Source organism: Euprymna scolopes, chromosome 26, assembly GCF_053919585.1.
Source record: "Euprymna scolopes isolate OS-2025 chromosome 26, ASM5391958v1, whole genome shotgun sequence".
Lineage (NCBI taxonomy): Eukaryota > Metazoa > Mollusca > Cephalopoda > Sepiida > Sepiolidae > Euprymna > Euprymna scolopes.
In genome coordinates, this window is record NC_136507.1 from 83,371,644 (window position 1) to 83,443,732 (window position 72,089).

A 72,089-nucleotide genomic window follows, 5' to 3' on the forward strand; every position below is an offset into this window, starting at 1 on the left:
TAATTAAACCACGATTTAGCTCTATTGAGCGAGGTGCGAAACCGGTTAGCTGGTTCTTTTACTTGTTTAAACTTCATCATGAATTTGATCTTCATTTAGCTGTTTTAATTTATATAAGTGCCACCAGGGTGAACATATGTGACGTTTTAATGCACCAACCAGGGCTGAAGTTGCAATTTTAATGTCCAATGAGCCTACTGAAAACAGAGGTATTGTTCTTCAGTTGAACAAGGTTTTCTGAAGATAATTTCACAGCTACATCGATCCTTTGGTTCTTTCAAGTTTACTTTATTTTCAACATATGAAACAAATGGCTACCACATATATTTGCAGGGTAGAAATGGTTGTAAAATCATGCAATTGCAGTTTTACTCTTTCCGTATTATGTGCAGAGAAGAGAAATATCTCTTGTTTGGAAGGCTACTCTCCCAGCAATTCTTGGTAGATACAGACTACAAAATAGAAACTGAAATGTTACAACTTATTTAGAAGAGAACAAAAAGGTCTACGGGCTGAACATTACTCAAACTTGTTGGTGATATTTTACTTGTTGCTGATGTAGGTCAAAATCAAGTTGGTTGTCGAATTCTACTTCCTGAAACCTATACTGGTGATTCTCGGTATCTTCGTGAGAAAAGGTCAAGCACAATGACTTCTGTGAAATATAATAGACCCGATTATTTTATCACTTTGACGTGTAATCAACACTGGCTAGAAATTGTTGAAATTTTCCTGCTGGACAAGAAACTCGTGATCGACCATATATTGTTGCAAGCGTGTTCGAGTTGAAAGATTAATTAAATATATGAAAAAGTGATATTTTTTTTGTATTTTGCAAGCACGGTTGTATACCACTGATTACCAGAAGAGAAGTTTACTTCACGCAGAGTGTCTTTTACTGGATACTTCCCGCGCATAAACTCAGGGAAGAAAAATATGATTTAGTAATTTTCACAAAAATTCCTTCTAAAAACGAAGTAAACGAACTCCATGATGTGGCCATGAAACATGATCCATGGCTCATGTGGTCACCTACATGAAGGTTCCTCCATGTGTGATAGATAATAAATGTTTCTAAGAATTTCCAAATCTTTCTTACAAGCTACTGAACAGGGGAACGATTTTTATCCTATCAAATTGGTATAATGAAAATGAGACCAAATAAACGATATCTTACTGAACTCTTCTTTTTTTTTTTTTTTTTTTTACAAAGGCATCACCACATTATCAAGGCCCAGAGGCCACTCAAGGATAAGGGTTAAAGAGTGTACAGTAGAAATTGGTCAAAATAGTAATCATTAGTAATGAAAATTTGGTAAATTTAATAACTTATATGGAACGGCTCATCAAGAACTTATTTACTTTAGACTTGAACACATCCATATTGTAGTCAGCCGGAAAGCAGGAAAACGGAAGACAATTCCACAGGCGTGCAGTTCTAAGAAAGAAGCTTTGTTCATGGAATCTACGTTTAGGTTTAGGCACAGATAAAGAGTGGGGGAAATTATTGATAGTGTTTACAGCTAGACGAGTGTTTCTTGTGAAAGTTTGGCGAGGGGGGACCATAGATTGAAGCTCAGTTGAACACTTTCCATGAAAATAACGATACATCAGAGACAAACTCGCAACATCTCTTCTGTGAGATAGAGGTTGCAAGGAGGAGAAAAGGAAATCTCCTACGAGGCTTTACTAATCGTCACATTTATTAGGAACTTTTGAATCTCACTGAATATTTGCAAACAAAATCATTGAATATTGCTGAGTATTCTTTAAAATTTTTCCTATAAACTTTTATTTTCTTTCAAAAAACATTTTTTCTCAACGGTTGTCAAAAATTGAGCTAACCAGCAAAAATAAATATTTATCCATCCTTACCTTTGCAAACGTTTTTTCGTCTGTTTTTGCTCTATCTTTGAAACTCCATGGAATAAGGAAGCTTTCACCTTTATTTCGTATTCCTTGTTTTGAATAAAATATTGTAAATTCAATCCTACAATATCTTGACTTTTCTACATATATATATATATATATAAATATATATATACATATATATATATATATAAAATTTATTCATACAAACATTAATGGCTACATATGTGCATACATGTTTCTGTAATCACCCGCGTTGGGGGATTACGTCTTCAGGCCAAGAATTACCGTCGAAAGTGATATTTCAACCAAATACATTTTCCTATTTCGTTTATCAAGTCAGAATGCAAACTGGGTGGGAGTCATAAAAACGGTTGGAGGACAAGTGAGGCCTTTGAAGATAGTAAACATCTTTTTCATTTCCCTTTCCCCTTATCCAACCCATCTTTTGGTTTTTATGGCATAAGGTACTTGAGAATTTAGTTTTTTTGTCTTGGAGTCTGTAAATTAAGAACATTTGCTATGGTCATTAAGTACTGACCGGTGCTTTTCAATCTACATCCATCCACACACATACATGCAACACACACACAACACACATACACAGACACACCCATACACACACACTCACGTTAATACATATATTCAAAAGCGAATATATGCTGTTCGTTTTATTTTACTCACACACACGTACTGAAACTAGGCAATAAGTATAAATTAAAATAATGTGAATAAAACAAAAACAAAAAAATAAATAAAAATAAATAAAAATAAAAATAAAAAACAAATAAACAAACAAAATAAGAATAAACATAAAACACAAAAGTTATCTAAACCCCACATGTAAATATATATATTAATATATTAATATACTTATAAACGCCTACACTTTGCTACACCCGCGCATATATACACACACACATACAGACATACATAAACATATAATGGCATTTTTCTTACTCAAGTAGCGTGGTAACCCCTTCATACATGAAATAGCATGCCATTACACTCCAGACGGGTGTATATATACATATATACATATACATACCTACATACATATATATATATATATATATATATATATATATATATATATAACATACATACAAACAACATTCGGACACCCATACATTCTTGTAATCTACATTGCTACAACAATCATATACGAGACAGCCTATTTTAATAGTTCAGAAATATATATGCATATACATACATATATACATACATGCACATATACAAATACATACATATACAAACATACACATAAATATATAGATACACACATATATATATATATATACAAACATACATGCATACATAAATACACTTATACATACATACTCACATAAAAATACAGACATATATATATATATATATATATATATATATATATATATATGTGTGTGTGTGTGTGTGTGTGTGTATGTGTGTGTGTGTGTGTACCCTGCCACCAAATGATAATCTAAAGTAAAAACAGACATGAATTCATTTACTACATAAATTCCATTTTCCTATCAAACTCCACACGTATAGTTATATTTCATGGCCCCACCCGCTTGTTACATTTTCCTAAGTTGTAGATTTTTTTACTACGTAAAAATTTATACTACGTAAAAATTTATAGTGAATTCAGCATGAAGTTCATAGGCCTATCTTCATATTAAGCAAGCACTCTTTCGATGGCTAGGCAGATATACATAAGATGTATAACGATAAAATAATAATATATAATAACATGTGACAGAAATCAGAGTATTTAGGTTATACAAACTGAGTATACAAGCTTATATATTGTAGTACTTACCTTCATCTTTATTTATTCACCCCAATATCCTTATCCCCTTTTCTTTCATTCACCCTTCATTCCTTACTTTCTTTCATCTATTTATTCATTTATCCTTTTTTTTTTAATTAATTTTCCTACCCAGGTATATAAAGATTATATATCCATACATGCATACACCCAAAAATACCCATATGCATACATTATTACGAGGTTCACCCAAAACAATCTATTACTCGTTTGGTTCAAATATATCTTCATACAGGTATTTATTTAGGTTAGTAATATTATAACTGCTTGATGAAGTAGAATATTAAGCGACTTATGTAATCCATACGGGTAGGATCATAGTTGCGACCTCACTTATCCTCATTTGGGGGGTTATTTGATGGGGGTTAGTTGTACTCATAGTTGTTCTGGTCTACTAATTTAGAGTTCTTTAAGTGCGTGTATTCTGAAATGTTTGCAGGATATAGCAGTTTCTTGTTTAATATTTAATAATTTATCCCTGTCTTTAAACCTAGTTATCTCAAGTTTTTCTGATAAGCATAATGGACATGGTGAGATCAATGAGTGGCAAGTATTGGCCCTCCTAATGATCTTCCATTCTCTACTAGGTGTTTTATTTTCTCTAACTAATTTCCAGTAATATAACGATAAGGAAGTGTCCTTTTCATATGTTTGATTACTCATCGAGCGTGTATGTCCATAGAATCTATTTTTGAAAGTCATTTGGGTACTCCCTATGTAGAATTTTTTGTCCCTTGGGTTCTCTACCGGGAATATCCTAGCTTGGTATACCACTGATGAGGTCAGACATTCATTCTTATTGGTCATTCCTCAGGCTTTTTACAGTTATATTTATTCACCGCCGTGTTTGCACTAGTATTTACACCTTCTCTATTAGTTATCCTTAAGATTCTTCCATTATGCTTTTTTATAATCCTTTCTAAGTTATCACTACAGCTATAACTTAATATGTGGTGTGAGTATTTTTCCCTAATAAATATCAATCCAAAGTAGATAGGCATACGTTGTAAATATTTTATCTCTAATGAATATCAAACCAAAGTATATAGACGTCCGGTAGGTGTGCCAGAAACGTCGTGAAAAATATTGAATAATTCCACCCCCTGTCTTTCCAAGCTTATAACTACTCGAAAAATGTAATTCAAACCCTAATTTTTTTCAATTAAAGGAGCAAGGACCAATGTTTCATAAAAAAAAACAACGTGTTTTATTTGTTTTTTTTTAAAAATGGTTTTAAACTTCGCACTTTACAGGTAAATTTCTAAAAAACACTACTTTTTTGTTTTAAATTTGAATATACTATTTATTGATCTTTTATCTTCAATTTGTGATATATAAAACTTTGGTGAGTTAATTAATTATTTACTTTTTAATAGACATTTAAAAATGGGGGCGTGAATTAAAAACAAACATTTGTCTAAAATATTATATTCGGTTTATTGAAAAGAGCATAAAATTTCACATTGACCCTGAAAATATCGTAAAAATAGAATCAATAGAAAAATTTTAATAGATTTTTAAAGTTTAAAAATTGAAAAATACTGAACTGGTAAAATTCAATTAATTTCATTACTGTTTTTTTTTAAATAAAAAATAATAATATTTCTATTACTTTTTATACAACTTCAATAGTTTATTTTGGAAGTATAATCCATAATGAAAATAAACAACTCACTTTTAAAATAGAAATTACGATTTTTTTTTATATTTTATTCGCAGTTTCGTGTTAGGGGTGTAAAAATTCCTACAAAAATTCTGATACACCTAGACGTTCGGTGTAAATGTTTTTTACCTGATAGATATCAGCCCAAAGTAGGTAGGCATGCAGTGTAAATATTTTATCTCCAATGAATATCAATCCAAAGTAGATAGACGTACGATGTGAATATATTTTCTTAATAGATATTATGCCAAGGTAGTTAGGCATACGGTGTAAATATTTTATCTCTAATAAATATCAAACCAAAGTAGATAGGAGTACAGTTTAAATATGTTTCCTTAATAGATATCAAACTAAAGTAGCGCCAATAAAGTGGGAGCTGATACGAAAATATCAAATCGATTTAAAACAGAAAATACAAATAGGTAGACTAGTATATAAAGTGAATATATCAATAAAACAAAACGGACAAAACTGAACAAATTTCGTATACAAATTGAACAAAATTTCAATCAATCATTATCAGACGTTTGTGTTTAATTACAATACGACACCAAATAATAAAATTATTATTGTATGATCGCGCGAATGGCATATTAATAAACATACAAGAAAGCACTCTAATCTTAACATAGCCGTTCATGTTAAAACGAACAATTTATAACGAAGAAAACATGAAATAAAAATAGTCGAAAAAGAAAAACATAAGTTGTTTTATTATATTTATCTGACATCGTGTTTACGTATAAAAACATGATGTACGTGGATAAAAAAGATATATCCAAATATTGGTATTATTAATATTTGGAATGAAAGATTGTCATCCCATGTACATATTTCGTGAAAATATATAATCATATATATTTTTTATTAGGTGTGGTCACAACTTATCTAGAACTGAAGTCTACTCGAGGATAAGGACTAATGTGTGTCACGTTACTGGTGGAATAACGCCGACATGATCGGCAATGGTGGAACTTGGGTAGAATTTTATTATTTAATAGAATGGTTTCACAACAGTTTGTTTACATTAAACTTGAAAACGATCGTGTTATAGTCAGCTAGAATGTAACCCCGCGCGTGCTATTGCATTCCACAGACAAGTAGTTCATAAGCTTTTATCTATTTTTTCGTTATTTTCATAGCAGGTGTTCGACTGAGCTCCAATCTTTCGTTCCCCCTCTGCAAAATATTTTACATAAAAAACTTTTCATAGAGTTAGATTACGTGAGAGATCGACTCAAAGAACTCCCCGTTATCCAAAAAGAACTTGTTTACATAAGCCTTAGGCATAGATTGAGAGGGGCATAGATGGAAGCTCAGTCGAGAATTTGCTTTGAAAAAAAGAAGCATAGAGCAGCTATAGATTCGCAACGTCTATTATGTGAGAGAAAAGAAGTAGGAAGAATGTCACCCTCTCGATTTCGAGGACGATTTTGTACCTTGTTAAGGGATAAAAGGATATTCAGAGCAGCTCCTCCCCAGATGTGCCAAGAGTACTACATCTGAGGACGTTTTTGCCTCTTATTCAGGCAGAGGATCACACTAGCAAATTAAAAACTATCGATAGAAATTGTAGATCAGAGGAAGAAAAATCTTTCATTGACTGGGGCAATTTTTGTTTTTGTCTGAAACATTAATGCTTCCTTTTGTTAATTACTGTTGCCACATTTGGGGAATATCGCTCAAAGCTTTCTTTCAACCTTGACACGCATCCACTTTATCACAGTAGAGATGTTGCAATTCTTTTTTTCTATTTCATCGTTATTTTCATAGAAAGTGTTCGACTGAGCTCCAATCTTTCGTTCCCTTCTATAAAACATTGCATAAAAAACTCGTTTAGCTACCACCACTGCAAAGAATTTCCTTTTCTCCCTCTATTTTCTACAGCTAAACGGAACTTCCATACACGAAATTGCTTTCCAAGAACTTCCCGCCTCTGGAACACAATGCAATGCAACTGCTTTCCAGCTAACTATAACATAGTTGTTTTCAAGTCAAATGTTAACAAATTCTTGTTGATCTGTCTACTCAAATAATCAAATTCTAACCATTTCACCCAATCCTTTCATAGTACTATTCATCTGCAATGAACAACTTCATTAATTTTATCCTCGAATAGCATTTGGGTTTTGAGAAGCAATGGCTCATTAATTTTAAAAATTGTAATCGCCTAAAAAAATACAATCTCAATTTGGTGGTAGGGATAGCATAATAACTTGCATTAATTTTTGCTTATTAAAAAAATAATCGTATGAATCGAATAAAGTTTCGTCCTTTTTTTCTTAATCATTTTTAAATAATTTTTTTTTCTAATTCTTTCCTTTTAGAGCCATCACGGTGATGATTACACGTTAAAAAAGCTGTGACTACAGGGTGGAACGATAAAATTGTCGCTCTAGAAAAGACGACATGATTCCATTTCCGTTTAATGAAAACTGCTTTTCTCTTTTTGTTGCAGACTATCTACTAGTTGGCCAGTTGGGTACAAATCCCAAGAGCAATAGGAGTCTTCTATCCTGTCTAAAAGTGACACAATACTCAACAAGCGAGGTTGAAAATGCGTTGCTATACAACACATGCTTTCTACTGATCCAAATTATGATATTTCTTTATTTGCACAAAACTTCCGGCTTACTATAACATTGCCGTTTTCATGTCTAATGTAGACAAATTCTTGTTGAACCGTCTTCTTAAATAGTCACTTTCAGATCAATTACAACTGTCAATAGCAATAACCCTTATCCTTGAGTGGCATGTTGACCTTGATAAGTAGTGATTCGATCTTTAAAAAATATATAAGGAACAAACGCTGTCATTTTGGTAAAAGTTTTTACACTTCAAGTTCTTTCTATCTTCACTTATTTATTCGTGATGTTTGTTTGTTTGTTTGTTTGTTTTTCTTTTACGTCATATCAATAATTTTAGGGTTATTTAATGTGGAATAGACTTATTTTGCTAAAAATTTTTCAATCTTCAAATATTTATTTATGATGTTTGATTCGATTGTTTCGTAGAGGAAAAATTGTTTTTGTTTTTGAATTTGCAGAACATTATAAAATTTTACAAAACGTAAGAAAAATAACAATAAAATGAAAATACTATCAACCGCCCCGCGTGGCCTTCTTGGCCTGGGAGAACAAGATCAAAGTGTAGTACTGTTCCGGCAGATACTGCAAACAAAGATCATATGTGGGGGCAACCTCACATATAAGACCTTGGTTAATGTAGGGGCAACCCTTCATACCAATTGTCACTATCCAGCTCCCCTACTCCCCGGGGAGTTTGTCCCCATTTCCCCTTCACTCCTCACATTGAAAATCGGTCTTGTGCCTAATTTGCTCGGTGGGGGAGCAAATAAACACTCAGATACTGCAAACAAAGACCATATGTGGGGGCAGCCCCACATATAAGACCTTGGTCAATGTAGGGGCAACCCTTCATGCCAATTGTCACTATCCAGCTCCCCTACTCCCTATTTCCCTTTCCTCACATTAAAAATCGGCCTTGTGCCTAATTTGCTCGGTGGGCGAGCAAATAAATACCCTATTGCTCGTGTAGCAATCACTTTTGGTCAATGTAGGGGAAACCCTTCATACTCGGGAGATGCTCTCCCTTTTCCTTCCCTCTCCCCTTTCTCTCCACATTAAAAAACGGCCTTGTGTCTAATTTTCTCAGTGCGGAAGCAAATAAAAACATACAAACAAAGTTATATGTGGGGGCAACTCCACATATTAGATCATTGCTTTTGGTGGGGGGAGCAAATAAATACCCTGTTGTTCTCGGCCTACGGACCGTACTTGGCCTCTTGGTCAAGATCAAATAACCTTTGTGTAGTATCTGCCGGAACAGATACTGCAATCAAAGACCAGATGTGGGGGCGACCCCACATATTAGACCATTGCTTTTGTAGCAATCAGTTTTGGTCAACGTAGAGGAAACCCTTAATACCAATTGTCACTATCCACTTCCCTCTCGGGACAGCTGGTCCCCCCTTCTCCCTCTCTCCACATTAAAAAACGGACTTGTGCTTAATTTGCTCAGTGGGGAAGCAAAAAAATAACAGCCTGAAAACACTATCAATAATTTCCCCCACTCTTTATCTGTGCCAAAATCTAAACATAGATTCCATGAACAAAGCTTCTTTCTTAGAACCGCCCGCCTGTGGAACTCTCTTTCGTTTCTCTGCCTTCCAGCGAACTACAATATGGTCATCTTCAAGTCCGACGTGAACAAGTTCTTCATGATCCGTACCCTTAAGTAATCCAATTTACCAAATGTCCACAACTAACGATTACTACGATATCGTCCTAGATGTTAGCTCTAGTACACTCATTAACCTATATCCTCAAGTGGCCCCCAGGCCTTGATAAGTGGTGAATCCTTTGTAAAAAAGAAATTGAATGTTAGGCGTATTGTAGGTAAGGAGGGCGGTATCATCAAACCGCCTGATCTGTTAGTACCGGGAAATAAAACCCAATGTGTTTCAAGAGCGTAGTTTCCTAATAAATAGAGGTATAATTAGGACAGTTCGAGTATTTTGACGTTTCATGTATTCCCCCTCCCCATCTAATGTAACCCTTATCCTTCAGTGGCATGTTGGCCTTAATAAGTATTGACTCGATTGCATTAAAAAAAGATAAGAGTCAAACCCTGCCATTTTGGTAAAAGCGTTTACGTTTCAAGTTTTTTTTATAGCTTCACATTTTTATTCATATTTGCTTTGGTTTATTTGTTTGTTTGTTTTTTTGTTGTATTGTTTTACGTTATGTCAACCATTTTTGTGTTATTTAATGTCGACTTCATTTAATTTGCTAAAAGTTTTTTTTTATCTTTAAATATTTATTCGTGATATTTGATTCGATTGTACTATAGATGAAAAATGTTGCTTTTGTTTTTTATTTTGCAGAACATTATAAAATTTTACGAAGAAAAAGGAGATAAACAACATGAATGTTGGGTGCAGTTTAAATAAAGAAGCCGATATCTTCAGACTACCTGACCGAGAAAAAAAAAACAAAGCAAAAAAACAATTCATATTATTATTCATCGGACTACTGTTCTCATGTTAAGTGTGATTTTCACAACGTGTCGGTCGATGTAACTACCGACCTTCTTCAGGTGTATCTTGTCGAATTCGGGAAAACGTTTCGATCGATGTAACTACCGACCTTCTTCAGGTGTATCTTGTCGAACTCAGGAATGTTTTTGTCGAACTCGGGAATTTGGACGGAATTTCGAGCGGAACCCTTTATTTACTTCATGGAGGTAGCGTGCTCTTGTTTCGTCAGCCATGACTGGATAGCGGTCCTAAGTAATTCGCAAATGTATTTTTTTCGATCGCCCACACCAAGGATTGAACCTTCAACCTTCAGGAGAATATCACTTTTACAATAGATTTTTCCCAGTACTCTAACCACTGCGCCACGGACCCGTGGCGCAGTGAGAACCGTAGTCCGCTGAATAATAATACGAATAACCAATCCTCATCTCAAAAATTCAGAAACCTTAAAAAAAACAAAACAACAAACAAACAAAAAACTCAATGTGTTTAAAGAGAATAGTTTCCTAATAGATTGAATTGGAATTAACATCTATAATCAGAACAGTCCGAGTAATTTAACGTCTCACATATTCCCCCCCCCAAAAAAAAAACAGAAAAAAGAAAAACAAAAAGAGCACATTCATTTTATCATCAAAATTTTTTTCTTGTAACTTTCCCACTAGTATTTTTTTTTGAAATAGTGAATAAAAAGAGAGCCTAACTTTCAAACACACCGGAAGTTGGCACCCACTTCTCTAAATTCAGGTATGGAAACACAGAATCGATACAATTTCCAAATATATTTTATGTTTATCTTTTTTACCCCATTATAATAAAAATATATAAAAATACGTAAACTTTTTATCAATTATATTTTTTTGTTTTTTAATCACACACACACACACACATACACACACACACACACACACACACACACACGCACACATATATATATATATATGCATATATATACATATATATATATATATATATGTGTGTGTGTGTGTGTGTGTGTGTGTGTGTGTGTGTGTGTGTGTGTGTGTGTGTGTGAGCCTGGCTCGTATCAGATGGGTGACCATTTGTGAATTCTAGGCGCTGTATGTGCTTTCCGCTTATCTCGGTATTGTTTCCAGTCGTCCTCAACCTTCACTTGCCACTGGTATTCAACAATGTCGACTCAGGAGAGGTATGGTTGGAGATTGGGCAACTCTTGCCACAAAAATTTCACGCGCACACACCCTTACAGTGGGTAGCCATAGTTTGTCAAAACTGAAGGAAGTCTTTATATATATATATATATATATATATATATATATATATATATATATATATATATATATATATATATATATATATATATAACATATTAACTTAGTTAAACATAGTTAAAACTGTAACAAATATGACACATTCATAGTTTTTTTTTCATATTTCTGTAAATAAATATAATTTAAAAATATCTAAATAGTTTTATAAGATATATAACATATTACCTTAAATAAACATAGTTATTTGAAAAGACATAGGATTAAAAAAAATTTAAATTGATAAAAAAGTTTACTTATTTTGTGTATATATTTTATTAGAAAAGCGTGAAAAAAAAAACATAAAATATAATTGAAAATTGTATCGATTTTGTGCTTCCATACTTCAATTTTGAGACGCGGGTGGCAAGTTCCGGTGTGTTTGAAAGTTAGGGTCTCCTTTTATTCACCATTACTGTTTTTTATTTAACTTCATTGTCTACACTAGTCACGAGATCGTCTTATTGGCGAATATAAACTTAACATGAATACAAATTGTGTCCATATAAATAAGAACGATCATTCATTTTCCTCTGATAGTTGTTTGCCGGTAGTGTAAATGTTGTTTTAACGTTAAGTGAAGTCAAATCTCTAATTGGCACCGAGAACAACAAAAGCAACAACAAAAAAAAAAAAAAAAAAAAAAAGAGAGAGATAAAGAGAAAATGAGACAGAAATTTCACAATCGTCCGTTTGAATCAAGTCTAACCTTATTTTTTCTTATTGTTTTTCTCTGCTTGGGTTTTCCCCATTGCAATCCCTCAGAACTAAGTGTGGCGTTCGAAGAAGGTGAACCGACATCGGACATTCCTATTCGAAAGGGCTCTTGCTACGAAATAGCACCTGGTTTGCACAAGTTAGGGTTAGGCGTGGATATCACACAGCTTGACTTACTACCTTTGAAAGCGACAGATAAGGATGGTTTCAAGTATCCAGTTATTGACTTTAGCTGCCAAGAAGGAAGAACACGGTATCTTGATGGCGTGAGAACAACTTTAACTTATGTCTTTGTTTTTTTTATTTCATTTTTGTCCAATTCTCATTAATCATCAATGGTGCAAATCCATTTAGTATTACGCATGTAAAATTAAGAAAAGCACGCTTGAAACGTGTTAACATTATCTGAACAAGCGCAATCATACATCAGGTCATTTTCGGTCGCCATCTTGTTTTGATTTCGTTTATTCATATAATGTCAACACTTTTCAAACGTGTTTTTCTCAAGTTTACATGCGCAATGTTAAAAAGATTTTACCCCGAATAGATTCCTCATCTAATAACATTTAACAAAAACAATATAAAACATTTTTTAATGTCTATATAGAATTTTTCTTGCATTCTGTTCTGGCCGTGACCGTTAACGTTTGCCGCGTAATAAATATCTGCCTTGGGTGGAAGGTGAATTAATTCACTTATCATTAGTGTTATCAGGGGTTCAATTATTGAATAGAGCATACAATTAGAAATATATGTCACACACACACACATACACACACACACGGATTTGATAATCAAATGAATTATTGTCTTACTAAATATTACAGTGAGATAATATTTTTAAGACAATCCTGCCAAAACGGTAAAGTTCAATATATAAAAATAGAGCCAAGTGTAAATGTAAGAATTAAAATTAAATTCTGTAGATTAAATATACATAAAAATATATTCAAATTGAGAATTTATTGTTTGAAACAAGGAATATATAAATAAAAATTATATTTATTTCCTTAATCCATGGATTTTCAATAATGGCACATATCATCAGAGGAAATAAAATGCTATTAGCAAAATGTTTAGCTATGAATAAACAAATATTTTGCTTTTTAGCAAATAGATTAAAAATGTTATTTAAAAGTTACTTAAATGGTGCTTAAAAGTCATGGAAAAAGGATACCATACAACCTGGGCAGTCCATTATAAGAATAAGTTCAACAGTTTCCGGGATATTACTGCCAGGTCGGACGAGTAGTGATCCAAGGGAAAGATCAGAGGTGATTGAGTAATGCAAATTAGCAAAATTATCAGTTATAAATAAACATATGTTTTCTAGACTGTGTGATATTCTTTAAATAACTTTTTCAATATATGATGATATATTTTGAATATATGATGATATGTTTTCAGTATATGATGATATGTTTTCAATATATGATGATATATTTTCAATATATGATGATATGTTTTCAATATATGATGATATGTTTTCAATATATGGTGATATGTTTTCAATATATGATGATATGTTTTCAATATATGGTGATATGTTTTCAATATATGATGATATGTTTTCAATATATGATGATATGTTTTCAATATATGATGATATGTTTTCAGTATATGATGATATGTTTTCAATATATGATGATATGTTTTCAATATATGATGATATGTTTTCAATATATGATGATATGTTTTCAATATATGATGATATGTTTTCAATATATGATGATATATTTTGAATATATGATGATATGTTTTCAATATATGATGATATGTTTTCAATATATGATGATGTTTTCAATATATGGTGATATGTTTTCAATATATGATGATATGTTTTCAATATATGATGATATGTTTTCAATATATGATTATATGTTTTCAATATATGATGAGTGAAACAGATGTTTATTCATAGATATTCTGGTCTATGTTAATAAACAATTGCCTCAAAATGTGCTGGATCTAAATCCATTGGAATACATATACAGAGAGAAAATCCAAATTGTGAGTTTCCAGATTCTACCACTAGGTGGCCAAGTGGTCAAGACCGCCTGGCATCAGCTCGTCACAGTTAGCAGGTGTGTTTCCAGTCATACGGATCTCATCCCGCGCTTTTGTGTTGTATTGTTTTTATCCTATTGCACATCAAATCCGTTAGCAAGGTCGCTGGAAAACTATCGATCCAGTAGATATCTACCAGCTGATGCAATTCTCTACCTATATAAGTGGCAGGTACGTTCAAAGATGGAGTATTCTTGTCATATCTGCACATGGGAAACCTTATTCTGCCTTGACAGAGTTCAAAATAGACTTTGTAGCCTAGTAGGGGATGCACTTTTCTCTTCCATGCAACCTCTTTCTTACAGAAGAGACGTTGCGAGCCTGTCTCTGTTTCATCGTTATTTTCATGGCAAGTGCTCATCTGAGCTTCGATTTATGGTCTCCACTCGCCAAACATTCATGAGACACACTCGTCTGGCTGAAAACACTATTAATAATTTCGCCCACTCTTTATCCGTGCCTAAACCTAACCATAGATTCCACGAACAAAGCTTTTTTTCTTAGAACTGCACACCTGTAGAACTCTCTTCCATCTAGCTGCTTTCCAGCTGATTACAATATGGCCGTGTTCAAGTCCAACGTAAACAAGTTCTTGATGAGCCGTTCCCTTTAAGTAATCCAGTTTACCAAATTTCCACAACTAACGATTGTCCTTTTGATCACCGTACATTCTTTAACCCTTATCCTAGAGTGGCTTCTGGTCTTTATAAGTGTTGATTCCCTTGTAAAAAAATCTTTTTTGGATAACTTTTCGTTTAAAAGACCTGCAGACCAGTAGAAAGTGAAAGTGTTGCAAGTCCAGCTAAAAACGGTAATGGAATGTGAAGAAAAGTAAAAATTGATAATGTAAAAAAAAAAAAAACTACAAAAAAAACAAAAAACAAATGTACAACAAAAATAAAATACAGAATAAATAAAATTAGTGCAATAAAAAAAAAATAGTTCATTTAAAGTAAACTTTAATTTTAAGTGTAAATCTCTCGCGCTGCCTCATCTCTCCCACAACTCTTGCCACCACCACGCATTTACTTCCGTTAACCGCCACTGTCCATGGTAAGTGCTTATAATAAACTCCCATATTATTTCCTTAATATGATCATATTTATCTTATTACTGTACTTTTATATTTAATTACTATTTGAATGTGTTTTTAATAATCATGAAGACGTGTTTTAGAGTCAAGTAGGGTTAACTTTGATGATTTTGAGAGCCAAGAACGAATTCCTGTAATTGTAATTTATTGTGAATATTTTTTGTAAAAATAAATAGTTAAGATTCTCTTATATATTATTACACTCTGTGATGCGTGTTGTTTACTCTGCCTAAACATCAAGACGAGGTCTGCCACGTTCCCAGCAAGAATCCAACAGAATGAAGTCATCCTCGAGGAATGGAGAATCGCCCAGAGAAAAACCATACCTAATTCCAGGTAAAAAAGACTTCCAAATAACAATACACATAGTGTTATATGTTCTATGAATGACCGACCGTCCGTGTCACAAATTGTTGCCGTTTACCAGGATTTAATTCCTAGAATTAGAATAAAGCTAACCCATCGTGTGATAAATTGGTGCCTAAAGACTCAAGCTGGTTATAGTCAATGTCATCTTGACCCGTTTCCATGAGCCCATCGTTTGTAATCATGTCTAACACCCAAGGAGCAACAAATGATAGCGTCATATTGGTGCCTGAAAACCAGGAAAAACCCCGAGAAAAAAAATATCCACGGACAGAACAACCCCAAACTCAACCAGTATACGAAAACACAGCAGCAGTTATCCACTTACTAAGGATGCAGGATTCGACCGAGGCCACCAAGAGGAAGAAGGCCTGTTAACTGAAAAATGCCTGCAGGCAATGTAGGTAAGATTTGTCAAACTGTTACTGTTGATACGATATGAGGACATTTTTTAAAAGAGGATTAAAACATATTAAAAATAAAAGAAAGGAACCCAATTCGATTAATAATGAAACTGAACTTTATTCAAAATAAAATATAAACATTATCTAGGTAAAATTACGTATTTTAAACCAATATACAACCTAATACTGATAAAACTGAATTATGAATTTAGGGAACAAACAATGAAAGAAACATATTAAACACAAACAATTCTTGGCGTTCATAATTTTTTAGATTAAAATTATCCGAGTGTGCAATTATATAATTATCCAAATGAAGAATTGTTCTTTCTCGTTAGAAAAAAAAATACATGTACGTTTGAATTACCTTCATAAATAAATAGAGACCACACAAAGGAACAGGTCAACCAGAGGTCAAATAGGCCTTTGTCCGATAAGTGCATGTTCATTGGCTGATAGGAAGGGTGCGGTGGATACTATAAAGCTGATTGGCTAACTAAAATCTCAATAGAAGGTGTGTATATAAAAACGACAGACAACCACAAAATTCGCGCATAAGCCTAAAGAGTCCTAGAGTGGATGAAACGCAGAATATTCAGTGTAGCTTAATCGTCATATATATTTTATAACTTACTATATATATATATATATATATATATATATATATATATATATATATATATATATATATACTAAAAGGTTGCCCGGTTGCCAAATATGCATAAATTTCATACAGTAGACATGTGCATACAAGTATTGTTTTTTGTTTCTTAACAGTTCGCTTCTTGTGAGTAAAAATAAAATACTCGAATTGAGATTGAAATAAAATCATAGAGAGTGAGTCAAGACACGATCTTTAAAAAGTGGTTTCAAACCTATTCATTATTAACATAAGGAATCTATCATTTTGAACGATTTCACGCATCTGCATTCGTGAAACAGCTGACAAACAGATAAAAATCTGATGACTCCCAGGTATCAATTGTTTCAATTTTGGCCCAATAGAGCACTTTTTCTCAGATAAAAATCAAAACGTTTTCTATAGGTCTGAATATATTTTATACAAAATTTCAAGTGTGTACATCAATAATTTGTTGAGTATATAGGTTGGGAAATGTCCTCACACACACACTCTCACTTATATATATATATATATTTATATAAAATGGGTTAATAAATTCCAACAAAAGAAAGATGTATATTTAAAGAAGGGAGTAGTCACCAACAATGTGTATTTTTTAACATTATTTTATTATTCTGTGTCTTGGTTTTTCATTGAGAATTATGTTTGTATTATTGTAATAATGTTTTTAAGTCATTGAAATCGTTTACGCACGTTTCAGACGGTCTGATGCGTCCTCGTCAGAAATTAAATAATTTCTGACAAGGACGCATCAGACTGTCTGAAACGTGCGTAAACGATTTCAATGACTTAATTTCTGACGAGGACGCATCAGACCGTCTGAAACGTGCGTAAACGATTTCAATGACTTAAAAACATTATTACAATGATCCAAACATAATTCTCAATGAAAAACCAAGACACGGAATAATAAAATAATGTTAAAAAATACACATTGTTGGTGACTACTCCCTTATTTAAATATATATATATATATATATATATATATATATATATATATATATATATATATATATATATTATTTGTAAGGAAACTTTACTGCAGTTTTATCGTCCATTGATACCTTCGGTTTCATAGAATCATTGAAGAATAAGTCTGAAGAGCTACAGATAAGTATGGTATCTTTGGCTATGTGAAACCTAAGATAGCGATAGTCGATAAAAATGATTTGTATATTTGAAATTATATGTATATATATACACACAAGTTAGAATGTGTGTGTGTTTGAAGACACTTCTCAACCTATATACTTAACTAATTTTTATCTACAAACTTGAAATTTAGTATACAATATATTCAGACATGTGGAAAACTTAATCGGTTTTCATTCGGAAAAAAAAGGCTGCTACAAGGGTAAAAATGGAATAATTGTTACATGAGGTTGATCGGATGCTTATCTGTTTTCAATGTTTTCACGGCTGCGCATGCACAGTCGTGAAACATGACAGCTTCCTTATGTTAAGTATCGATTGGTTAGAAAACAATGTTAAATGATTACGTGAAGCTTGCCTAATGTTTATCGTACTTGACTCATTCTCTTTAAGTTTTGGTTTCGATCTCAGCTCGATCATTTTATTTTTACTTACAAGAAGTGAATTGTTTAGAAAAAAAACATGCAAATGTCTCAGTTTCTTTCCAGTTTTTATTTCATTTTTTTTAAAGGGATTTAATGTTACGTTTATTACCTTGCAACGCCGGGTACATCTAGTATATATATATATATATATATATATATATATATATATATATATATATATATATATATATACTCGAAAGTATCCTGTACCTCTATAAGGCCACCATTCGCCCATGTATGGAGTATTGCTGTCATATTTGGGCTGGTGCATCTGCTACTAGTCTCTCGCTCTTTGACAATGTTCAAAAGAGAGTCACAAACCTGATAGGCCCTGAACTGGCATCTAAGCTTCAGCCTCTGTCTCATCGACGAAATGTTGCATCCCTCTGCCTGTTCTACAAGTATTTTAGTGGTGAATGCTCTGATGAACTGCAAGCACATGTGCCCCCCACGACGTGAGCACCCTCGACAAACCCGACAGGCTGCTAAATCCCACCCCCACACTGTAGAGATCCCTAGATGTAAAAGATCTTTCTACTCCAATAGTTTCTTCCCCAGAACCGCTAGACTTTGGAATTCCATTCCAGATCCCTGCTTCCCCAACAGTACTGACGTGCAGAAGTTCAAGTATAACGTGAACCGACATCTTGCTGCCCAAATCTCTACATAGTACCCCGGTAGTTGTTGCCCCCGACAGTAGCCCCCTACACGAAAGTGGCAATGTGCCTTGTTTGGGGTGAAAATGTAATAAAAAATAAAAAAAAATAATATATATATATATATATATATATATATATATATATATATATATATATATATATATATATATTATCTTTCTTTTTTGTTAATTAAGATAGGATGTGCTGGATCAAGTTATTTCCATCACAAAACAACCCGGGCAGTATTTAGAGATCAGAAGTCAATGTCTTAGAGAAATGTCCTGAAGATGACCAGTGCTAATCTTGGTATTGATAGTTTTTTAGTCGGTACCTCTTATAAGAGAACTAGCCGGACGCCCGGCATTGCCTAGGGTTGCCTAGTCATATATGAAACATGAGAGAATGTGATCAGAATTCCAAAATGAATCGCACTGTTGAATACATTTTATCTTACCATATAATAAATAAAATATAGCTCTTCAAACAATCGATTATAAAACACAACAACCAACCTCTACATGTAAATGTAGGTGACATTTTTTTTTTTTTTTTTGCATAGGCATCACCATTTATCAAGGCCTGGAGGTCACTCGAGGATATGGGTTAAAAAGTGTACAGTAGACAAGTGGACAATATAGTAATCGTCAGTAATGGAAATTCGGTAAATCTGTTTACTTAAGTGGAACGGCTCATCAAAAACTTGTTTATCTTAGACTTGAAGATAACCAGATTGCAGTCAGCTGGAAAGCAGGAAAAAGGAAGACAATTCCATAGGCGTGCAGTTCTAATAAAAAAGCTTTGTTCATGGAATCTCCGTTTAGGTTTAGGCACAATTAAAGAGTGGAGGGAATTATTGATAGTGTTTTCTGCTAGACGCATGTTTCTTGTGAAAGTTTAGCGAGAGAGGACCATAGATTGGAGCTCAGTCGAGCACTTGCCATGAAAATAAGGATAAAGCAGAGAAAAACTCGCAACATCTCTTCTGTGAGAAAGAGTTTGCAGGGAAGAGAAAAGGACATCGCTTACAAGGCTATGAGGTCTATTTTGAACTCTATCAAGGCAGGATGTCCTTTCTAGCAGTGCCTACCCAGATGTGGAAACACTACTCCATCCTTGGACGTACCTGGCTCTCATATAGATAGAGAATTGCATCAGCAGTGAGATATCTACTGGATAGATAGAAGGATCCCACCATTTTCCCAGCAGCCTTAATGTATGTGTTCCATTTCAGATCAGGAGTAAAAATCAAGCCCAGAAGCTTGTCAAAACATGAGGCCTTTCCAAGACGAGAGCCATTCATTTCAATTGATGCCAGATGGGTATCAGAGCGTTGATGATGTAAAGATAAAGGCTTGGTTTTAGATGCATTAAAAGTAACCAGCCACCTCTTTCCCCATTGTACCACGTGCCCAAGATCAGAGGAGAGAGAATCAGAGAGAACTTGATTGTTTACACTCTTAGATGTGCTACCTTAGATGGTAGTGTCATCAGCATAAATGTTTATGAATCATGTAAGGATGTGATTTGGAACATTTATAAGTTTTTCATACGGAGTAGTTTGCAATTCAAACTTGATTCTGTATGTGGACGTAAGTCATCTATAGATACATATCTTTTTTTCTTTTTTTTTTTCAGGTTAGGTATGATATGCCGGATCAAGTAATTTCAATCACAGACAAACCCGGAGGCATTTTGAAATCAGAAGTCTATTTATTTAAGAAATCATCCGATGTCCTGAAGATGATGAGCGCTAATGTTGGCCTCGATAGCATCACAAAAGGTTTTTTTTCAGCCAGTGGCTCTTTTAAAAGACTGGCACAAAAAATCTACAATGAATCGCGCTATATTGAATACATTGTGTCTCACCAGTCGACACGGACCGCTAAACTTATACCAGATTATGAACTGAAACTTGGCAAATATGCTAAAAATTTTGTGGACAGGTAAGTTTCAATCTTCTTCAAAACCCCTCATTCCTGTTTTTGTACAAAATAAGAACTTTTATTTGAAAACTATGGGTATGCATCGTTTACAATGCATGTTCTGTACTTTGGGTTGAGTTACCATAAAAACATTGATTAAAATATGTATTGCGTTTAAGGTGGATATAATGTAAATTGTAAAGTAGAAGGTCAAACAGGTACGTGACAATAGGGGCAAGGATGGAAAGTGCTAACAAAAAGGGTTAACAATTATGTGACAATAGCGGCTATAGTGAGATGGGCTAAAGGACAGGGTAAACAATTAGCGGTTATGGTTAAAAAAAGGGGCAACACAGAAGTTTAACAATTATGTGGCAATAGCAGCTATTGTGAAAAGGGCTAAATGGAAAAGTATGTCGTTACACGAGGGAGAAAGAGCAGCAGAATATATATATATATATATATATATATATATATATATATAGTATATATATATATAAATCATAATCGGGTTGACACACCGGTTCTCTTCAGGTCATCAAAGTTAAACAACATTGAGTCTGGTTAGTATCAGATGGGTGACCATTTGGGAATTCTAGGTACTGTATGTGCTCTTCGCTGATCTCAACATTTTTTTCCAGTTGTCCTGTACATACAATTCACTTGCCACTGGTATTTAACAATGTTTGGAGATTGCATACCCCCTGTCATAAAAATTTCACCTGCAGGCACCCTTACATGGCTGTCCATAGTCTGTCAGAGACTGAAGGAGCCTACTATATATATATATATATATATATATATATATATATATTGGTTTTCACATGACGGTATGATCCTTAACAAATTCATCTATGCAATTCCGGACACCACCGCCAAACCGAAATGCCACACCATGAACAATATCGTTGAATCAATACGCATGTTCCCAAGCAGCATCAACCAATCTCGTCGAATTGACTGCCACAATACGAAATGCAATAATGCAAGACACATGATCAAAGCAGTGTATTTCAACTTGTTTTTTTATAGCTGTTGGGCAAAACTAACTTGTCACTTTGCGGTAACATAGGTGTACTTCATTTGAAATTGAAAGGTCCCAGGTTCCCTTTTCACCGCAGGTAAGCCCAACTCTATGCTTGTGTGCTTCTCTGCATGCTTGGCACTGCTCCCTGATCTCGAGATCACACAAATGACAATGCTGGGCATTGTTTCCTCCTGGTGCTTCGCCTTTAGGGTAAAAGCTAAGGAGCTTCCTCCATAGTGCCTGCATCTACCGCATCATTAAACTCTCCCTGCTCTGGAGATCATTGTGTGCGTCATCTTCTGAGGAGCTTTCTTCATCTGCTTGTTCATACAGCAGTGGGGCTTTATCATCTGACGAGTTGAATTCGTCACTGATTACGCGATTATGTATGCATGCTGGGCACACATCCTTTATGTTACATGGTGTTCCATCAACTGAGATCGAGTGTTGGCTATTTATTTTTGTTCCTGTGTCGAACTGTGGATTCTTCACCCAAACTGCATCTCCTTCCTTGTATGGATTAACAACTGTAGTATTGGGCACCATCACTTTATCGATACCCTTTTTTTCCTTTTTTTTTTCATTTCGTGTAGGGGGCTACTATCAGGAACATAAGCTACTGAGGTACTATGTAGGGAGTTGGACAGCAAGATGTCGGTTCATGTTACACTTGAACTTCTGCATGCCAGTACAGTTGGGAAAGCAGGGACCTGGAAGGGAATTCCAAAGTCTAGCGGTTCTGGGGAAGAAACTACTGGAGTAGAAAGCTCTCTCACATCTATGGATCTCAACTGTGAAGGGGGTAGGATTTAGCTGCTTGTTGGATTTGACAGGGGTATTTACGTTGAGGGGGCACAAGTGCTTGCAGTTCGTCAGAGCATTCACCATTAAAATACTTGTAGAATAAACAGAGGAATGCAACATTTCGTCGGTGGGACAGAGGCTGAAGCTTAGATGACTGTTCAGGACCTATCAGATTGGCGACTCTCTTTTGAACCCTGTCTAGAAGTGAGAGACTAGTAGCAGATGCACCAGCCCAAATGTGACAACAATACTCCATACATGGCCGAATGGTGACCTTATAGAAGTACAGGATACTTTCGGACGTTAGTAGCTTTCTAGCATGGTAGAGAGAGAGCCTACCTTTTTTGCAGTAGTCCTGGTAATGCTCTCAATGTAATTATTCCAACTCATGTTTCCTATGAACGTTAGGCCGAGGAGTTTAAAAGAAGTACTCTCAGATCTTTGACCATTGCTATTTGTGGTAGAGAAGTTTCTTGTAATTATTGAAGGAAACAAGTTTAGTCTTGGCAGCATTGAATGTGACCATCTATTTTTGTCCCCATTCCACTACAGATTGGAGGTCATCCTCTAGTGTTTCTGCCATTTCCTTAGATATGTGTTCATTTTACTTTCCTGTCATGCCTATTATAGAGCGTGGTGTCATCAGCATATATACCCATCTCAGAGACAATTTTAGTCAGGGAGGACATTTATGAATATTAGGAATAAGAAAGGTCCAAGGATAGACCCCTAAGGCACTCCTGCATTTATATCATATTTAGATGTATGACCGTCGAGGAAAACCTGGATTTTTCTCTTATCTAAGAAGGATTTAATTAGGTTAAGTATTCGTCCAGTGATACTATATGATCTGGTTTTCCTGAGAAGACCTTCATGCCATATCCTGTCAAAAGCCTTAAATATATCTAGAGCTACCGCTCTACCTTCCTTTGCTTTGTCCAGTGAATGGTATATACATTCAGAGATTACAGTTAGGATATCTGCTGTGGAACGGGTTTGCCGAAATCCATATTGTTGGTCGATCAGAAGTTTAGCATCTGTAAGACGATGGACTAGAGCTTGGTTTATTATTAACTCAAATATTTTGGCAAAAAGTGGGAGGAGACTAATGGGGTGATAATTTACTGGGTCAGTTCTTTCGGCAGAATTCTTGAAAACTGGTACCACAGAAGCAGTTTTCCAGCAGGCAGGAAAGCAAGATTCATTAAGGCATTTGTTGTAAAGTTTGGAGAGAACTGGAGCTACTTCAGCTGAGCATTTTTTAATAGCACAGCCGGGATGAGATCAAGTCCACATGCTTTTGAAGTGCCGAGGATTTTTATGATAGCATGCACCTGAGAAGGGGTGATATTCAGATCATCTAGCGTGACATTTTTCCACAAAGGAAAGTCAGGGAGGAGGTGGTTAGCAGGGTCCAGTGTGGAGTTTGAGGCAAACTGACTGGCAAGCATGTTAGCCTTCTTGATTGGGGAGCAAACAATCTCATGATTGTTGGATAGTGGGGGAATTGTTGATTGCCCATTATTCACTACACTGTTGTAGATTTTCCAGAAATCATGGGTTCCTAATTTTTGTGCTTCAATGCGTTTTTTGGTAGTTTCAGTAAATTCTCTCTTAGCTGCAGCTATTTCTTTCTTACATTTACTCTTAGCTTCTATATACTCCTGTCTGTTTGAATTAGACTTATGCTGGTTAAATCTGTGGTACACATGCTGCCTTTGTGCAATGGCAGTTTCACAAGTAGAAGTAAACCATTGGGGAAAGTGGAGCATACTATAAAATTTCTGCATGGGAACATGTGCTTCATTTACCGTTTTGAACCATTCACTTGTCTCATTTGCACACTGTTCAGCAGGAAGAGAAAAGATACTTCCCCATGGGGCATCCCAATCACCCTTGACACGAATCTTATAATTGTATAGCATATTCGCAGGTGCCATCATGACCATCTTGTCATTAGGTTTGACGTTTTATGAGTACACTGCTTCTTAGATCGTACAATGTGCTTTATTGTGCGATGAGACCTCTCAATTATTTCATTTCCAGAGTGTACATGGGCGCACCAAAATTGAATGTGCACGCCTCACATCTGTGTAAAGTCAGCAAATGTCTCACTGCAAAATGCTGTCTCATTATATGTGAGCGATTTGGTCGGTGCCCACCTTTCACAAAATATACTTTGCAACTGCTTAATGATGCTAGCAGAATCCTGTCGGTGCAACTGCCTTCAAATGGCAAAATGGCTAGGGCCACAGTCTATCAACGTCAAGTACAGCTGATTGCCGAAATGGCTTATATCCATACCAACCCTGCTCCAGGTTTCTGAGACATCAAGCCTACCTGGCTTCCAATGCACCGGGGCTGGATCTATGGATTTGCATTCATTACAATTTCCAACCACCGACTGCGCTTCAGTTTAAGTTATTAGTGAATTTGCTAAATTAACAAAGTACCATGTCCTTTTCATACCGGAATGTCCACTAGACCGATGAATTGTCTGTATCTGAGACACATGTTCATGATCAGTGGCCACAGCACACACAAGTTCTCCGGGTTCTCTCACTTTACGGATCTCATTTAACCACCACTGTGGTACTTGAATAAGTTGGTCAGCTTTGTTATCGTGAGACTTAACGAGCATACATCGATTGTTAGTGCATATTCCGAGGCCAAATCTCGGAGAAGTGACACCTAATTAACATTTTCGAGGTTGCTTTGGTGTGCACACTTGTCTGTCCAAACTAAGCGTCAGTTATCCACCGATATACACAGGCAGAATCCTCTGTTAATGTATGGTTTTGGCTTTCCACTGTAATTCAAGGTTGATGCCTCGCAGCACAGCATCAAGCTCAGCTAAATTTATGTGTTTGTCTTCATGCACTGCTCGGAGCCAGCTTCCGTCCTCTACCACAGAACTATTCCTTTCCACAACCACGCCTGTAGCAATGGAATTAACGTCCACCCACACTGTAACATTTTCTCCACAGACACACCAGGCATCTTTCACTAGATCATCCTGGGCTGCTCTCAAACAAATATCATCGATCATCCATGCTAGAATAGGGTCTCGCACTTCATCATCCCATCCATTTATATTTGCTCTTTGTTTTACAAACGCTGTGGGGACATGTAACCAGCCACACACCGGGAAATGACAAATCAGTTTCCTGCACACAGAAAATACAATTCGGCAAGTAAGTTTACCGGGCACTGCTGGAAGGTCGCTTCCACGCCACCATAACAAATTTCCATGCTCCTCGTAGACATGTAATTCCAATATGCATGAGCCCAGTCTCAGCTGTTGTGGGGTCTTGCTTTCTAGACCAAACTTCAAATGTTCCTTGACACGAGTCACAGACACATACTTTCATTTACAAAAATGTTGTCAATATATGAAGACATAGCTGCGTGTATAGTCTTATCCTGGCTGAGGGCGATATTAACAATGACCTGCATTATTAAAGATGCAAGGCAAGTAAGACAATATCTCTACTGTTTCGCACGGCCACAGAGATTTGTCAACATGTACTTGCTAATAGGCTCGGGATAAATCGAACACTGCAACGTTTGGTCCCTGTTGTTGCCATTCCCTCAATTTTTGTAAGCAAACATCTGCGTTGGCCGTATGAACGTCCACATACTTATTTAGCTCCCAATAATCCATAATAGGCCGCACTTTCTGTTTGTTCTCCTGCACAATAGCCATGAGGTGAATTAAACCTTTTGGGGGTCCAAGTTCGTCCTCAGGATATGGCAGCAGCGAACCATTATCACTCCACATCTGCAGTTCGTAATTATATTCCTCACAAATTGGTGTTGGGACTGGATACTCTGCAAGTCTATTTCTCAATGTAAGTGGAGGTTGGTCGCCAGCCCATTTCCACGATGTGGTCCACTTCCGAGTGTTCTGTTCATACTCTGCAGAGAAGTCAGGCTCAGTGATGGGAATAGCAGCAAAATTGGTCTTGCTGAAATGTGGAAAGGTCAACTCACCTTCACTAGACACAGCTACTCCTCCCAGTTGCTTGATTGTGTCCAGCCCAAGCAGTAAATCAAATCCCAGTAAGTATCCATCCACAACTAAGACGTCTATGCTAATGGTCCACGCTGCACCAAGGTTCACTTGCACCATTCCTATTCCACAGCAACTAAGTGTGCTTTCATCTGCTGTGAGCACCGGGGCACTTTCCTCGTCCATTCTTTGCAACACGACTTGTGGACCAGTGACTGTGTGCATCCAGTATCCACTAGAGCTGTACACGGTAGTTCATCGATGTGAACAGTGATAAACAGCAATGCGCCATTTACACCAGTTTGGGGGATGAGATTGGCGCTGAATTCTCGTCCCCTTGCTCGTTTCCCAGACAAAATCTAGCAATGTGGTCTCGCCACTTACATCTGTAACACGTGATAGTTTGTTGAGGTTTGACACTAACATCTCTTCCCATCGCACTATCCAGTAGATAATCGCAAAAACATTATGTTGCAAAAGCAGCTATGGTTAGTTGGGCTACACAGCAGGATTAACAATTATATAGCAATAGATGCTATTGAGAAAAAGGGCTAAATAAAAAGTTATCAATTATGTGGCAATAGCCGCTATGGTGAGATTAGCTAAACAGCAAGATTAACAATTATGTGGTAATTGTTGTTGAAAGTTAGCAGGAGGAAAGGAGAAAAAGAAAGGGAAAAACAGATCAAACAAACAGAGGTCGTACCGCGTGTGTGTCTGATGAGGTTGGGCGAAAGAGAGAGAAATCAAGATGGCGCCCATAGTTTTAAAAGGTGTGTTCTCGTGGAAGTCACGCAAAATCAAGCAAAATCACGTGGGAGACATGAATAAAAGGAGTTGACAGGTTAGGTCGGGGGAAAAAAGGCAGACAGACAAAGGTTGGTGACAGTGGTGATCTTGCAAAGACGAATTCTTTTTTTTATTTCTTTAATTTTGTTATCCTAAACCAGGAACACTTCAGTAATAAATGCTATTGTAAAAAGGGCTAAACAGCAGTGTTAAAATTCTGTTGCTGTAGTGGCTACAATTAGATGAGCTAAATAGCAGTGTTAACACTTATGTGGCAATAGCAGCTATTGTGAAAAGGGCTAAACAGAAGAGTAAACAATTATGTAGCAACAGCTGCTATGGTGATATGGGTTAACAGTTATGCAGCAATAGCGTTTATTTTGAAAAGGGCTAAACAGAAGAGTTAACAATTTTGTGGCAATAGCGGCTATTGTGAGACGGGCTAAACAGAATGGTTAACAATTATGTGGCAATAACGGCTATGTTGAGATGGGCTAAACAGCATGGTTAACAATTATGTGGCAATTGTAACTATTGCAAAACGAGCTAAACAGAAAAATTAACAATAGTGTGGCAATAGCTGCTATGGTTAGTAGGGCTAAACAGCAGGGTTAACAAGTATGTGGCAACAACGCTTATGGTGAGATAGGCAAACAGCAGGGTTACAATTATGCGGTAATGTTGGGCGTGGTAATTTGAGCTAAAAGGCAGGGTTAACAATTGTGTGGCAATAGTAGCTATTGTGAAAAGAGCTTCACAGAAGAGATTAAAATTATATGGCAATAGTGACTATAACGAAGTGGGCTAAACAGAAGAGTTTACAAATATGTGGCAATAGTGGCTATGGTGCAAAGTTTAAACAGAAGGGTTAACACCTTTTTTACAAGAGCGGTTGTTTTGAGATTGTAACCATCTTTATAAAATCTTGGAGACATGAAAATCTCACATTAAAAAAGTTGAGAATTTTAAAAATTTATAATTTAAAAAAAAAAGTGTTGAATATATAATTTTTCATTGATCTCTCAAGTTTGAAATATCACTTTTCGTTAGTCTGTCACGCTTAATTTTGAAGATATCATGTTCGTCGGTCAATCACACTTAAGTTGGAAATATAATTTTTCATTAGTCTGTCACGTTGTAGTAACAATTTTCGTTTGTCTGTAACACTTTTGTATGAAATAAATTTTACATTATAAAACTCATATGTTGAATGGACGCATGTTAAGAATCGCTCTTTTCTCATTTCATAATAATTTTTCTGTTTTGTATTTTTTAACTGCAGATTAGACCTGAAGTCATTCGAAAGTGACCCCGAGAAACACTTTCGATTCATCGAGTACTTTGGAACGCACTATTTCTCCGAACTTAATTTTGGCGGTACCTTACAGTATTATCTTGAAACGAATGAGTCTTATTACCAAGGGAAAATAAACAGAGAGGTGAGAACGGAAGCCACGGCCATTTTCTATAAGTTCCTGAAAGAGAGCGGAAATTACCAAGGCACGGTAAAAAGAATAGACAAAGAGTTCACAGTGAACACCAATGAGTTTGTCAGGTAAATGTTAATATTCTTTGTGTATCTTGGTATAAAAATCAATAACTAATATACATACGATTCTAAGTTTATTGTTATGCAGACTTGTGTTGTCTAGAAAAGTATTTTTGTGTAAAATATATGGCCGAAAATAAAACTTGGATGTCATATTTTCACCATTCTTTTATTGTACAATACATATATTTTGATCCATCTTTTACTGTACAATACATATATTTAGATTCATTTTTTATTGTACAATCCATATATTTTGATCCATCTTTTATTGTACAGTACATATATTTTGATCCATCTTTTATTGTACAATACATATATTTTGATCAATCTTTTAATGTATATTACATATATTTTGATACATCTTTTATTGTACATTACATATATTTTGATCCATCTTTTCCTGTACAATACTTATATTTTGATCCATCTTTTACTGTACAATACATATATTTTGATCCATCTTTTATTGTACAATACATATATTTTGATCAATCTTTTATTGTACAATACAAATATTTGTATCCATCTTTTACTGTACAATACATATATTTTGATCCATCTTTTATTGTACAATACATATATTTTGATCCATCTTTTATTGTACAATACATATATTTTGATCCATCTTTTAATGTACATTACATATATTTAGATACATCTTTTATTGTACATTACATATATTTTGATCCATCTTTTCCTGTACAATACATATATTTTGATCCATCTTTTACTGTACAATACATATATTTTGATCCATCTTTTATTGTACATTACATATATTTTGATCCATCTTTTACTGTACAATACATATATTTTGATCCATCTTTTAATGTACATTACATATATTTAGATACATCTTTTATTGTACATTACATATATATTGATTCATCTTTTATTGTACAATACATATATTTTGATCCATCTTTTATTGTACAATACATATATTTTGATCCATCTTTTATTGTACAATACATATATTTTGATCCATCTTTTATTGTACAATACATATATTTTGATCCATCTTTTATTGTACAATACATATATTTTGATCCATCTTTTATTGTACATTACATATATATTGATTCATCTTTTATTGTACAATACATATATTTTGATCCATCTTTTATTGTACAATACATATATTTTGATCCATCTTTTAATGTACATTACATATATTTAGATACATCTTTTATTGTACATTACATATATATTGATTCATCTTTTATTGTACAATACATATATTTTGATCCATCTTTTATTGTACAATACATATATTTTGATCCATCTTTTATTGTACAATACATATATTTTGATCCATCTTTTATTGTACAATACATATATTTTGATCCATCTTTTATTGTACATTACATATATTTTGATCCATCTTTTATTGTACAATACATATATTTTGATCCATCTTTTATTGTACAATACATATATTTTGATCCATCTTTTATTGTACAATACATATATTTTGATCCATCTTTTATTGTACATTACATATATTTTGATCCATCTTTTATTGTACAATACATATATTTTGATCCATCTTTTATTGTACAATACATATATTTTGATCCATCTTTTATTGTACATTACATATATTTTGATCCATCTTTTATTGTACAATACATATATTTTGATCCATCTTTTATTGTACAATACATATATTTTGATCCATCTTTTATTGTACAATACATATATATTGATTCATCTTTTATTGTACAATACATATATTTTGATCCATCTTTTATTGTACAATACATATATTTTGATCCATCTTTTATTGTACAATACATATATTTTGATCCATCTTTTATTGTACAATACATATATTTTGATCCATCTTTTATTGTACATTACATATATTTTGATCCATCTTTTATTGTACATTACATATATTTTGATCCATCTTTTCCTCTACAATACTTATATTTTGATCCATCTTTTATTGTACAATACATCTCATATTTTGAGCATTCTTTTATTGTACAATACATCTCATATTTTGATCCATCTTTTATTGTACAATACATATATTTTGATACATCTTTTATTGTACATTACATATATTTTGATCCATCTTTTCCTCTACAATACTTATATTTTGATCCATCTTTTACTGTACAATACATATATTTTGATCCATCTTTTATTGTACAATACATATATTTTGATCCATCATTTACTGTACAATACATATATTTTGATCCATCTTTTATTGTACAATACATATATTTTGATCCATCTTTTATTGTACAATACATATATTTTGATCCATCTTTTAATGTACAATACATCTCATATTTTGATCATTCTTTTATTGTACAATACATATATTTTGATACATCTTTTATTGTACAATACATATATTTTGATCCATCATCTATTGTACAATTCATATATTTTGATCCATCTTTTATTGTACAATACATATATTTTGATCCATCTTTTATTGTACAATACATATATTTTGATCCATCTTTTATTGTACAATACATATATATTGATTCATCTTTTATTGTACAATACATATATTTTGATCCATCTTTTATTGTACAATACATATATTTTGATCCATCTTTTATTGTACAATACATATATTTTGATCCATCTTTTATTGTACAATACATATATTTTGATCCATCTTTTATTGTACATTACATATATTTTGATCCATCTTTTATTGTACATTACATATATTTTGATCCATCTTTTCCTCTACAATACTTATATTTTGATCCATCTTTTATTGTACAATACATCTCATATTTTGAGCATTCTTTTATTGTACAATACATCTCATATTTTGATCCATCTTTTATTGTACAATACATATATTTTGATACATCTTTTATTGTACATTACATATATTTTGATCCATCTTTTCCTCTACAATACTTATATTTTGATCCATCTTTTACTGTACAATACATATATTTTGATCCATCTTTTATTGTACAATACATATATTTTGATCAATCTTTTATTGTACAATACAAATATTTGTATCCATCTTTTACTGTACAATACATATATTTTGATCCATCTTTTATTGTACAATACATATATTTTGATCCATCTTTTATTGTACAATACATATATTTTGATCCATCTTTTAATGTACATTACATATATTTAGATACATCTTTTATTGTACATTACATATATTTTGATCCATCTTTTCCTGTACAATACATATATTTTGATCCATCTTTTACTGTACAATACATATATTTTGATCCATCTTTTATTGTACATTACATATATTTTGATCCATCTTTTACTGTACAATACATATATTTTGATCCATCTTTTAATGTACATTACATATATTTAGATACATCTTTTATTGTACATTACATATATATTACTTCATCTTTTATTGTACAATACATATATTTTGATCCATCTTTTATTGTACAATACATATATTTTGATCCATCTTTTATTGTACAATACATATATTTTGATCCATCTTTTATTGTACAATACATATATTTTGATCCATCTTTTATTGTACAATACATATATTTTGATCCATCTTTTATTGTACATTACATATATATTGATTCATCTTTTATTGTACAATACATATATTTTGATCCATCTTTTATTGTACAATACATATATTTTGATCCATCTTTTAATGTACATTACATATATTTAGATACATCTTTTATTGTACATTACATATATATTGATTCATCTTTTATTGTACAATACATATATTTTGATCCATCTTTTATTGTACAATACATATATTTTGATCCATCTTTTATTGTACAATACATATATTTTGATCCATCTTTTATTGTACAATACATATATTTTGATCCATCTTTTATTGTACATTACATATATTTTGATCCATCTTTTATTGTACAATACATATATTTTGATCCATCTTTTATTGTACAATACATATATTTTGATCCATCTTTTATTGTACAATACATATATTTTGATCCATCTTTTATTGTACATTACATATATTTTGATCCATCTTTTATTGTACAATACATATATTTTGATCCATCTTTTATTGTACAATACATATATTTTGATCCATCTTTTATTGTACATTACATATATTTTGATCCATCTTTTATTGTACAATACATATATTTTGATCCATCTTTTATTGTACAATACATATATTTTGATCCATCTTTTATTGTACAATACATATATATTGATTCATCTTTTATTGTACAATACATATATTTTGATCCATCTTTTATTGTACAATACATATATTTTGATCCATCTTTTATTGTACAATACATATATTTTGATCCATCTTTTATTGTACAATACATATATTTTGATCCATCTTTTATTGTACATTACATATATTTTGATCCATCTTTTATTGTACATTACATATATTTTGATCCATCTTTTCCTCTACAATACTTATATTTTGATCCATCTTTTATTGTACAATACATCTCATATTTTGAGCATTCTTTTATTGTACAATACATCTCATATTTTGATCCATCTTTTATTGTACAATACATATATTTTGATACATCTTTTATTGTACATTACATATATTTTGATCCATCTTTTCCTCTACAATACTTATATTTTGATCCATCTTTTACTGTACAATACATATATTTTGATCCATCTTTTATTGTACAATACATATATTTTGATCCATCATTTACTGTACAATACATATATTTTGATCCATCTTTTATTGTACAATACATATATTTTGATCCATCTTTTATTGTACAATACATATATTTTGATCCATCTTTTAATGTACAATACATCTCATATTTTGATCATTCTTTTATTGTACAATACATATATTTTGATACATCTTTTATTGTACAATACATATATTTTGATCCATCATCTATTGTACAATTCATATATTTTGATCCATCTTTTATTGTACAATACATATATTTTGATCCATCTTTTATTGTACAATACATATATTTTGATCCATCTTTTATTGTACAATACATATATATTGATTCATCTTTTATTGTACAATACATATATTTTGATCCATCTTTTATTGTACAATACATATATTTTGATCCATCTTTTATTGTACAATACATATATTTTGATCCATCTTTTATTGTACAATACATATATTTTGATCCATCTTTTATTGTACATTACATATATTTTGATCCATCTTTTATTGTACAATACATATATTTTGATCCATCTTTTATTGTACAATACATATATTTTGATCCATCTTTTATTGTACAATACATATATATTGATTCATCTTTTATTGTACAATACATATATTTTGATCCATCTTTTATTGTACAATACATATATTTTGATCCATCTTTTATTGTACAATACATATATTTTGATCCATCTTTTATTGTACAATACATATATTTTGATCCATCTTTTATTGTACATTACATATATTTTGATCCATCTTTTATTGTACATTACATATATTTTGATCCATCTTTTCCTCTACAATACTTATATTTTGATCCATCTTTTATTGTACAATACATCTCATATTTTGAGCATTCTTTTATTGTACAATACATCTCATATTTTGATCCATCTTTTATTGTACAATACATATATTTTGATACATCTTTTATTGTACATTACATATATTTTGATCCATTTTTTCCTCTACAATACTTATATTTTGATCCATCTTTTACTGTACAATACATATATTTTGATCCATCTTTTATTGTACAATACATATATTTTGATCCATCATTTACTGTACAATACATATATTTTGATCCATCTTTTATTGTACAATACATATATTTTGATCCATCTTTTATTGTACAATACATATATTTTGATCCATCTTTTAATGTACAATACATCTCATATTTTGATCATTCTTTTATTGTACAATACATATATTTTGATACATCTTTTATTGTACAATACATATATTTTGATCCATCATCTATTGTACAATACATATATTTTGATCCATCTTTTATTGTACATTACATATATATTGATTCATCTTTTATTGTACAATACATATATTTTGATCCATCTTTTATTGTACAATACATATATTTTGATCCATCTTTTAATGTACATTACATATATTTAGATACATCTTTTATTGTACATTACATATATATTGATTCATCTTTTATTGTACAATACATATATTTTGATCCATCTTTTATTGTACAATACATATATTTTGATCCATCTTTTATTGTACAATACATATATTTTGATCCATCTTTTATTGTACAATACATATATTTTGATCCATCTTTTATTGTACATTACATATATTTTGATCCATCTTTTATTGTACAATACATATATTTTGATCCATCTTTTATTGTACAATACATATATTTTGATCCATCTTTTATTGTACAATACATATATTTTGATCCATCTTTTATTGTACATTACATATATTTTGATCCATCTTTTATTGTACAATACGTATATTTTGATCCATCTTTTATTGTACAATACATATATTTTGATCCATCTTTTATTGTACATTACATATATTTTGATCCATCTTTTATTGTACAATACATATATTTTGATCCATCTTTTATTGTACAATACATATATTTTGATCCATCTTTTATTGTACAATACATATATATTGATTCATCTTTTATTGTACAATACATATATTTTGATCCATCTTTTATTGTACAATACATATATTTTGATCCATCTTTTATTGTACAATACATATATTTTGATCCATCTTTTATTGTACAATACATATATTTTGATCCATCTTTTATTGTACATTACATATATTTTGATCCATCTTTTATTGTACATTACATATATTTTGATCCATCTTTTCCTCTACAATACTTATATTTTGATCCATCTTTTATTGTACAATACATCTCATATTTTGAGCATTCTTTTATTGTACAATACATCTCATATTTTGATCCATCTTTTATTGTACAATACATATATTTTGATACATCTTTTATTGTACATTACATATATTTTGATCCATCTTTTCCTCTACAATACTTATATTTTGATCCATCTTTTACTGTACAATACATATATTTTGATCCATCTTTTATTGTACAATACATATATTTTGATCCATCATTTACTGTACAATACATATATTTTGATCCATCTTTTATTGTACAATACATATATTTTGATCCATCTTTTATTGTACAATACATATATTTTGATCCATCTTTTAATGTACAATACATCTCATATTTTGATCATTCTTTTATTGTACAATACATATATTTTGATACATCTTTTATTGTACAATACATATATTTTGATCCATCATCTATTGTACAATTCATATATTTTGATCCATCTTTTATTGTACAATACATATATTTTGATCCATCTTTTATTGTACAATACATATATTTTGATCCATCTTTTATTGTACAATACATATATATTGATTCATCTTTTATTGTACAATACATATATTTTGATCCATCTTTTATTGTACAATACATATATTTTGATCCATCTTTTATTGTACAATACATATATTTTGATCCATCTTTTATTGTACAATACATATATTTTGATCCATCTTTTATTGTACATTACATATATTTTGATCCATCTTTTATTGTACAATACATATATTTTGATCCATCTTTTATTGTACAATACATATATTTTGATCCATCTTTTATTGTACAATACATATATATTGATTCATCTTTTATTGTACAATACATATATTTTGATCCATCTTTTATTGTACAATACATATATTTTGATCCATCTTTTATTGTACAATACATATATTTTGATCCATCTTTTATTGTACAATACATATATTTTGATCCATCTTTTATTGTACATTACATATATTTTGATCCATCTTTTATTGTACATTACATATATTTTGATCCATCTTTTCCTCTACAATACTTATATTTTGATCCATCTTTTATTGTACAATACATCTCATATTTTGAGCATTCTTTTATTGTACAATACATCTCATATTTTGATCCATCTTTTATTGTACAATACATATATTTTGATACATCTTTTATTGTACATTACATATATTTTGATCCATCTTTTCCTCTACAATACTTATATTTTGATCCATCTTTTACTGTACAATACATATATTTTGATCCATCTTTTATTGTACAATACATATATTTTGATCCATCATTTACTGTACAATACATATATTTTGATCCATCTTTTATTGTACAATACATATATTTTGATCCATCTTTTATTGTACAATACATATATTTTGATCCATCTTTTAATGTACAATACATCTCATATTTTGATCATTCTTTTATTGTACAATAAATATATTTTGATACATCTTTTATTGTACAATACATATATTTTGATCCATCATCTATTGTACAATTCATATATTTTGATCCATCTTTTATTGTACAATACATATATTTTGATCCATCTTTTATTGTACAATACATATATTTTGATCCATCTTTTATTGTAAAATACATATATTTTGATCCATCTTTTATTGTACAATACATATATTTTGATCCATCTTTTATTGCACAATACATATATTTTGATCCATCTTTTAATGTACAATACATATATTTTGATCCATCTTTTATTGCACAATACATATATTTTGATCCATCTTTTATTGTACAATACATATATTTTGATCCATCTTTTATTGCACAATACATATATTTTGATCCATCTTTTAATGTACAATACATATATTTTGATCCATCTTTTATTGCACAATACATATATTTTGATCCATCTTTTATTGTACAATACATATATTTTGATCCATCTTTTATTGCACAATACATATATTTTGATCCATCTTTTATTGTACAATACATATATTTTGATCCATCTTTTATTGCACAATACATATATTTTGATCCATCTTTTATTGTACAATACATATATTTTGATCCATCTTTTATTGTACAATACATATATTTTGATCCATCTTTTATTGTACAATACATATATTTTGATCCATCTTTTATTGCACAATACATATATTTTGATCCATCTTTTAATGTACAATACATATATTTTGATCCATCTTTTATTGCACAATACATATATTTTGATCCATCTTTTATTGCACAATACATATATTTTGATCCATCTTTTATTGCACAATACATATATTTTGATTCATCTTTTATTGTACAATACATATATTTTGATCCATCTTTTATTGCACAATACATATATTTTGATCCATCTTTTAATGTACAATACATATATTTTGATCCATCTTTTATTGCACAATACATATATATTGATTCATCTTTTATTGTACACTATATGTCATATTTTGATCGATCTTTTATTGTACAACACATGTCATATTTTGATCGATCTGTTTCATATTCATTGAAGTTTAATTATGTAATATTTTGACTTATCTTTTATTGCATAATACGATAAATGACCAAAATATGATACATATTGTACCATATGTGTCTCCCAGCTGTGCTATTAAAAAAGTGCTTAGCCGAAGTAGCTCCAGTTCTCTCCAAACTCTACAACAAATGCCTTGATGAATCTTGCTTTCTGGGCTGTTGGAAAACTGCTTCTGTGGTACCAGTATTCCAGAATTCTGGCGAAAGGACTGACCCATCAAATTATCGCTCTATTAGTCTCCTCCCATTTTCGCCAAAATATTTAAGACCATAATTAACCATGCTCTAGTCCATCACCTTACAGATGCTAAACTTCTGACAAACAATATGGATTTAGACAAGTGCGTTCCACAGCAAACATTCTCACGTTAATCCCTGAACGTATATACTATTCACTGGACAAAGCGAGGGAGGGCAGAGTGGTAGCTCTAGATATATCTAAGGCTTTTGACAGGGTATGGCATGAGGGTCTCCTCAGGAAAATTAGATCATACGGTATCACTGGTAGAATACTTAACCTAATTAAATCCTTCTTAGAGAAGAGAAAAATCCAGGTTTTCCTCGACGGTCATACATCTAAACAATATGATATAAATGCGGGAGTGCCTCAGGGGTCTATCCTTGGACCTCTGTTGTTCCTAATATTCATTAATGACCTCCCCAACAAAATTGCCTCTGAGATGGGTATATATGCTGATGACACCACACTCTATAACAGGCACGACAGGAAAACAAATGAACACATATCTAAAGAAATGGCAAAAACACTTGAAGATGACCTCCAATCTGTAGTGGAATGGGGACAAAAATAGATGGTCACATTTAATGCTGCCAAGACTAAACTGGTTTCCTTCAATAATTAAAAGAAACCTCTCCCACCAATAGCAATGGCCAGTAACTCTTTATATGAGAGTACATCTTTTAAACTGCTTGGCCTAACGTTCACAGGAAACATGAGTTGGAACAATTACATTGAAAGCATTGCCAGGGCTGCTGCGAAAAAGGTAGGCTCTCTCTACCGTGCTAGAAAACTATTAACACCCGAAAGTATCCTGTACTTCTATAAGGTCGCCATTCGCCCGTGTATGGAGTATTGCTGTCACATTTGGGCTGGTGCATCTGCTACTAGTCTCTCGCTCCTAGACAAGGTTCAAAAGAGAATCGCCAATCTGATAGGCTCTGAACTGGCATCTAAGCTTCAGCCTCTATCCCATCGACGAAATATTGCATCCCTCTGCCTGTTCTACAAGTATTTTAATGGTGAATGCTCTGGAGAACTGCAGACACTTGTGCCCCCACGACATAGACACCCTCAACAAACCCGACAGGCAGCTAAATCCCACCCCCATACAGTAGAGATCCCCAGATGTAAAAGGTCTTTCTACTCCAGTAGTTTCTTCCCAAAAACCGCTAGACTCTGGAATTCCATTCCAGGTCCCTGCTTCCCGAACTATATGCATGTCAGTACATGCAGAAGTTCAAGTGTAACATGAACCGACATCTTGCTGCCCAAATCCCAACATAGTGCCCCAGTAGTTGTTGCTCCTGATAGTAGCCCCTACACGAAAGTGGCAATGTGCCTTGTTTGGGGTGAAAATGTAATAAAATAAAAAATAATAAAATAAATATTACATAAAAGAATGATCAAAATGTAATGTACAATTAAAAAGTAATCTATATATTACATGGATTGGACAATAAAAGAGATGTCAAAATATGACATGTATTGTACAATAAAAAACTTTAATGAATATTTAATTGATATGATATCAGGACTATTCAGGGGCGATTTAACTCTCCAGAAACAGCTTGCGATTGTCAATCCCCCTACAGAAAAAATCATGACTAAGAACTGCATATGAGATCCCATCTAAATGTGTAAAACTATACAAAGGTGAGTCATATTGTCCACTAAAATTGCGGTAAATCTGTTCCATCGTTAAGATGCAGTGAATTAAGTATTGTGGTATACCTTTAGATGAACAGGTAGTGATTAAAAGGGATTAGTATTTAATATAAAAATTAGCCTAAATTTTCCGATATCAATACAACTGTACATTTTGCCCTTTTTACGAGTAAAACGTCTAGTATATATATATATATATATATATATATATATATATATATATATATATATATATATATATATATTGAATTGTAAGCCATATTTAATTTCAAAAGAGTTTCCGATGGGTAGCTATTCTATACAAGTCCTGCAGATGAATAATTTTCAGTGGGTAGCTTTTTTTTTTATTACATTTTCACCCCAAACAAGGCACATTGTCACTTTGGTGTAGGGGGCTACTATCAGGGGCAACAACTACTGGGGCATTATGTTGGGATTTGGGCAGCAAGATGTCTGTTCACGTTGCACTTAAACTTCTGCACGTCAGTATAGTTGGGGAAGCAGGGACCTGGAATGGAATTCCAAAGTCTAGCGGTTCTGGGGAAGAAACTACTGGAGTAGAAAGATCTTTTACATCTAGAGATCTCTACAGTGTGGGGGTGGGATTTTGCAGCCTGTCGTTCGGTGGGATTTTGCAGTCTGCTGTTCTGTAGTTTAAAATTTTGCAAAAGATGCTTCTCGTGTTTACACAGAAAAAGATGCTTCTCGTGTTTACACAGAAACAAAATATGTGCTAGAATGTTAAAAGATTAAGTTTTTATGGAGCAATTCTGGTTTCTGATAAGTTGCTAGCAGAACGTGGTTCACTTTGATTCGTTTGATTTTATTAGCAGCATTTATAAAGAAAATCACCCAAATTTCAGTGATTATATTCCCATAATTATATATTGAAACATCTGGCATCAATTGAAATGGATGGCTCTCGTCTTGGGGAGGCTCCATGTTTTGACAAGTTTCTGGGATTGACCTTTACTCCTGATCTGAAATGGAACACGTACATCAAGTCTGTTGCCAAGGTAGCTGGAAAAATGGTGGGATCCTTCTACTGCTCCAGAAGATATCTCACTGCTGATGCAATTCTCTGTCTATATAAAAGCCAAGTAAATCCAAGGATGGAATACTGCTGGCACATCTGGGCAGGAGCTGCTAAAAACAGCCTATCCTGCCTTGACAGAGTACAAAATAGACTTCGTGGTTTGGTGGGGGTTGCCCTTTTCTCTTCCCTGCAACCTCTCTCCCACAGAAGAAACGTTGCGAGCCTGTCTTTGTTTTATCGTTATTTCCATGGCAAGTGCTCGTCTGAGCTCCAATCTCTGCCCCCCCCCCTCGCCAATATTTCAGGAAAAACACCCGTCCAACTGAAACCACTGTCAATAATTTCCCCCACTCTTTATCTGTGCCTAAATCAAAACGTAAATTCCATGAACATAGCTTTTTTCTTAGAAGTGCACACCTGTGGAACTCTCTTCCGTTTGCCTGTTTCCCACCTGACTGCAACTTGGATGTCTTAAAGTCCAACATAAACAAATTCCTGATAAATCGCCCCCTTAAGTAAGACACTTTATCAAATCTCGATTACTAACGATTGCTATATATTATCCCATTGATTACTGTACACGCAATAACCCTTATCCCCGAGTAACTTCCGGGTCTTGATAAATGGTGACTAACATGTAAAAATAAATATGTAGATAATTTGCTTATTATTTAGGTATTTAACAAAAACAGCAAAAAAACTAGGACACAGTCCACCTTCAAAATTAAAGGGCAGAGATATGATAATATGATAATTACAACACACACACACACACACATATATATATTTACTATAATAATTTATTATTTACTATAATAATTATTAAATACCTACAAATACTAGTGTTTCATCCTTTCAGGAATTATCAGTGCAGGGTGTCAGGATTAAAACCAGTTCATAGATTAAAACCCGGCGATAGAAGCCATCCCTAGCTTCATTAGCAAAGACCTAATCTATTCAGTTACCGTTAACCGCAAGAAATGCTGTTGAATTTAAACATTTGTTTTTTAATACGTTTTAACGTCTGTCAGAGTGATCTAATCATTATATGATGATTTGTGCATAAGAGCTAAATTATGTTATATTATATTATATATATATATATATATATATATATATATATATATATATATAGCTTAATTTATTTAATATTGGAATACAGGCTGTATTCCATTATTAAATAAATGACCCATTCTATATCTACCAATATATAGTTTTGTGTGTTCATTTCATACTCTTGTTGTCCTACTATATATATATATATATATATATATATATATATATATATATATATATATATATATATATATATATATATATATATATATTCTAATTTATTTATTATGTATATGTGTTCTAATTTGATTATTTTTAGGTATTATGGAGGCGATACCAACCTTTCGGTTGTAGGTGGAATAAACCAATGGCTACCAACTATAAATAAGAACCCATGGACTTTTGGTGGCCAACTTAAACCTATTAGTGAACTCATTGAAGATAAGTCAAAGAGAGAGTCTATGGAAAAGGCTGTTCAAATCTATATCGATAAGGCCTATATCGATTCCCTGGTGAATCTCTTAAATTGGGCCATTAAAAAATATCCAAGTTTTGATAAACAGATTTCTTCTTATAAAGGTCAAGTGAAAGCCCTGAATACAAGTGACCATAATGCTGTTATAGAACTTGGAAATTTTTTGGAAGATAAATTTAAAGTACCATCGTGGTTTCTGGATAATGTAAAACTGTGTTTTAAGTGGAAAGTTGTTCCAGACAGAGGGCAATGTGGGCTAAATGATAGACGACAACTTTGTGCAAATATTGGATCAATGACAAGTTACTTCAGGGACAGTACGAAAACACCTGGAGAGGGTTGCATTTGGCAATGGGGAATCCAGAAACCGAGTTATCTAAATCAAAGCTTGTTCCACAAGATTGAGATCTGCCAACGTTGGTGGCCTGATGGAGATATAGGTCAATGTGGTGGTGGTGTTGGTGGAGCTGCCAGAACCCTTTGTGCATCTGTCAATGAATTTACACCGGAATACAGAGATTATACTGATCAGCGTGGTGGTGGCTGTAAGATGCAGTGGCGTCTGATGGTTTCTGATACCGCTCCAATTTGGTTTCATAACTTGAAACTATGTTTCGCATGGTATCCTGATGGAGACGGGGGGCAGTGTGGAGTAGGAAAGCAGAAACTGTTGTGTGCCATAATCAACAGTTGGACAGCTGTCTACCGAGATGATACTCATAATAGAATGGGTAGCTGCCACATGAGCTGGGGAATATATACAAGCTAAAACTTTAATGCATTTGAAAATAAATAAAATCTTATTAAGTTTTAAAAAGTTTGGATTTTTTTTTGTTTTGTTATTTACAACTTTGATTTATAAAAATATTAGTAGAATGACAGTTCCTCTAAAGAATTAGAAATAATTTTAATTTTTTAGAAAGGAGGGATAGTTTTTGTTTTCGTAAAACCATTCTCCCAAGTATTGATTCTTCATTTTGCGCATCTAGGTTTAAGGGTAGTCAAATATCCGGTTTGCATCAACTCCATAATATACTCGGATAGCCAAGACCGTATGGGTGCATTATAGACTAAAGAAAACCTGGATTTTTATTTCAAGGGAATCACCAATATCAGAGCCCGATGGCGACTCGAGGATAAGAGTTAATGAATGTAAAGAAGTCATTTAGTGTAGATTGGGTAGAATTTGGATCAACACGAACTTGTTTGCATTGGACTTGAAGGCTAAAATATTGTAATCGGTAGAGAAGCTGGCCAGTCGAACAATGTTCCACAGGAAAGCAGTTCTTTTTTTTTTTTGCTCATGTTTACCCCTTACGAAGCATATCGCCACTTGGACATAAGGGGCTACTATTTTGGGTCATGTCTAGGAGAGATTAACAAGATATTTGTTTATGTTACATTTAACTCATGTATATCAGTACAGCCAGGGAAGGAGGCAGCAGGAAGGGAATTCCAAAATCTAGTAGTTCGAGGGAAGAAACTATTAGAATAGGAAACCTTCTGGCATTTAGGGACCTCAACAATGAAGGGGTGAGATCTTATTGCTAAGTGGGTTTGTCGGGGATATGTACGTCGAGGAGGTACAAGTGAAACAAGTTCATTATAGCACATTCCATTAAAATATTTGTAAAACAGGCACAGAGATGAAACATTGCGGCGATGGGACAGGGGCTAAAGCTTAGTTGATAAAGTGGGACCTATTAGATTGATAACTCTTTTGTGGACCCTATCTATCTTAGAAAGAATCTTTGTTCATGGAATTTGCATTTTGATTAAGGCACAAATAGAGAGTTAGTGAAAATGATTGTAGTGGTTGCAGCTAGTGGAGTGTATTTTGTGAACGTTTGGGGCCTAGATGAGTACTTGACAGGAAAACAACAGTAGAGCAGAGACAGGTAAGAAAGTGGTCGCAGGAAAGGGAAAATGGCATCAAATACTAGATTTTGAAGTCTGTTTTTAACTCTATCAAGCCATGACAAGGCAAGCTGAGAAGATCCTATCTAGATGTGTCAAGAGTACTCCATTTTAGGACGTATTAAGCTCTTATACAGATAGAGGATTGCATCTGCAGTGAGATATCTACTGGAACGATAAAATGATGTAACTATTTTTCCAAATATCTTGGCAACAGATTTGATGTACTTGAAAGATTTAGTTCATTAGAATTGATTCAACTGCATGTCGACTTTTGTTGCTGTTTTTTTTTTAATGCCACCATGCCAGTGTCCAATTAACAGTTGTTTACATTAGATTTGAAGACAATTTTCTTGTAGTCATATATGTAGCCTGCTATATATCAACTCCTTAGTCTAAAGGAGGTGTTCCTATCGTTTTATCGTTTATTTCTCGGGAACGATGGAACAGATTTTCATACAGAGTATATATATATATATATATATATATATATATATATATATATATATATATATATATATATATAGAGAGAGAGAGAGAGAGAGAGAGAGAGAGAGAGAAAGAGAGAGAGAGAGAGAGAGAATGGGTGAGAGATTAATAATTGTGAAATTATTTATCAAGGGTTACATAAAAAGAAACAGAGCAAAATCAAATTTATATGTACGATCGTTTCGTGGACGATATCCTTTTATTCATTCAATATTTGCAAATATTTATGGATGTTGTCTTCTCATAGGGAAGGGAAGGGAGGGAAGACACTAAATTTTAACCAAATTATTAATGTAAATATAGTTTTATTGACAATTTGGCAATTATTAATCTCTCACTGTTTCCATTTATATAGCTCTAAGTAATTGCACCTATTGAGCTTATCATAACTGAAATACTCTGAGCACAGCACCTTTAAATATATTTTACTGAGACTTTGCTCGTTTAGACCCTGTCTGTCTGTAAATCTGTTTCATCGTTAATGAAGTTGTTTTCGATTCACAGGTAGTTATTAGAAAGGGATTAAGAGGATCAGCATTTAATATAAAAATTAGTCTAAGTTTTATTAAATACTAGCGGGGGGTACCCGGCGTTGCCCGGGTGTTTAGAGGTGTGTGTGCTCGGGCGGGGGGGGGGTAATCAAAACATAAGAATAAGCAAAGTAAATATTTTTAAATATTAAATATTAAATTATTAAATACAACTACTATTTGCCCGTTGTCAAGAGAAAAACATCCATATATATATATGCATATGTATATGTACGTATATATATATAGTGTATATATATATATATATATATATATATATATATATATATATATATATATATTATTATTATGATTATTCTTTATGTAAATACAGTCATATCATGCTACGATGTGCAGACCGTTTCAATCATATTTGATCAATCCAGGCAAGAAGAGTTAAAATACAATAATTAAAAAGGTTCCAAACCATATTAAAATTTTGACGAGAGAAAATATGCAATGACTGGCGTGGAGCAAGGTTAAAGTCCTTATGGATTTAAATTAATTACAAAAATCAAATTTCCCTTAAAGAAGAGGGGGTTAAAAGGATACTTTAGGGAAAAGGTAAAGGGCGAGTGATAAGATGTGAGGGGTAATATATATATATATATATATATTGTGTACAGAAAGTTGTTAGTTGAGACAGATCATTGGTACCGTCGGTTTCAAGCCCGATAATAAGGCCCGTTTAAGGTATCCTTATCAAGCTCTCTTCAGCCAATATTCGTCTGAGACGTGGTGGAAACCAGACTGTTGTTGGACAGCAGTCTATCGATATAACACTGACCATAGAATACAATCGAACATTGATTAAGATTGTCGGACTGACTTCCTCATCTTGGTTGTTATTGTCACAACGTTTCGGCCGTTTTGCACTTCGTCAGGTGTTTTGTATCGAACTGGGAAACGGTTTGTTAGGAGTCTCGAACCCAATCCTTTATTATTATTACGGAGGTACCGTGTTCGGACTCCAGCTAGACTTTGGGACATAGTTGCTGATTCTCTGTTTTGAATGTTACTTTTTCACTGCCTTCATTCAGAATTGAACTCAACACTGTAAACTTTGATACAACGTTTAGGACCACTCGGCCACTAGGACAATTCTTATTTGGTTTTTGTTAATGTTAAACCTATGTTGTTATTCAAGGTTTTCTCTCTCTATCAGAGGTGTCCAAATTGCATTCAGCTCTATGCTTGGTTTTCTCAGTAGGTTGTTATGTCCGAGCATGTGAGCTGTTTCTTTAAGTTTTCTCACTTTCCAGTGGGTCTCTCTGTTTATTATTTTTACTTCATCCCATAGGGGGCGATGGTCCCCCCCTCTCCATCCAGTCATGGTAAGCTATACCCGATTTTTCCGTCTCCCCTTTAGTTACCGCTTTTCGGTGTTCTTCCACCCTTACTTTAAGGGGGGCGGCATGTTTCACCCTTGTAAACCTTTCTGCAACTGCATGGGATGGAGTATATGCAGTTTTTGGTCATGTTCTCCTCCATGCGAGGCTTCACTCGTACCAGATGTCGTCTGAGTGTTGACTCGCTCTTGAATACCGTCCTGATGTTGTAGGGGGCACATATTCTCTGAATCTTTTCGGAGAGGCCTCGTATGTATGGTAGGCAGACTGTTAGAGGTTTTTGGGTTTTATTCTCCTCTCTTATACTATTAACACGTCTGGTGAATAGTATGCTATCGGGTTAGTTGTTACGACGGAGGGTATTCTTCAACCTGACCATTTCTTGGTGGTATGTAATGGTGTCGCTACTTATTGTCTCTGCTCGATGTTGTAAGAAGCGTGCGATTCCATGTTTGATACTGTATGGGTGATGGGAGTTGAAGTTTAGGTATTGTCCAGTGAAGGTAGGCTTGTGATATATGGATGTCTTAAACCCATGCTCAGTGCGTGATATGAGTATATCAAGGAAGGCCAGTTGGTTATCTTTTTTTTCTTTCTCCATTGTGAACTGTATCGATGGTCTTATTGAGTTCACATGGTTTAGGAGTGCCTGGATGTCTTCCTGATGGGGCCAGAGTATGAAGGTGTCATCAACGTATCTTAGCCACATGGTGGGCTTTAAGGGAGCTGAACCTAAGGCCATGTCTTCGAAGTATTCCATGTATATGTTCGCCATCACTGGTGATAATGGCGAGCCTATAGCTAATCCCTCCTCTTGTCGATATAGGTCAGTACCCATTCTGAAGTAGGTTGTTTCTATGCAGAATGTCAGCATTTCCATTAAGTTTGGCAATGGTACACATGTGCGCTCTTCTATGGAGAGGTCCGCAGCTAGTTTGTCTTGAATTACTGCTAGTGCCTCACTAATTGGGACTTTAGTGAACAGGCTAACCACATCTAGGCTTACCATTTGGTTTGTACTAATGGGTGCTCCCTTGATCAGTTCCGTGAAGTGGGCAGAATTCTTTACATGTGTTGCTGACTTGCCTGCTAATGGGTTTATTATATCCACAAGGTACCTGCTCAGTGGGTGGCATGCTGAGCCTTGGCAGCTCACTATGGGTCTGAGTGGAATACCGTCTTTGTGTATCTTGGGGAGACCGTACATATGTGGTAGCTTACTGTAATGCTGGACCAGCGGTCTATATCTCATCGGAGCGATGTGTTCCTTGTTTTTGGTAAGGATTTGTAACAGCTTTCTTTCGGTTTTCAAAGTTGGGTCCTTCTTTATTTTACCATAGCTACCATCTGCGATTAGGCCTGCCATTTTTTAGTGGTCTTAGACGTTGTATCAAAGTTTACAGTTACCCAAAGGTGCTGAGTTTAATCCTGAACGAAGGCAGTGAAAAAGTAACATTCAAAACAGAGAATCAGCAACTATGTCCCAAAGCCTAGCTGGTGTTCAAACACGGTACCCCCGTAATAATAATAAAGGGTTGGGTTCGAGACTCCTAACAAACGGTTTCCCAGTTCGATACAAAACACCTGACGAAGGCCGGAGGGCAAAACGGCCGAAACGTTGTGACAATAACAACCAAGATGAGGAAGTCAGTCTGACAATCTCAATCAATGAAAACACCTCATCTCAAAAATACAGACAATTACTACAATCGAACATGTTAACGCATTTAAAAAAAAACTGTGTAGTCGTAACAAGAATGACGCCATGTAAACTATCCATCTTCTGTATTTATTTAACCTCCGATTGTATTTTCTTATTATTTATAATTCAAATAAGTATTGACATGCTGTAAAGCAGTCAAACTAAACAAATTAAAAATATCAAATGGCCTTGTGTCGAAAACTAGGTTGATTCAAATGTTGAATGATGTAAAAAAAAAAAAAACAGTCATATAAGATGAGGAATAAACAGCTGTTTCTGTGGATGAGTAATGCATCAGGAGTAATATCCTAAATTATTTTTATGATGAATAAGAATTTTTTTTTTTTTTTTAAATGGAGGTCACCACTTATCAAGGCCTGGAAGCTACTCGGGGATAAGGGTTATTGCATGTACATTAATCAATAGGATAGTATCATAGTAATCATTAGTATTGGAGATTTGATAGAGTATCTTACTTAAGGGGGGCGGTTTGTCAGGAATTTGTTTATGTTGAACTTGAAGACATCCAAATTGTAGTCAGGTGGGAAACAGGCGAACGGAAGAGAGTTCCACGGGTGTGCAGTTCTAAGAAAGAAGCATTGTTCATGGAATCTACGTTTGGATTTAGGCACAGATAAAGAGTGGGGGAAAATTAATGACAGTAGTTTCAGCTAGACGGGTGTTTTTGTAAAGATTGGCGAGGGGGGAGCATAGATTGGAGCTCAGACGAGCACTTTCCATGGAAATAGCGATAAACCAAAGGATATCAGGAAAGTAAATTCTGAATTGTTGCAATCGTTTGCGTGTAAAAATAAGAAATGAGGGAATTCGAGAAAACAACACCAGAATGTGAAAAGCAAGAAGACAAATCCATCTGACCAGCCTCTGACACTCACTGCCTCCTCGCCATCTTTAATCGGTTTTTAACCTAAAATATCTGATGAAGAAATCAATAAAGATATTTACTCTGTAACCATATAAATAAATAAATAAAGTAACCATATAAATAAATAAATAAAGTAACCATATAAATAAATAAAATAAAGTAACCATATAAATAAATAAAATAAAGTCTTATGCTTTATAAAGTTTTCACTGTTTTTATGTTTTATTTTTTCATTATTTACAAATTTGATTTCTAACAAAATTAGCAGAATACCACTTCACCAAGATGGTTATTAGCAATATATATATGTTTTTTTTTGATCGAAAGGATAGTGTCTGTTGTCATAAAACTATTCTCCCAAGCATTTACTCTTCCTTTCTGCGTCTACGTTTAAGGGCAGTGAACTATCTGGTTTGCATCAGCTCCATAATATACCTGCATATCCCATAGGAGTACATTATAGACCAAAGATGGCCTGGGTTTTTTTATTACAAGGGAATCACCACCTATCAAAGTTCAAATGCGACTCAGGGAAAAGGGTTAATGAATGTAATGTGGTTGTTTGGTAATCGTTAATCGTATAGATTGTGTAGAATTTGGATTATTTAAAAGGACGGCTCAACAAGAATTTGTTTACATTAGACTTGAAGGCTATCATATTGTAATCAGCTGGGAAGTAGGCTAATAGAACAATGTTCTACAGGCAGTTTTAGGATAGATGCTTTGTTCATGGAATCTGCGTTGAGATTACAGCACAAATAGAGAGTGGGGGAAATTCTTGATAGTAGTTGTAGCTAGTTGAGTGTTTTTTTGTGAAAGTTTGGCAGGATTGGAGCCATACGAGAGTAAGAAAACAACCGCACAATGAATAGAATATTTCTTAAGAGAAATGAATTATCAAAAAGGATGGCTCAATAATTATTTGTTTACATTAGACTTGGATACAACCTTATTGTAATCGGTTGTGAAGAAGCTTTATGGTATTTTGTTCCACAAATGAGATACTCTAAGAAAGAAACTTTGCACATGGAACTTGTACTTGGGCTTTTGATACACAGAGAAAGAAAGGAAAATTCTCTGTTGTAATTAAACCAGGGTGTGGCACAATGAATTACGGCTCTTTTCGAGGGAGCTCTCAAGCTCTACACATTTTGGACCCTTGTGGGGAGACACATAAATTTAAGAAGACGCAGATATCAAAATGTCGGCACATATCAATTGGGGCTCAGATTAACAGTCGACAGCTGCCAATACGACATTTTTATGCAACCGAGTGCAAAAGGGACAAAGATCAAACCTGATTTTTGTCATCAGTATTTGTTAATAAGGGGTCAAAGTTCAAAGGATTTGACCTTTGCGGTCTCTAGCAAACTATTAAGCCTGTTTTGCATCTAAACATTTGAAATTTTACATAAAGTGTATACAGACATAGAGACACCTTTTTAATCGTTTTTTTTTTTACTGAAAATTTAGCTTCCAAGGGGTCAAAGTTCAAAAGATTTGACCTTTTCAGTCTCTAGCAAACTACTCAGCCAATTTTGGGTCTAAACATTAAAAATTTTAAATAAAGGGTATTCAGATATGCAGCTTTTTAATCAGTTTTTTGTGCGAAAATTTAGCTGGCAAGAGGTCAAAGTTTACAGATTTGACCTTTGCATATTCTACCAAACTCCTTCGCCAATTTTGGGTCTAAACACTTGAAATTTTAGATGTAGGTTACTTGGACATGAGTCAAACATTTTAATTTAATTTGAGCCCAAAACAATAAATGTTAAGGAGTCAAAATTGGGGTCAAAGTTTTAAAAAATTGACGTCTGCGGTCTGTACTTACTTTACTCTATGGTAGTTAAGGAAGCCTAATATATAGAAAGGCATTACCGTACATATTCACACTTTTTAATATATACATATGCACATAACATTATGAACAGTACATAGGGCCCAAGCAAAGCCGGGCGGAACTGCTAGTATAAGAAAATAAAAGTAAACACACAAAAGAAATGGTGGGATTAGATTTACAAATAACGGTTACACAGAGATAAATGTACTTAACTTGGGTACCTATGAACGACCCATGTGTGTCTAGCTAACAGACCAGTATCTGCACGTGGAATGAATTTGGGGTGCAAAGATTACCATTAATTTGAGAGGGTATTTAATTGTTTCCCCACTGAGCAAATTAGGCACAAGGCGGTTTTTTAATGTGGAGAGTGAAAGGGAAATGGGGACCAGCTCCCCGGGGAGTAGGGGAGCTGGATAGTGACAATTGGTATGAAGGGTTTCCCCTACATCGACCAATAACTTATATGTGGAGTTGCTCCCCACATATGGTCTTTGCTTGCAGTATCTGTCGGAAAAGATACTACACTTTGAGATATCAAATTTTTTATTCACAAGAAAAAAAATACAATTGGGAAAATGAACAAAAAATTTAAGCACAAGGTCAACTCAAAAAGAAGGGGGGATGGTGAGGTGGGTTGATCCATCTCGTCTCTACTGGAAATTTTAAAAGATTTTTCTCTCGGCCAGCATCTAAAATTTATATTTATGTGTGTGTGGTGGGAGGGGGGTTGTTCCTACTTAAACCCAATTTTAAGACATTTTTTATTTATATTAAAAAATACAAAAAAGATAACAATATTAATAAAATTTCATTTGTGTCGAGGGACATGAATAAAAAAAATTTAAAAAAAAAAAAAAACTCCAGCTAGTAAGGCCCTCCCAACCCTATCTGAAATGAACATTCGCTGGCAAGACAAGATCCCAGACACTGATGTCCTCGAGAGGTCCAAGCTTCCAAGCGTCATCACTACGATCCGCAAAGCGCAAACCCGCTGGGTAGGCCACGTGTATCGGATGACAGACTCGCGCATACCAAAACAACTGCTCTATGGTGAACTCCGGTGCGAAATGAGAAGAGCTGGTGGACAGCGCAAACGGTTCAAAGACATTCTGATGACCTATATGAAAGACTTCAACATCGACGTGAACTCATGGGAAAGCAGTGCTTCCGACAGGCCAACCTGGCGCCGCTTGGTACACGAGGGCTCTCTGCTCTCAGAGGCAAGACAAACTGAATCTGCAAAAGAGAAGCGCGCTGCGCGAAAAGCCTGAAATGCTGAAGTGGCCGTCTTCAGCCACTGGTGTCCAACATGTGGCAGGGGCTTCCGCGCCCAGATTGGACTGATAATCCACCTGTGGACACACAGCTAGTTATCTATGGTCATAATCGACTCCCATTGACGAACACACATCTGAAATGCTAGACCACCCGTTTCACTCTGGCTTGTAAAGGAACCAGTGTTTCGTGGGCAGTCTCTAAATGGAGGGGGTGTGGTTGTGTCCTAAATAGGGAGAAAAGAAAAAAATTGCGGTGAGGGCGAGGGGGGGGTGTTAGAATTTGATTTGATTTCCTCCAAGCTGGGCCAAGCTCGCCAACATACGACCAGTACTGGCAGAGTTCGCGACAATCGAAAAATGTGTGATCAATTATTTCTGCGGCCATCATTCCGCAATTGGGACAGGCTGGCGACTTCAAGAAACCAGAACTGCATTGTATATTGTTGAGGGAAAGTGCATTTCGGGCCAATCGCCAGGTCAGAGAAAACTCCGAATTGTTAAGATGACTCGAACTCGGAGCCCAGATCCACACGGAGCGGATCTCACTCTGCTGCCAACCCAAATGCGCACATAGCGAGTCGTAGGCAGCCCCCCACTCACTAAATCCCTGTGGAGTCACAAGGTCGCTGGACCCTGGTAGTCGTTTTAGCATGGCTCGGCACTCTTTCAGCAAGGCTGAATCTCTCCATGGCCTGCGACGACTCTATTAAGAGTCGTCGCAGGCCATGGAGAGATTCTCTGACCTGGCGATTGGCCCGAAATTGGGTCGAGAATGAGGTTGGGAAAGGCGGCAGTGATCGTGGGGTGCTACAGTAGATCATCTTGAAGGTAGTGGCTAAGAAGGCTAGCCTCTCGGCGTCTCGATGACGCTTCAAGTCCGGCATTCCCAAACCTCCCTCACACGGATGTTGAATACAGACCTGTCTGCTCACCCAGTGTCTTCCTCTGTCCCAAAGGAGTGAGGATAAGAGTTCGACAAGAGCTGTTAGGTATTGTGCAGGCAGAGGAAATATGGCCAGTTGGTAAAGGATAAGAGGGAAGACGTATGTTGCGCACGCCTCAGCTCTATCCTTTAAGGAAAGTTTCCTAGGAAGCCACGCGTTGACTGCAGCCTCTTTCTTTGACCGTACCTCCGACCAATTCTTATCAAGCTGGAGACCTGGTACAAACAACACACCAAGGATCCGAACCGGGCCACCCGTCCAGCTGAAGGGCGCCGGTAGGTTTGCGTTGCAATTCCAGGTACCCAACCACAATCCGATCGACTTGCTGCGGTTTATCTTGGTCCCTGTGATTCTTTCGTACTGTGCAAGCGCCGCCGACACGACCTCGATGTCTCTGAAGCTCGATACGAAGACCATAACATCATCGGCGAACGTGGATATCTTGGCAGCTGGGCCGCCAGGCAGAGCCATTCCACGCAGGGCCGAATTTGCCCCCTCACGTCTCAGCTTGCGGAACAGAGGCTCCAAGGCCAGGATGTAAAGCAGGGGAGAGAGCGGACAACCCTGACGAACCGACCAAGAGATAACAAAGGGCTTCGAGTGCTTTCCGTTGACTTGCATAACAGCCGTGGGCTGTCTATACATCATGCAGTAGTCCGGGTTAAAACCGGCGGCCTGTAAGACAGATGCCAGGAAACGATGGTCGACCTATCGAATGCTTTGGACTGATCTAAGTTGATCAGCGTGGCTTCCATATAGTCATCTATTCCCACTTCTAGGATTGTGCAGTTCAGGTGCAAATTGTTCTGAATCGATCTCCTCATCACAGCGTAGTTCTATTCCAGTTCAACCAACTCGCCAATAATAACCTGCAACCGATTCGACAGGACCTTGGCCAAAATCTTTAACTCTGTGTTAAGCAGATTTATAGGCTTGCAGTTGTCTAACTCTTCCCCGCCATGCCCATCACCTTTCCTCAACAATGTGAGCACTCCCTTGGTTACCTGCCCTGGGATGGACCCCTGAGCAAACCAATGGTTGAACACATCCGTCAGAAGAGGCAGAAACATGGGCAAATACAGTTAGTATGGCAGACCATTGAGTCCTGGCGATCTGTTACAGCTGACCTGCTTCAGCTCAGTAAAGACCTCCTGCTCCGTCATCCGGCACTCGCAACTAGCCGCTCTAGCCGTGTCAAGACGGGGAGAGTCGGACAAATAGTCGCTAAACTCAAGGACCGGAAGATCGGGCTGCTGCGTAAAACGCTGCTCGAAATGTTCTCAAAATCCCTCACAGATCTCTTGAATCGATTCAAAGGTGCGTCCATCCAGGTGTCTAACTTTTGCAATGTATTTGTCTGAGCCAGAGCCACGTTAGAAATCTCACGACACGCGACAGCATCAGAGTTGACTGCTTCATTTCCTATTTTTTTAAGCCTAGCTCTGACTACTTGACTTTTGTAGCACTCGCTAGTCTCGCACAGAAGGTCCTGCCTAGCTAGTTCCTGACTAACCCTATCACCCTCTCCCGTAGCCTGGACTAGTTTCTGCTCTAGCTGCTTCTTCGTCTTGGCCTTATCTAGAGTGAGGTGCTGGGCATACTTGATGGAGAAGCTTCTAATGTTGGCTTTTAGACCTAACCACCCTCCCGGTAACCGCCCTCACTCATGCATTTTTAATTAATTCTCTTAACTGGTCTCGGAAGTCTTGTATCTCCAGAAGGGAGGTGTTTAACTTCCAGTACCCCACTAACTTGGGCCTATTTCCTAGCTTCAGCCAGGCCATAACCAGTTTAATGTCTGACTGACATAACCAAGTGAACGTGGGGAAAGATAGGAAATCTATTTCGCCTCTTCTAACAAGTATCAAGTCCAAATAGGTGTTCGGATAGGAGTAAATGCTATTGGTCCACGTCCACATCTCCCACCCTGGATGCTCGACCTGACACCTGTCGACCAGATCGCATCTAGCCATCAGGTGAGCCAGGCTGGACTCACATCTCTCCGACCCTCTAGCTTCGTCTCCTACTTGATCTAACTCTGGGTCCAAGATGGCGTTCCAATCACCCATTAGCACTACCCGCTTCCGACAATCTACAAACGCGTCAAGATGACCGAAGAATGAGATCCTCTCACGAGCGGTGCTGGGCGCATGAACTACGACTACCCGAAACACAGAATCTTTTACGGCAACATCGGCCACGACCAGCCTGCCCACCGTATATCTATGAGCAACGTTGACTGTCGCGGCCATAGTTCGTTTCACTCGCAAAGAGATTCCCTTCCCCTGCTGCCCGAAGGCCAAGAAAAGCAGAAAAAAGGCAACCCTCTGTTCTATTTGAGAGCAGTAAGAGGAAGGCAGGGTTTGCTTTAAAGGCCAAGTGTGTTCTTCTGAATAGTCGGCCGGTAGTTTTAATATTTCCCTTTTTGTATTTAATTAGAAGGCTAGCTTTTCGTTTCTTTATTCATATTAATTTTAAAACATAAAAACTTATTTTCCAAAGGTAATGAAAATAGATACGTATTTTCCAATTCCTGTATTGTATATATATATATATATATATATATATATATATATATATATATATGATATAAAGCTGAATGTGTGTGTGGGTGTGGGTGTCTGGTCACGAATAGGCTCCTATATGGTTGACTATTTTAAAAAACTGATTACATATAATGATAGAAGATGTATCGACACAGAGGAATGGGTATGTTTGATCTGGCAGAACGGTTGTTCGTTAAAATTGTGGGGTCTGCGTTCGTGCCTGGTCCACAAAGTATGGAAATAAAAAATTTAAAAATTAAAAAAAAAACGTTTACAAGTGTTTTTGATATAGATGTACATAAGAATACTTTGATAAGTATGTTTTAACTTAAATAGGGATGGTATAATAAAATTGTGGACTCTGCATTCGCGCCGGGCCTCCATAGAATTGAAATAGGCACAAACTTTAATAAAAACTTTCATATCTATCTGCGTAAGTATACTTTGATTTGTGGCTAAATAGTCCAATTTTAGATTTTCAGCTATATAGGCAAATGCTGCAGTTATAGTCAGTGGTAGGAATGGTCGAGGAGGCAGGGATGGATTGTATCCTCTCTCGCCTGTAGATTCTCTTTTCTTCACATTGTCTTTCTCTCTTTTTTTCTGCTAATTTGATGCCGGTTTTTTTTACCTTTGCTCGCCAGGCTGTGCGATCCGATGACTCTGACTCTGACTCTGACAGCCGATCCCTTCCCGTGGACTGACGGTAGATGAAAAACGGAGAACTTGGTAAAGGAAAGAAAACTGCCAGCCCCCTAAGTTGCATGACTAGGCCAGTGTGTAACTATTATTTGTAAAGTCGAAGACAATAATAAATTCTATGTTAAGAAAAACCAATTAAGTTTTTACTTTCTTTTCTTTAATTGGAACGCCGTTGTAAATGCAATATATTTCTCCGATAGCTCAGGTGACGTTTGGAAGTAAAAGAGTGGATGATTTCTCCTTGTAGAAAAGTGCTCAGTTGAGGGCGAAGAAATTAATATTTTTAGCCAATTTTTCGATATTTGTTGTCCGAAGAGTCAAGCTTTAAAACGATAGCGATCTTATGAAAATCTGTCGCCTCTGTTGAAAGTTTTAGGCAGACATACATACATACATACATACATACATACATATATACATTTAAACAGACGGGTGAGATTTATATTATAGAATATAAGTAGATATTATTAACGGTATAAACATATATAACATCGATCCAAACAGATACAGAATAGCGTATGATACCTCAAGAAATTTCTTGTTGGTTCTAAAGTTTAAAAAAGGGATAAGTCTTTCTTACAATGAAATACGATAATGTAATTATGTATCAATATGGGAAGCAGACTTACTATTTTGCATTAATTTGGATTAGATAAAAGCGTTTTTTTTTGTTTTTTTACATAGGCATCACCACTTATAAAGGCCCTGAGGCCATTCGGGGATAAAGGTTGTTGAGTGTACAGTAGTCAATGATAGGATATCGTTGTAATCGTTATTAATGGAAATTTGGTAGATTGGATTACTTAAGCGGGCGGTTCATCAAGAATTTGTTTAGGTTGGACTTGAAGACAACCAAATTCGCATACAGGCATATACTAATACACTGTATACACAAATTTCTAGGATAAAACATGAACTCAGCCAATGTAGAAACCTGTCTGCTATGTGAACAAGCTTTGGATGGTGAAGAGACTGTGGTGGTTCGAGAAAAGGAGCAGAAGGCACCAACTGTGCAAGTATCGAAAGAGGTGTGGAAGTCCGGGTTGAAGGAGGAACTAATGTTCAAAAAACGTGTCGTGTAAACCACATCAACAAAAAGGACATTGATATTACCTCCAGCAAGGGCGATTCTGTTCAACCAGTGAAAATGAGCGCTCGTGTTTTACTGGGACCATATGACAGTTAAACACATTTTTTATTCTGTGGAACTGTTACTATGAAAGAAGACCCAAAACGAAAAAAATGATGAAAGGATTTTCTATGTGAAGACAGATGTATTTATTCAAACTATAATGGTCCATTGCAAAACCAGAGGGGGATGAGTCAATCATTGCTGTTCAAAGCCAGATTGAATATTTTGGTGGCGATCTTCACGCAGCAGACTATGTTTACCTTCAGTTATATAGGATCAACTTCCGCATAATGTGAAATATTCCAAGACGATTCACATCAGCTGAATCCACCAAACGGTGAAAAAGTGAAAGACCAAAAGATAGCAATCAGAATGGGGCATTCAAGAGTGTTTGCGAGTTATTAGAGAAAAACGATGAAGAACAGTTAACGATATCGGACCTTTTCACAAAACTGGGAAAATACTTGTATCGTAGCACACGAAATATGGAAATCAATGAAGCAAAGAAAATCTGCTAAGTCAATATGGGAACTCTATATGACTGAAGACGATAGTGGCATCACAAACATTGTGACATTTACGGGAAAAAACTGTAACATTCTTTGCGAATACTACAATTCACCTCAGGAGGACAATGAGGAAGCACAGAAATGAGTAATTCTCGAAACCAAGCAAAACTCAACAAAAACTGTTATCAAGACAACAGGTGCGCCAATGAAGGATATTCAAGCAGTACATCCCAGAGATGATATTGCGCTTCTACAGCTTGGTGTCACGGTGCAAATACACCACTTACATAGTTCATGATTCTTGATTGATAGTCTTTCAACCATGAGATTTACTTCATCATATTCAGAGGTACAAAGGTTTGAAATGAACGTGACATTCATTTTCTCCAGATGTTAGGATATTCTTGGTTAGTCCCTTTTGTTTGCAGGAGAGAACCTGGTTTATATCATTATAACGTTGGACAAAAAGGGTTGGGAATGCCATGGAATGGAAATGATCACACGAGGGAAGCAAGTCAGCCATGGTATATCACGATAAAAAAACGGCTGACTTGAAACTTGTTGAAATGATGAAGATCGGCATTAAAGATTATCGCTTTTAAAAGCATGTCAATCATTTTAAAAGCATGTCAATCATTTTTAAAGCATGTCAATCATTTTTAGAGCATGTCAATCATTTTAAGAGCATGTCAATCATTTTTAAAACATGTTAATCATTTTTAAAGCATGTCAATCATTTTTAAAGCATGTCAATCATTTTTAGAGCATGTCAATCATTTTTAGAGCATGTCAATCATTTTTAAAGCATGTCAATCATTTTAAGAGCATGTCAATCATTTTTAAAGCATGTCAATCATTTTTAAAGCATGTCAATCATTTTTAAAGTATGCCAATCATTTTTAAAGCATGTCAATCATTTTAAAGCATGTCAATCATTTTTAAAGTATTTCAATCATTTTTTAAGCATGTCAATCATTTTAAAGCATGTCAATCATTTTTAGAGCATGCCAATCATTTTTAAAGCATGCCAATCATTTTTAAAGCATATCAATCATTTTTAAAACATCTCAATCATTTTTAGAGCATGTCAATCATTTTAAGAGCATGTCAATCATTTTAAGAGCATGTCAATCATTTTAAAAGCGTGCCAATCATTTTTAAAGCATGTCAATCATTTTTAAAGCATGTCAATCATTTTTAAAGCATGTCAATCATTTTTAAAGCATGTCAATCATTTTTAGAGCATGCCAATCATTTTTAAAGTATGTCAATCATTTTTAGAGCATGTCAATCATTTTTAGAGCATGCCAATCATTTTTAAAGCATGTCAATCATTTTAAAGCATGTCAATCATTTTTCGAGCATGTCAATCATTTTTCGAGCATGTCAATCATTTTTAGAGCATGCCAATCATTTTTAAAGCATGTCAATCATTTTTAGAGCATATCAATCATTTTTAGAGCATGTCAATCATTTTTAAAGCATGTCAATCATTTTTAAAGCATGTCAATTATTTTTAAAGCATGTCAATTATTTTTAAAGCATGCCAATCATTTTTAGAGCATGTCAATCATTTTTAGAGTATGTCAATCATTTTTAGAGCATGTCAATCATTTTTAAAGCATGTAAATCATTTTTAAAGCATGTCAATCATTGCTAAGAATTTCTGTCGGTCTCATACATATCTGATTTATGTGGTTGCAAAGTGAACATTTTTTGGGAAATGTCTTTTCGCTTCCACAAGAGTACACCCAATTGACAAGGCATGATACACCTGCTGCATAAATAGTGCAAATATCCTGAAATATCTTCAGTACAATTTTTCCCAATGATAGATATAAACCCAGGAGATAAATCCTGTATCTTGTCAACCCTACTCAGTCAATCGTCAAAACCCAACATGCTGATTATCATAACTTCGGGACTTTGATGGATGGTACTGAACTCGAGGAAATCATAGAGACAGTATATGGTGAAAATGCCGTCATACACATTATGAGCAGAAAGGCAGTGTAATGAGCATTTCGTGGATACCTACTGATGGATTAGTGTCTCATAGATTATTGGCAAGATCATGGAAGATGAACCTAGTTTTCAGGACCAAGTAGAGGAACTTAAACGATTATACATGTTGATGGAGACTGGCAAGTGTGATTTAGATTCATTATTGGAATCAAATTGCATAAACAGAATTCACAATTCCTTTCTTTTTTATATAGAAGTCGCCACTTATCAAGGCCCGAAGGCCACTCGAGGATAAGGGTTATTGAGTGTACAGCAGTTAATGGAATAATATCGTAGTAATCGTTAGTAGTGACATTTAGTAAATTTGATCACTTAAGGGGACGATTCATCACGAATTTGTTAACATTGAACTTGAAGACAGCCAAATCGTAGTCAGTTGGAAAACAGGCAAATGGAAAAGAGTTCCACAGGCATGCATTTCTAACAAAAAAGCGTTGTTCATGGAATCTAGATTTAGGTTTAGGCACAGATAAAGTGTGGAAGAAATTATTGACAGTGGTTTCAGCTAGAGGAGTGTTTTTCATGAAAGTTTGGCGAGGGGGGACTATAGATTGCAACTCAGACGAGCACTTGCCGTGAATATAATGATAAAGCAGAGACAGGCTTGCAATGTTTTTTCTGTGGAAAAGAGTTTGCAGGGAAGAGAAAAGGGCATCCTCTACAAGGCGGCAAAGTTTATTTTGAACTCTGTCAAGGCTGGATAAGAAGCTTCTAGCAGATCATACCCAGATGTGGCAACAGTACTCCATCCTTGGACGTACCTAGCTTTTATATAGATAGAGAAAAACTGAAAAAGCGTTCTCTCAACCAAAGCAAACGCAGGATGGTGTGGAAACCAACGGTTCTAAGTCAATAAGTACAGTACAATGGAAAGCAGAAGGACTCACTGGCATCGATTGGATACAATATGCTCTGCAAGAAAGTTGCAAGGGCAAAGATATCGTTACGCCAGAACGACTCTTTTCGACCGCCTCTGGCTGTAGATTTCATTCTCTGCGAACTTATTACCAGATTATGGATTGGATGTTATATAGTGATGAAATGTAACCATCTAAGTGGGGATGGAAAGTAGAAAGAGACAAATTTGTTCCAGTGATGAGAGACAAATCTCTGCTCCAAATGAGCTGATACAAAAGATACACTATAACTGTTTGGAAGAATGCAATGCATTAAGGTATAGAAGGCATGAACTAGAATGTACAAAGGTGGCAATTGTGAGAATAGGAAAAATAATCCATGAGATGATGAGGATGAGGATAATGATTGGGGTGCATGAACAAATTGGAAAAACATTATAACTTATGCAAATCGGGATGGGTAGAGGTAGCCATAGGTTTGGTACAAGAAATGGTTCAACATCATTGTGATGAGAACATGGGTAAAAATGCAAGATTTATCGGTTTGTCCTGAGAATTGTCAGAGTTAGAATTCTAAAATTTAATGGAAAATGATTTAGAAGTTAAAAATGTTCAACTTCGAAATTTGAAACTTTCCAATATTCAAATCTTGCCCAACTTTTAATAAGACGTAAAGCAGAAAAGCAAAATACTGCAATTTTTTTTGTGTCAGTTGGTGCACTGACTCGTCTATAAAAGAGTTTTGAACTCTTCAAAAATTTATTCAGGGTGTTTGATTCGGTTGTGTTGTAGAGGACACTTGTTAGTTTTGTTTTTGAATTTGCAGAATAGCATAAAATTTTACAAAGAGAAAAGAAGATAATAATAATAACATGAATGTTGGGTGCATTTTAGGCCAGGAAATCGATATCTGCAGAATATCTGATCTGTTAGTTGTGGAGAAAAAAAAAACAATACATTTTAAGATAGCAGTGTCCTAATAGGTGGGGGTGCAGATAACAATTCCGTTATAATCAGAGCAGTTCGGGTATTTTGGTGTCTCACGTATCCCCCCAACACACACACACACACACACACACACACACACACACACACACACACACAAGAAACAGAAAAGGAAAAAAATGCGCGTTAATTTTATAAGCAACGGAATTCTTTCGTGTAACTTTTAACATATGGCCACGAAATTTCTTCTTTTTTTTTTCTTTTTTACTTCTTTGTTATCAAACGCTACGAGAGCTTCTGATTGGAAAATGTACACTTAACCCGGATATAAATAAGAGCCACCATTCATTTTCCTGTCGGTAGTTTGGTGCTCACTTAAAAGTCGTTTTAAGATAAAGTGAAGTCGCGAACAAATAAATAAATAAATAAACAAAAAAAAAGAAAAAGAAAATGAGACACAAATTTATTCATCCCAATCGTCCGTTTGAATCAACTTTCCTTATTGCCATTTTCTACTTGGGAGTTTCTCAATGCATTGACCTTGAGCCAATTGTAGTGTTTGAAGAACCGGAAATGGCATCTGCCCTTTTTACTTCAACCGGCGCTTGCAGCTGACTATTACCCGGTCTGCATAAGTTAGGATTTGGCGTGGACGCCACACAGCTTGACCTACTACCTTTAATATTGAAAGGAAACGATGGTCTCAAGTATCCAGTTATTGACTTCAGCTGTAAAGAAGAAAAAACTCGACTCCTTGATGGCGTAAGAACAACTTTAACTTTATCCTTTGCATTTTTTTTTTTTTTTTTTAGTTTTTATCCAATGTTAATTTATCATCAATGGTGCAAATCTATTCAGTATTACGCATGTAAACTTGAGACAAAAACATGCTTGAAATGTGTTAACATTATCTGAATAAGCGAAATCATAGGACATCAGGTCAAATTCGGTCGTAATCTTGTTTTGATTTCGTTTATTCATATAATGTTAACACTTTTCAAGAGTGTTTACATCAAGTTTACATGCGTAATATTAAAAGGATTTTAATCGAATTGATATATTTGATAATATTTAACAAAACAAAAATTTAAAACCAGTTTACATGTGCACACAGATGTTTTTCGCATTCTGCTCTGGTTGCGACCATTACTGTTTTCCGAATAATAAATGTCTGCTATGTATGGAAGAATAATTAGTTTAGTTGTCATTAGTGTTGTCATTAGTTCAACTACTGAACAGAGCACACTATTAAAAATATATATGTTATATATACTAGTGGCATGGCAAGGTCACACGGAAGACAAACAAGTAAAAAAAAACCCTAAGCAAAATTCATCCCTAAGTCATAAAACTAAAGGTGGCTTACCAGGACACTATATTTACAAATGTAGGTACATTTGGGCATATTTTATTGGTTTGAAAATATAGTTACTTTTTTACTAATTGTCAATTTTTTTCCGTAGAATAATATTGTAATCTCCAAAAAGCCTGCAGATTTTCATGTAGGTTCATCCAATAGAACCAAAGATATGAGCATTTTAATTTGGCTACGAGTATATATATATATCTTTGTGTAAACAAATCGAGCGGAGGTATTTCAGACGATATCAAAACATCGTTAAACTCACTACTCGTTCAAGCAGCCGCCAATAGCGTAATGGTTAGGAGCCCTGACTGCCGTACAAACGGTCGGGTTTCAATCCTGGCTTGAGGTAGTTGCCTGTCTAGCCGCACTGATGAGCTGCGAAACAGTACTGTATGTGGATGACTATATATATATATATATATATATATATATATATATATATATATAGTAAGTTAGAAAATATATATGGCGATTAAGCTACACTGAATATTCCGCGTTTCATCCACTCTAGGATTCTTCGGGCTTATGCTTGTATATATTTTATAACTTACTAACTAGCTCTACCTACGTATTGAGCACTGTTGAAGTAAATACTTAAAGTTTACGCATAAATTTATACTTTCGTATATTAATTTATGTGAGTAAATGAAGCAGTTATATGTATATGTGTGTGTGTGTTCGTGTGTTTATATATATATTTGTGTGTGTGGGTGTGTTTATATATATATATATATATATACACCATCTTTTTTGGCAATTTTATAAGTTCCAAATCTCAGCGGCTATAGATCAGAATTTAATAAATGAACAGTTGTTGAAAAGATAATGACCTGAATTATGTAGTAGGCTATGTGACATTTGCCCTTAACGTCGCACATTGAGGGGATCATCCATAATCCAGAGACTATTTTTGGCAATTTTTTACAGCTACAAAATGTTTTAATCATAGTCATTTGTTTTCCTAGTTTTGCATATGAATTACAAAATATCTTATCTTTCTCCATAACCTCCGGTCTTGATGGAGAGGAAACAAACTTGCTGCTATGGTTTCAAATGATCTAAAATAACAGCAAGAGGAGACTTGATTCCAAATATTTCTCATATGTTATATCTCCACTCTTTGGGTTTTATACATAAAGTAAATTTAACATTGTATAAGGATTATTTGATACTGGAGATATTCATAATCGTACATATTTCCAAAAGAGGGGAGATATAACATATGAGAAATATTTGCAATCAAGTCTCCCCTTGCTGTTATTTCAGATCATTTGAAACAATAGCAGCAAGTTTTAGTCTCCCCTTCATCAAGGCCAGAGCTTTTAGGAATATATATATATATATATATATATATATATATATATATATATATATATATATATATATATTTAGTAATGTGATTGATATTATAATTAAATTAAAAATCTGTTTCATAAGAAGGAACAACAACAAAATCAATTATTTGTACGATCGTTTCGGAAAACAGTGTTTTTATTGTGGTAGACATCAAGTTAAGGACAATAATTATTACATATAGTTTTTTAACAAACAGGGGTTCCTCATCAGAAAATATTGTGAAGGGTTTTTATTAAATTTTAAAGACACCATAAATAAACCTAGCATTAAAAGTAAGGCAGATGTATATATTTCGGAACAAATAGCTGAAATGTCGGGAAGCAAGTCCGCGAAAAATAACTTGGAAAATGCTAATGATTTTGACCTCTCGCGAACAACGAATACTCTTCACAATATTCCGTTTTTATTTATATACTAAACAAAGGGTTTTGAGTTGTTTTACGTTGGGATCATTATGTAAGAATTTTTTTATGTTTTCAATCATAATTTTCCTACATTATTTTTCTTTCATTTTTCTTCATCTTTTTCTTCTAGGGGGTGGGATATCCAACCAGCTGTCTAATATTTACCTCTAGTGAGTTCAACGAGGAGATCTTTTTAGGATTCTGGCCGTCCCTTTCAGTGTAATCGTTTGTATCTCACTTGCATATGGTTCACCGGGTATACTTGCTAAGTACTTTTTGAAGTTCTTTTTAATATTGGTATAATTGATACCTCTTTTAGTTTCCAATTTTGTCTTCTGTCATACGTACTAAGTATGGGCAGCCATGTTTTTTAGGTGTTGACTTATGAAACTGAAGTCTGAAAGATGGAGTGTTAGTCTTCGGGCCAATGTGTTCGTTGTATAACTAATGTAATTATTTTTCTGGTATTGTTGGATAGACATTCTCCCAAAGGGCAAATAAATTGATAGATTGCATTTTGTGACAAGTGTGCTGATCGACGATTATTATGAGGGTTTTTTTTACACAGTGGTCACCACTTATCAAGGCCCGGAAGCCACTCAGGGATAAGGGTAATTGCCAGTACATTAGTGCGGAGATTTGATGAAGTGTTTACTTAAGGAAGCGGTTCATTAGGAATTTGTTAACGTTGGACTTGAACACATCCAAGTTGTAGTCAGGTTGGAAGCAGCCAGACGAAACAGAGTTCCACAGGCGTGCAGTTCTAAGAAAGGGTTATTAATCGACGATTATTATGACGGTTCCTATTTACAATGTCCCCCCACGGGACAGAGTTAGACGCCAGGGTCGTTTTTTTTTTTGTGTGGAGAAAAGGAACAAAAATAAAAATCGTCTCAATCGTGACGGATTTCTCCTCCACTGACAGGGAACAAGGAATTGAAGTGCAGCATCTGGAGAACAGATACTACACTTTGATCTTGTTAGCAGTTGGTTATTAAAATTTATAAGAGTAGAATATCAAATATAATGTTAGCATAGCGAAAATAAACATTTGCAGAAAAAAATTATTTATGTTAAAATGTTTTAATACGAATGTTAATTTTCATAACTAGAACAAACAAAAATGGTAAAAAAAAAAGGTGAAAAAGAATGTTGCAATAAACAAACAAACGAGATAGCTTAGAAATACACATATCAGTTAGTCAAGAGTTGGGAGTCAGAGCGAGCAAACGCAGTTGAGAAAAAGGGACGGTCCACGGATAATAATGGCTACAAGACGGAGCAAATGTCGATCAAACTCCTGACAAACCGCCCCCTTAAGTAAGACACTCTATAAAAACCCCAATACTAATGATTACTACAATACTATCTCATTGATTACTGTACACGCAATAACCCTTATCCCTGAGTGGCCTTCAGGCCTTGATAAGTGGTGACTCCAATGTAAAAAAAAAAATAATCCAGCTATCCAATGGGGAAACACCCGAAAAAAAGTTGCTGTAAATACCACCAACGCTTCGGGTCGAGCGTCGGTCAAATCAAGATGAACCCAATATGGGCCAGCTATGTTTTCCCTATAGGCCAATGTCAAACCCCAGAGACTGTTATTTGTTACTTAATTTTATGATTGTTATATTTTCTGTTAAAACAATCACTAGACGGTCAATAGTCATATTAAATATATTGACGTGTTAATAATACACAGCCGTTTATATATACCCCGCTTCCGACAATCCAACAGGATTATCAATTTCTGTAAAATATTTGTTTTTTTAAAGTAGATAAGCATTTCCATTTTTACGTTGATAAATTTTCAGTTTTTTTTTTTCAAATAGTCTGATATGTACTTGAGTTCTTGTTAGTAGAAAAAACTGTACAAACTGAACTGCCAAACAGTTTCATTAATATTAATAAGCAAAAATCATTTTTATTTGCCTTGGATTTTATTTGCTTCTATTTTCTTTCCCGGCCGACTACAACATGGTAGCCTTCAAGTCCAATGTAAACAAGTTCTTGTTGAGCCGTCCCATTTAAATAATCCAAATTCTACCCAATCTATGCCATTGACGATGACGACACTATCACCTCACATTCATTAATCCTTATCCTTGAGTGGCCTTCGCGTCTTAATAAGTGGTGACTTCCTTGTAAAAAAAAAACGAATTACAGCCCAGAACAAACCGACTATAAACAAATATTAATAAAAATTGACAGGGTTCAAAAGAGAGTTGATAACCTAATAGGTCCCACACTCTCAGCTAAGCTTCAACCGCTGTTCCATCAACGAAATGTTGCATCCCTCTGCCTGTTTTACAAGTATTTTAATGGTAGCCACTCCGACAAGCCCTTCTCTCTCCATGATATAAATACCCCTAACAAACACGACAAACAGCAAAATTCCACCCCTATACTGTAGAAATCCCTAGATGTACGAAAGTCTTCTACTTCAATAGTTTCTTACCTAGGACTGCTAGACTTCAAAATTCTCTTCCGGGTTTCTGCTTCCCTGACTGGACTGACATGGAGAAGTTCAAGTGTAATGTAAACAAACATCTTGCTGCTCAAGTTTCTGATGAGCTGTTCCACTTAAGTTAACAAATTTACCGAACTTCCATTACTATCGATTACTATATTGTCCTTTTGACTACTCTACACTCTTTAACCCTTATCCTTGAGTGGCCTATCGGCCTTGATAAGTGGTGACGTCTATGTAAAAAAAAAACTCCCTGCATAGTACTGACATGCAGAAGTTCACACATACATCAAATGTCATTGTGCCTTGTTTGAATTGAAAATGTAATAAAATAAATCATAGCCCTTCAAACAATCCATAATAAAAATAACAACCAAACTTTCCACGTAGATGTACGCAATATTTAGAACTTTATCGATTGATGCAATGTAGTTTGCAATTCAAGCTTGTTTCTGTATGTGGAGTTAAAACATCTGAAGATACATATACATTTTTCTTTCTTTTTTTTCAGGTTGAGTATGATATACCGGATCAAGTTATTTCAGTTAACAAACCTGCAGGCATTTTGAGATCAGAAGTCAGTATATTGAAAAAATCATCCGATGTCTTGAAGATGATGAGTGCTGATGTTGGCTTCGATAGCATCGCGAAAGGTTTATTTTCAGCCAGTTCCTCTTATAAGAGAATGACATCGAATTTCTACAATGAATCGCGATATGTTGAACACATTATATCTCACCAGTCGACACGAACAGCTACACTCATACCAACGTTTGCACTGAAACTTGGCAAATATGCAAAGATGTATGCAGACAGGTAAGTTTAAATCCTCCCCCACAGTTCCTCTACTCTCTCTGTACAAAAGAAGAACTTTTGTTTAAAAATCGTTCTCAATGCATTGGTTTCAACTAATGATCGGACGATTCCAATATTTTTCCAGTTCCGATTCAACTACCGATTCCGTACTAAATTCCCGATTTCGATGCAATTACCAATTCCATTTCCGATTTTTTATCAATCTCTAAATATTTTACAATAAAATTGTTATTTTGTCCCGATTACCGTAAAAGCACATCTTAAAAGTGCATGTATTTTCTCAAATTTAAAAACTTATGATGGGGTGGTCTAGAGATTTTAGTCAAAAGCCAAGTACGTCCAAGGATGGAATACTGCTGCCATATCTGGGCAGGAGCTGCTAAAAACAGCCTATCCTGCCTTGACAGAGTACAAAATAGACTTCCTGGCTAAGTGGGGGATGCCCTTTTCTCTTCCCTGCAACCTCTCTCCCACAAAAGAGACGTTGCGAGCCTATCCTTGTTTTATCGTTATTTCCATGGCAGGTGCTCGTCTGAACTCCAATCTCTGGTACCCCCTCGCCAATCTTTCACGAAAAACACCCGTCTAGCTGAATCCACTGTCAAAAACTTTCCCCACTCTTTATCTGTGCCTAAATCAAAACGTAAATTCCATGAACAAAGCTTCTTTTTTAGAACTGCACGCCTGTGTAACTATGTTCCGTCTGCCTGCTTCCCACCTGACTACAACCTGGATGTCTTCAAGTCCAACGTAAACAAATTCCTAATGAACCGCCCCCTTAAGTAAACACTTCATCAAATCTCCACACTAACGTAATGTACTTGCAATAACCCTTATCCCTGAGTGGCTTCCGGGCCTTGATAAATGGTGACCACCGTTAAAAAAAAAAGAAAAAAAAGTCTTACCGGAAGTTTAAATCAATAAATAGTTATTTTATTATTACTAAAAGCAGTGGAAGATGTTTTATAAAAAGAAAATCGAATAAAATAGATAATTAAAGGAATCGGGTTAGACATTGGAAAAAAAAAAAACCCTCAAAATTTTCCGATTCCAATACCGATTTTGATACTCCAAAAAGCTCCGATTTTTCCGATTTTTCCGATTCCCGATTCCAACACTAGTTTCAACACATGTATTGCTTTCTCAGTTGATTTAACATAAGACAATCGTTTAAAATCAAGTCATGGGTGAATAAACCATAAAACAGGCAAAGCAATCAATGCAAGATCATAGTGTAATATCTGTTCTGATACTAATGTCCTTAGTCAATGGAGTGGAAACCTTTCTTTACTAAAGCAATTTTTATTTTTGCCTACTTTCAGGGGACCCATTTTTGGGGAGCTGATTTTCTGATACATTCGCATACATACACACATACATATATATACATAAATATATATGAACGCACTAACATAGACGGAGTGATTAACATAAGATGAAATAGTGAATAATCATGCACATGGTCATATGTACTATAACATGATGTGAGAAGAGAGAGATAAAAAGAGAGGGGTAAACACAGACTTAGAGAGGGGGAATATTGAAATACAGAGAGACATGAGAACAACAGGCGTGGACATAGAGATATACACAGATAGAGAGATAGAGAGATAGAGAGGATTAGAGAGGATTAGAGAGAGAGAGAGAGAGAGGATGCAATCAGATAGACAGGTAGATATATCGATAATACACATAGATATATAGATAGATCGACCGACAGATAAAATAACAAATAATTTCTTATCTTTCACAATTACATCACATGAACATAGATAGATTCCGCAATAGAATGAAAGTTGAAGAGAGATACAGATGGTTAGAAAGAGAGAGAGAGAGAGAGAGGAGGAGGAGGATAGATATATATATATCGATAGATACACAGATATAAAGATAGAGCGAATGACAGATAAATAACAACTCATTTCTTGTGTTCCACAACTACATTACACATGAAATGTGGTTGGTCTGTAATGTCTTGTTTTTTGTTAGTCTTCCATGATTAACTTTGAAACAGCATTTTCATCTCCTCACACGTTTAAGTTGGGAATATCATTGCTTGTCTGTAACGGTTAAGTCTGAAATATCATTTTCCATTGCTATATAATGCTGTAGTTTGAAATACAATTTTTCGTTGCTATCTAATGCTGTAGTTTGAAATATCATTTTCAATGGTTTGTCATTCTTAAGTTTGAGATATCATTTTCACTGTTCTGTCACACCTAAGTTCGAAATATGATTTTTAATTCTTATTTCACGCATAAGTTTGAAATATGATTCTAATTGCGTTGTCATGCATAAGTTGAAAATATCATTTTGTTTGGCTCCTCACATTTCAGTTTGAAATATCATTTTCGTTGGTTTGTCATACTAAAGTTTAGAATGTCATTTTTGTTGCCATGCCATGCTTAAATTTGAAAAATTCTCGTTTCTCTCTCTTCCATTTAAAATATTATTTTCATTACTCTCTAATGCTTAAGTTTGAAATGTCATTTTCGTTGCTCGGTCACGCTTACGTTTGAAATTTCATCTTCGTTGGTCTATAAATTTTAAGTATCATTTTTCGTTGGTCTGTAAAGCTTAAGTATCATTTTTCGTTGGTCTGTAAAGCTTAAGTATCATTTTTCGTTGGTCTGTCACGCTTAAGTATCATTTTTCGTTGGTCTGTCACGCTTAAGATTGAAATAGTATTAACATTATTAAACTCATATGTTAAATGGACGCATTTTAAGAATCGATTTTTTCTCATACCTTAACGATTTCTGTTTCTTCAAATTCACTAATGTGATGTATCTTTCAAATACAGGTTACTCCCGAACACATTC

General features: G+C 34.6%; 1 protein-coding gene and 1 pseudogene across 2 annotated transcripts in view; both read left to right on the forward strand.

Moving 5' to 3' along the window:
• The first annotated feature begins 12,136 nt into the window (after positions 1 to 12,136).
• On the forward strand, positions 12,137 to 44,016 carry LOC145248232 (perivitellin-2 67 kDa subunit-like). Its single transcript, XM_080110113.1, has 4 exons — positions 12,137 to 12,673; positions 20,852 to 21,159; positions 29,053 to 29,325; positions 43,044 to 44,016. The coding sequence occupies exons 1-4, from the start codon at positions 12,356 to 12,358 to the stop codon at positions 43,966 to 43,968; spliced, it is 1,824 nt and encodes a 607-aa protein (XP_079966239.1). The 5' UTR covers positions 12,137 to 12,355; the 3' UTR covers positions 43,969 to 44,016.
• A 24,996-nt stretch (positions 44,017 to 69,012) lies between these two features.
• LOC145248233 (perivitellin-2 67 kDa subunit-like) overlaps positions 69,013 to 72,089 on the forward strand; it is a 21,328-nt pseudogene continuing 18,251 nt past the window's right edge. The window contains exons 1-2 of the transcript XR_013863340.1: positions 69,013 to 69,267; positions 72,071 to 72,089. The exon at positions 72,071 to 72,089 is cut by the window's right edge and continues 255 nt beyond it. The product of XR_013863340.1 is annotated as a perivitellin-2 67 kDa subunit-like (transcript). The remainder of the gene's footprint in view (positions 69,268 to 72,070) is intronic.

Excerpts from the sequence above, each read along its gene's own strand:
- LOC145248232 (XM_080110113.1), top strand. The coding sequence starts at position 12,356 with ATGAGACAGAAATTTCACAATCGTCCGTTTGAATCAAGTCTAACCTTA. Across the intron at positions 12,674-20,851 it reads GAACACGGTATCTTGATGGC|GTTAGGTATGATATGCCGGA; the intron begins GTGAGAACAACT and ends TTTTTTTTTCAG. Across the intron at positions 29,326-43,043 it reads AACACCAATGAGTTTGTCAG|GTATTATGGAGGCGATACCA; the intron begins GTAAATGTTAAT and ends GATTATTTTTAG.